The following is a 56787-nucleotide window of genomic DNA, read 5'->3' as shown; positions in this document are numbered from 1 at the left end:
TTTAGAGATACAACATGCAAACAGACCCGATTAGCAAGTTTGCTGATCACACTAAAATAGGTGGTACCATGGACAGTGAAGTTGGTTATTAAGAATCACAGCAGGATCTTGATTGTCAGGATGCTGCCTGACTCAGCGGGTCAGGCAGCATCTCTGGAGAACATGGATAAGTGATGTTTCGGGTCAGGAGCCTTCTGCAGACCTTCTTGTCTCTACAAGGAAATGAGCAGAATGTTTTCATATCGAGGGTTATTCAGATTTGTGATACATCATTATACATAATGTGAAAGAGCAACTTCCAATAACAATAGAAACTATATTTAAAGAGGACTCATTTGCAGAGTTTGGGAGAAAAAGCTGGAAGTGGGTATGAACCTCACATTTATGTTGAGATACCACAAACACGGCAGTCTGAATGATTTCCAATGTTCCAAAGTTGTGCTCAATGGCATATTGACAATAGTGAAAGGATAACAAAATAAGTGGTGATATGTGATTTAGATTAAAACCAGAATTTTCCTAACAGTTCATGTTCTCATGGCTCAGATATAATTGATGGAAGTTTCCTTTAAATGCATAATGGGATCTTTTATTGATTTGATAAATAGTTCCAAGACAATTCTTTGTCATGTTTTCATTCATTTTGCGTTGGTTTGACGGATCGACTTCAGGTGAAATGATAGGGAACACCTATATTTACACAGTTAAATATTTTTATGGCTTTCTTCCAATGTACGTATGAAGGACCCTTGGTTGACGTAGGATATTGAGGCACTGGAAAGGAAAATGGAGGCATATTTCAGGTATAGGCATCTGGGATCAAGTGAATCCCTTGAGGAGTATAAGAGATGTAGGACTATACTGAAGAAGGAAATCAGGAGGGCAAGAAAAGGAACTCCTGAATAGTAAGTTTGTGGATTACATCAATATTGTGGATAATGAAGACAGTTATCTAAGATGACAACAGGAGTTGGATGAATTGGAGGAGTGAGCCAAGGAATTGCAGATGGAATTTAACTTTGACAAGTGCCTATTGCAAGTTAAACCTGGGCATGATGTACACAGTAAATGGTAGGACCCTGGAGAGTATTGTAGAATGCAGGGGCTTAGAGTTACAGGTACATAGTTCCCTGAAAGTGGCAACACAGATAGAAAGGGGGGGGGGGTGGGGATGAAGAAGGAGTTTGGCACACTTCCCTTTATTGGTTAGGGGCATTGACTATAGAAATTTGGACATCATGTTACAGTTCAATAAGAGAACGAGCTACCAGAATGAGTTGTAGAGGTTGATATAGTTACAATGTTTAAAAACATTTGGACAGATAAGTGGATAGAAAAGATTCAGAGGGATAGGGGAAACTGGGCTAGCTCAGTTTGACATGTTGGTTAGCATGAGGGAGTTGGGCTGAAGGGCATATTTCTGTGCGGCATAGGTCTATGACTGTGTTAATGAGAAATATATATTTGATTGATTGTATATTTTGTTGCAGCTGCAAGAATTGCAACCAAAAGCCAACTTTACCTGAAGAACCCCAATGCAAACCCCCACCTCCCCCTGCAGACACCTGCTACGGCCGTAACATATAGAGAACGCCGATACCGTTAAAACACCATGGGAACCAAATTGATGCTGTGTGAAATCCCAAACGCCATTGGAATCCACAGCCTACAGCGCCCTCTACTGAAACAACACATGATTCGGCCTCCATGTCAGATGTTGTTCCCACAACTACATTGTGTTTTCTTAATGCATTTTATGCTTTATATAGTTGCATTGCATTTTTATCTTCATTGAACATATAAAATGCTTCATTGCTCCAAAACTTGTTTTGTGCAAATCCCGTTCTTTGACTTGTAGCATCATTTCTAATTTGTCATAGTTTGCTTGTACTTTTTTTGATGACAAACACACTGAAGTCCACATGTCAATGCAGCAGACCACCACTCAGTAGGTTTTGTGGAAACGGGAAATATCTTAACATATGGGCCTGAATCCTGTAATCAGCAGCAAAGCAAAAACACCCACTATTCCAGGGAATCGCTGGTAAGTAGAGTCTTCAAACGGACAGATACTCATAAGTCACAAACAGAATGCAAAAGGTGCAATTGGTGATGTGCTTCAAACAACATGTGGAGCACAAATGCATCAGAGAAAAGAGTCAGTGAATTTTATAAATATTTTTAAAATATTGTTTTCAATATTCCTACGTATTCATACTTTCAAATACTTTGGAATAAACACAATCCACAAATATAAAAGTAATTCTTAACAGGCAAAAGATTATTTTAACAATAGTAAAGTTTACTTTCCCATTAAAAATTTCATTATAACTTTTGATTATATAAATAAATATGCTGGAGTTATTTTTTTCAGGGAGAATAATGTATAAATACCTTGATAATAGATCAATTGGAATGACCTACAATCACTGAGATAGAGAAGAATGCAGAGTCTTTTACCCAAAGGAGGGGAATTAAGAACCAGAGGACATAAGTTTAAAATGAGAGGGGAAAGATTTCAAAGCAGCCCGAGGAACGGGAGGGGGATGATATATGGAACGAGCTGCCAGAGGAGGTCGTTGAGGCAGATATTATAACAACATTTAAAAGACATTTGGACAGGCTGATGGATAGGAAAGGCTTAGAAGGATATGGGCCAAACACGGAGGTGAGACTAGCGTGGATGGGGCATCTTGGTCGACATGGACAACGTGGGCCAAAGGGCCTGTGTTTATGCTGCATGATTGACTATATGACTCCAAGAGATGAACAGTGGAGGATATGGAAGAGGACATAATTAGGCACACGAACTCTGTTATCACCCGTGTTATATTCCACATGTGTGGAGATGCTGCGAATGCTCTCAAATTCATGGTGTATAATACAAAATGTCAAAAGTATAGTCATCGATGTTACAGTGAAGTACAGGTTGAAGGTGGAGTAGTGGAAAGAGCCCAGGCCAGTTGTGGAGGGGGAGGGAGGGGGGGGGGGGGGGGGGGGAATGAAGGCGCCCAGAAAGAGTTAGGCCAGTGATGGAGGAGGGGGGGGCAAAGGAGCTCTGACAGGGATGAAGGAGAGGGAGAGTCAGGCCAGGAAATAAGGAAGGTGAAAGAACTAGACTAGTATTAGAGGAAGAGGAAAGTGCCAGGTCAAGGATAGTAGAGGGGAGAGGATCAGAGATCCTCATGGAGTCTGTCTCCCAGGTGCAGGAAAGATGACATTTTCAATTGAAGTTTTCCTTTTCCCTGGTTCCCTATGAATTACTTAAAATCTCAAACTAAAAAGCAAAATGTAAAGGAACAACATTTCTGCATTATTATGGTGTAAGAGGCTTAGATGATGTTCACCTTATCAAGCAGGAAAAACTGTTCCAATTCCTGATTTGTGTGTTTTGAGATATGAATATTTTTAGTTTAGTTTAGAGATACAACATGCAAACAGACCCGATTAGCAAGTTTGCTGATCACACTAAAATAGGTGGTACCATGGACAGTGAAGTTGGTTATTAAGAATCACAGCAGGATCTTGATTGTCAGGATGCTGCCTGACTCAGCGGGTCAGGCAGCATCTCTGGAGACCATGGATAAGTGATGTTTCGGGTCAGGTGCCTTCTGCAGACCCTCTTGTATCTACAAGGAAATGAGCAGAATGTTTTCATACCGAGGGTTATTAAGATTTGTGATACATCTTTATACATAATGTGAAAGAGCAACTCCCAATAACAATAGAAACTATATTTAAAGAGGACTCATTTGCAGAGTTTGGGAGAAAAAGCTGGAAGTGGGTATGAACCTCACATTTATGTTGAGATACCACAAACACGGCAGTCTGAATGATTTCCAATGTTCCAAAGTTGTGCTCAATGGCATATTGACAATAGTGAAAGGATAACAAAATAAGTGGTGATATGTGATTTAGATTAAAACCAGAATTTTCCTAACAGTTCATGTTCTCATGGCTCAGATATAACTGATGGAAGTTTCCTTTAAATGCATAATGGGATCTTTTATTTATTTGATAAATCGTTCCAAGACAATTCTTTGTCATGTTTTCATTCATTTTGCGTTGGTTTGACGGATCGACTTCAAGTGAAATGACAGGGAACACCTATATTTACACAGTTAAATATTTTTATGGCTTTCTTCCAATGTAAGTATGAAGGACCCTTGGGTGACGTAGGATATTGAGGCATTGGTAAGGAAAATGGAGGCATATTTCAGGTATAGGCATCTGGGATCAAGTGAATCCCTTGAGGAGTATAAGAGATGTAGGACTATACTGAAGAAGGAAATCAGGAGGGCAAGAAGAGGAACTCCTGAATAGTAAGTTTGTGGACTACATCAATATTGATGATGTAGTGGATAATGAAGACAGTTATCTAAGATGACAACAGGAGTTGGATGAATTGGAGGAGTGAGCCAAGGAATTGCAGATGGAATTTAACTTTGACAAGTGCCTAATGCAAGTTAAACCTGGGCATGATATACACAGTAAATGGTAGGACCCTGGAGAGTATTGTAGAATGCAGGGGCTTAGAGTTACAGGTACATTGTTCCCTGAAAGTGGCAACACAGATAGAAAGGGGGGTGGGGGGGGGATGAAGAAGGAGTTTGGCACACTTCCATTTATTGGTTAGGGGCATTGACTTTGGACGTCATGTTACAGTTATATAAGAGAACGAGCTACCAGAATGAGTTGTAGAGGTTGATATAGTTACAATGTTTAAAAACATTTGGACAGATAAGTGGATAGAAAAGATTCAGAGGGATAGGGGAAACTGGGCTAGCTCAGTTTGACATGTTGGCTAGCATGAGGGAGTTGGGCTGAAGGGCATATTTCTGTGCGGCATAGGTCTATGACTGTGTTAATGAGAAATATATATTTGATTGATCATATATTTTGTTGCAGCTGCAAGAATTGCAACCAAAAGCCAACTTTACCTGAAGAACCCCAATGCAAACCCCCACCTCCCCCTGCAGACACCTGCTATGGCCGTGACATCTAGAGAACGCTGATACCGTTAAAACACCATGGGAACCAAATTGATGCTGTGTGGAATTCCAAACGCCACTGGAATCCATATCCTACAGCGCCCTCTACTGAAACAACATATGATTCGGCCTCCATGTCAGATGTTGTTCCCATAACTACATTGTGTTTTCTTAATGCATTTTTAGCTTTATATAGTTGCATTTGCTTTTTGTCTTCATTGAACATATAAAATGCTTCATTGCTCCAAAACTTGTTTTGTGCAAATCCCGTTCTTTGACTTGTAGCATCATTTCTAATTTGTCATAGTTTGCTTGTACTTTTTTTGATGACAAACAAACTGAAGGCCACATGTCAATGCAGCAGACCACCACTCAGTAGGTTTTGTGGAAACGGGAGTTGCAGAAATATCTTAACATATGAGCCTGAATCCTGTAATCAGCAGCAAACCAAAAACACCCACCATTCCAGGGAATCGCTGGTAAGTAGAGTCTTCAAACGGACAGATACTCATGTCACAAACAGAATGCAAAAGGTGCAATTGGTGATAAGTGCTTCAAACAACATGTGGAGCACAAATGCATCAAAGAAAAGAGTCAGTGAATTTTATAAATATTTTTAAAATATTGTTTTCATTATTCCAACGTATTCATACTTTCAAATACTTTGGAATGATCACAATCCACAAATATAAAAGTAATTCTTAACGGGCAAAAGATTATTTTAGCAATGGTAAAGTTTACTATCCCATTAAAAATTTCATTATAACTTTTAATTATATAAATAAATATGCTGGAGTTATTTTTCAGGGAGAATAATGTATAAATACCTTAATTATAGATCAATTGGAATGACCTACAATCACTGAGATAGAGAAGAATGCAGAGTCTTTTACCCAAAGGAGGGGAATTAAGAACCAGAGGACATAAGTTTAAAATGAGAGGGGAAAGATTTCAAAGCAGCCCGAGGAACGGGAGGGGGATGATATATTGAACGAGCTGCCAGAGGAGGTCGTTGAGGCAGATATTATAACAACATTTAAAAGACATTTGGACAGGCTGATGGATAGGAAAGGCTTAGAAGGATATGGGCCATACACGGAGGTGAGACTAGCGTGGATGGGGCATCTTGGTCGACATGGACAACGTGGGCCAAAGGGCCTGTGTTTATGCTGCATGATTGACTATTATGACTCTAAGAGATGAAGAGTGGAGGATATGGAAGAGGACATAATTAGGCACACGAACTCTGTTATCACCCGTGTTATATTCCACATGTGTGGAGATGCTGCGAATACCCTCAAATTCATAGTGTATAATACAAAATGTCAAAAGTATAGTCATCGATGTTACAGTGAAGTACAGGTTGAAGGTGGAGTAGTGGAAAGAGCCCAGGCCAGTTGTGGAGGGGGAGGGAGGGGGGAGAAGTAAAGGAGGCCAGAAATAGTTAGGCCAGTGATGGAGGAGGGGGGGCAAAGGAGCTCTGACAGAGATGAAGGAGAGGGAGAGTCAGGCCAGGAAATAAGGAAGGTGAAAGAACTAGACTAGTATTAGAGGAAGAGGAAAGTCCAGGTCAGGGATAGCAGAGGGGAGAGGATCGGAGATCCTCATGGGGTCTGTCTCCCAGGTGCAGGAAAGATGACATTTTCAATTGAAGTTTTCCTTTTCCCTGGTTCCCTATGAATTACTTAAAATCTCAAACTAAAAAGCTAAATTTAAAGGAACAACATTTCTGCATTATTATGGTGTAAGAGGCTTAGATGATGTTCACCTTATCAAGCAGGAAAAACTGTTCCAATTCCTGATTTGTGTGTTTTGAGATATGAATATTTTTAGTTTAGTTTAGAGATACAACATGCAAACAGACCCGATTAGCAAGTTTGCTGATCACACTAAAATAGGTGGTACCATGGACAGTGAAGTTGGTTATTAAGAATCACAGCAGGATCTTGATCAGCTGGGCAAGTGGGCCAAGGAACGGCTAATGGAGTTTAATTCAGATTAATGTGCAGTGCTGTATTGAGAACTGGAACCAGGGCAGGACCTTCACAACAAGCGTTAGTGCTCTGGGGCGTGTTATAGAGCAGAGGAATCTAGGAGCACAAGTACATAGTTCACTGAAAATGACATTACAGGTAGATGGGGTGGTGAAGAAAGCTATTGGCAGATTGGTCTTTTTGTCACAGATGTTATTTTACAGTTGTATAAGACAATGATGAGGCCACTCTTGGTGTTTTGTGTTCAGTTTTGTTCATCCTGCTATAGAAAGTTACAATTAAACTGGAAAGGGTGAAGTGAAAGTTTACAAGTACATTGCCAAGACCCGAAGGGCTGAGCTATAGGGACAGGTTGGGGAGGCTAGGACTTTAATCCTTGGAGCGCAGTAGGCTGAGAGCAGATTTGAGAGAACTATATAAAATCACTAGACTAAGTGGGACCCGTTGGGTCCTATGTTCACACGGGAGGGCTGGTCCCCCGACGCAATATTCCACCTCTCCACCAATTCCAATATTGGTAGCCAGTGGGGAGGGGGGGCTTTCTGGAGTGCTGGTATGGGTTCTTGGGGTGGCAGCTCAGTCCCTCAAGCCTGATCTGCTGGCAGCTCACTCACGGCTGGTGGGCTGGCAGTTGACTCATGACTATTCCTTGAAATTCCATTTCAAGCAGGGTGCAAGTCCACCAAATTCAAATCCATGTTCCTACCATTTCAAGCAGGGTGCAAGTCCACCAAATTCAAATCCATGTTCCTACCATTTCAAATAGGGTTCAAGGCCACCAAATTCAAGTGCAGTTTCTTACCACTATGAGCAGGGTGCAAGGCCACCGAATTCAAGTGCAGTTTCCAACCACTTGAAGCAGGGTGCAAGGCCACCGAATTCAAGTGCAGTTTCATACCACTGCAAGCTGGATCCAAGGCCACCAAATTCAAGTGCAGTTTCATTCCACTTCAAGCAGGGTGCAAGGCCACCAAATTCAAATGCAGCTTCACACCATTTCATGCAGGGTGAAACCACCATAAAACCACACATAACTCCAAACTCACAGTTCAATAGACATTCAGTGTGTTCAGTTGATTCACAGCTCAGACAGAGTCATGACCTCTCCCTCCCCCATCATGCAGAGACTGAGCCACACCCACACTTCCGGGTTTTATAACCCCTCCCCTCCCAACGGAAAAGGTGTGGCTTTCAGGGCATGATTGACAGGAGAGTGATTCTCAACATTTTTTAAACACTAATAACACTTTTATTTTTCATTGATGGGAAGAATTCTCTGCACCTGCTCAGCGGAGGGGGGAGTGAGTAAGATGGCCAAAAATCACAGCCGTAAGTGTAGCGTTTTATCTAAAATCAATATACAGTGCAAACAGGAAGTGCATTTGCAGTAGTGCCTTTTAACTTCAAGCCAAATTAAGGTCAAACCTACTACTCCGCATTCACTTCTAAAGCAAGAGGCACAGCCATTATAATTCGGAAAGGTATACCTTTTAAATTAAAGAAGTCCATATCTGATAAAGAGGGAAGATATGTTATAGCCACGGGAGAAATTTATAATACACCATTAACTATGATAAATATTTATGCGCCTAATTTTGATAACCCCAAATTTCTTAAGAAAATAGTAGATATAATTGCAGAGCATAATTATCAAAATATAATAATGGGGGGAGATTTTAATTGTGTTATAGACCCATATACCAAGATGGCGGCGCTGGCTTAACAGCTGCGGCCCACCTGCAGTCCGTCTGTTTTTTTTTCTTTCGTTTTGTTCCTTGTCATGTTTTAGTTAATTTTGTTTTATTAAGTTCGTTTTGTTCCTTGTCATGTTTTAGTTAATTTTGTTTTATTAAGTTGTGTATGTGTGTGGGTGGGGTGGGAGAAACATGCTTTGGTCTCTTCCTTCGGGGGATGCGACTTTTTCTTCGGTCGTATTCCCCGTCTCCGTCTGCGCCGAGGCCTAATGGCGGAGCTGGAGGCATCGGAGCTGTAGCAGCAACAGCAGCAGCAGCGGAGACCTGACTCGGCCCCGAAGCTGTAGCGGCGGCAGCAGCGGAGAGCCGGCTCGGCACCGAAGCTGTAGCGGCGGCAGCAGCAGCAGCGGAGACCTGACTCGGCCCCGAAGCTGTAGCGGCGGCAGCAGCAGCGGCGGAGACCTGGCTCGGCCCTGGAGCTGTGGCGGCGCCAGCAGCAGCAGCGGAGACCCGGCTTGGCACCGAAGCTGTGGCGGTGGCGATGGCGGCGGCAGCAGCAGCAGCGGCAGAGACCCGACTCGGCCCTGGAGTTGTGGCGGAGGCAGCAACCACCCGCGGAGTTTGAACCGTCGCCTCGGCGCAGAGGGAGAACAAAGAGGGAAGAGACAGAGACTTTAAGATTTTGCCTTCCACCACAGCGAGGAGGTGTTTGGTGAACTCACTGTGGTGGATGTTAAATTTGTGTTGATTGTGTGTTTTTGCCATTTTTTAAATTATATGTATGACTGCAGGGAAACAAAATTTCGTTCAGACCAAAAGGTCTGAATGACAATAAAACGAATCTAATCTAATCTAATCTAATCTAGATTAAATCAATAAAAGTAGGGAAGCGTCTTGTTAAAACTAAGACCTGTGAATTTTTAAATACTTATATAAAAAATAATAACATAACTGATGTTTGGAGAATAGCAAACCCAAGTGGAAGGGAATATTAGTTTTACTCATCGGCTCATAAAACTTATTCACGAATTGACTATTTCTTATTGGATACAAAATTAATCCCGTATACGACTAAACCATCATACCATAATAATATTATTTCCGATCATTCACCACTGACCTTTATACTTAAAATCGAGGGAATGCCGGGTATAAAACCTTTATGGAGATTCAACGCACAAATATTAAATAACCCGCAGGGTTATGAGTATATAAAAGAACAAACAAAAACATTTTTAGAGAATAAATGAGACGCCGGGTATTTCGGTATCGCTACTATGGGAAACCTTCAAGGCATACATTCGCGGTGCTATAATCTCTTATCAAAGTTTTAAAAATAAGGAAAATAAAAGAGAACTTCAGCGGATAGAACAGGAAATAAAATCACTAGAACTGGACAATGCAACTGACCCAACCATAGATAAACACAACAAGATAACCTTATTGAAATATCATCACAATAGAATATTATTGGCAAGAGTAATAAGACTATTCCAAATTACAAAACAGGCACACTTCGAATTTGGGGATAAGCCACATAAATTATTAGCGAGGCAACTGAAGCAACAAGAAAAGGAAAATACTATCACTAAAATTAAATCTGATAAGGGTGAGCTTCTAACACTACCAAAGGATATTAATAAAAAGGTTTGCCCAATTTTATCATAATTTATACACAACTAAAATAAATACAGATGATAGTAAAATTACAAATTTTTTAGATAATTGCAACCTCCCTAAACTGGATAGTTTAGAACAAGAGGAATTAGGAGCACGGATTACTAGTGAAGAAATAAAACAAATAATAAACTCATTGAAAAATGGGAAGACCCCAGGACCAGATGGTTTTAGTAATGAATTTTATAAACGATTTCAGGAGTCAATTGTACCAAGATTACTCAACTTATACACGCAGGCTTATACCGAAAATATACTACCAGAAACTTTAGTAGAATCAACAATAATGCTTATACCAAAAAAAGATAAAGATTTAGATGAACCGGGTTCTTTTTTTTTATTTTTTTATTTTTTATTTATTTATTAGAAGTAGACATATTATAAAATGTAGTTACATATTATAGTAAAAAAAACTTTTCATATACATCAGTCATACATTATTAAAATTTTCCATTATCAATTACTTCTGCTTCTAGTGTTTTTATTTTTTATAGAAAGAGGGAAAAAGAGAGGGTAGAAAGTTACAAATAAAAAAGAAAGAAAAAAAAAAAACAACAGAAAAACAAGGGAGATGGAATGGGTTACCTGTAATACGTCAATGGAGATAGGTTCGTAGGTTATAAAGTATAGCTTTTCATCTGTTCCTGAGTTCAAGTTTCAGTTGGGTCCTCGTGCTGTGCCAATCTATCCCTTCAGATAGTTAATGAATGGAGCCCAAATTTTATGGAAAAGATCTTGTTTGTCCACTAAGAAAAGTCTAATTCTTTCTAAGTATAGGGTCTCCGACATTTCCGTAATCCACATTTTAATTGTGGGGGTTGTAGGGCCTTTCCAAAATGTTAATATTAATTTTTTCCCGGTTATTATACTGTAGTTGAGGAAATTTCTTTGGTTTGTTGTGAGTGTTAAGCTTTGTTCTGATATTCCAAGTATTATTAATTTTGTGTCTGGGTCCAGTTTTGTATTAATAACTTCTGAAGTTATTTCAAAAATATCAGTCCAGAAATGTTTAAGTTTTATACAGTTTGCAAACGTATGTGTTAAATTAGCCTCTAGATGTAGACATTTATCACAAATAGGAGAGATTTGTGGGAAGATTCTATTTAGTTTTATTTTAGAGTAGTGTAGTCTATGTAAGACCTTGAATTGTATTAAAGTATGTCTGGCATTTAATGAACATTGATGTATTTGTTGTAAACTTTTGTCCCACATATCTTTCGTGATAGGATGACCTATTTCATTTCCCCATTTGTATCTATATGGTTCGGTCGGTGGTACCTCGTTGTTTAGTAGGGTGTTATAAATATAAGCTATTAGTTTTTCAGTATTAGGATGCTTGTTCAGACATTCATCAAGAATTTCTGATTCCCTATTCCTGTAGACTTGTGTATTAGATTTAACATAATCTCTAATTTGTAGATATCTGAAGAAATTATTTGAGTGCAGTCCATAATTCTGTTGTAACTCTTGAAATGAAAGAAAAGTACCTTTCCCATAAAGATGTCCTATATTTTTGATTCCATAATTTTTCCATTGTGTGAAACCTTTGTCCATAAAGGATGATTTGAATAAAGGATTATTTACAATGGGAAGGCAGAGTGGTATATTATTCAATTTTAAATCTTTTTTTATTTGTTTCCAAATTTGTATTCCACTATGTATTATGGGGTTTTCTTTATAGGTTTTTTTGTGCAGTTTTGTGGGGGCAAATATGATCGGTCCAATTTCAAAAGGTAGACAGTCTTCCTTTTCCATCATTAGCCAATCTGGTTGTTGATCCATTTCTTCCAGCCAGAAATTCATGTTTTTAATATGGACTGCCCAAAAATAAAATAAGAAATTTGGCAAAGCCAAACCTCCATTTATCTTTGATTTACATAAATGTTTTTTACTTATTCTATGATTCTTATAATCCCAGACAAAACTTGTAACAATGGAATCGACTTTTTTGAAAAAAGTTTTTGGGATATATATCGGAATTAATTGAAGTAGGTACAGCAGTTGCGGTAAAAAAATCATTTTTATAGCATTAATTCTCCCAAGCATAGAAATGGGGAGTGTTTTCCAGTATTGAATATTCTTATGTAGTTTATTCAGTAAGGGTGGGAAATTTAGTTTAAATAAAGTGGTATATGTCTTAGTTACATAGATTCCTAAGTATTTAAATTTATCTTTAACTATTTTAAAAGGGGATTGTTGTATTGTATGTAAATTGAATTTTGTTATTGGCATGATTTCGCTTTTATTCCAATTAATTCTATATCCCGAAAACTGACCAAATTGAGTTATTAGATTTAATAGGTTTGGAATACTAGTTTCCAATTTTGTAATATATATTAGTATATCATCTGCATATAAGGAGATTTTATTCCTTGTGTCTCTAGTATTGTATCCAAATATTCCTGGATGGTTTCTAACGCTTTCTGCTAGGGGTTCGATTGCAAGAGCAAATAATAGTGGGGATAGTGAGCATCCTTGTCTACAGCCTCTAGAGAGATTAAATTTAGTTGATAAAATTTTGTTTGTTAATATTCTAGCTGTTGGATTAGAATATAACAATTTAACCCATGTACAGTACTTCTCTCCTAGTTGAAATGTTTCCATCACCGAAAATAAATATGGCCATTCTACCTGGTCAAATGCTTTTTCAGCATCTAACGAGATAATTGCTAGCTCTCTGCGTTAGGGATTCTATTGGAGTATATAATATTAAATAATCTTCTCAGATTATAAAATGAATACCGTTTGGGGATAAACCCTGTTTGGTCGGGATGTATTAATTTGCTGATCACTAAGCTCAATCTATTAGATAGAATTTTAGTTAATATTTTCTGATCAGTATTTAAGAGGGCTATAGCTCTGTATGAACCTGGGTCTTCAAGATCCTTGTCCGTTTTTGGTATAAGTATGATTGTAGATTCATTTAGAGTTTCTGGGAGTTTCTGTTGAGTATAAGCGTATTTGTACATTATCTGTAGGCGTGGGGAAAGCAAATCATAATTTTTTTTATAAAATTCAGAATTTAGACTATCGGGTCCTGCAGACTTTCCGTTTTTTAAGAACTTTATTGATTCTTCAATGTCTTTTATCATAATTTCAGCCCCTAGCAATTCTCTCTCTTTCTGATCTAGACCCGCAAACTTACAATTCTGTAAAAATGTTTCCATTCCCGTTGATTGTTCTGTTATTTTAGATGAATACAATTTTTGGTAGTATTGTAGAAATCTATCATTAATATCTTTAGGCAGTGTTAATGTTTCTCCCTTGTCTGTTCTAATTTTGTATATTGTTTTTTCCCCGTCCAATTTGCAAAGTTGACGCTCTAATAGTTTTTGTGGTTTGTCACCAAATTCAAAATTTAATTGTTTTGTATGTTGATAAAGTTTTATAACTTGGTCTGAATAAATCTTGTTTAATTTATATTTCAATACTGCAATTTTATTGTGTTTTATCGTGGATGGTGCTGCTGCATTTTCTGTGTCTAATTGCTTTATTTCCATTTCCAGTTTCTGTTGTTTGGCCCTATTCTCTTTATTAAAAAATGATTGGGAAGAAATTAATGCTCCTCGTACAAATGCTTTAAATGTTTCCCAAAGAAGGGAAGCAGAGATTTCAGGGCTATCGTTAGCCTCAAAAACATTTTAATCTATTTTACTAGGTATTCATTACATGACTTATCTTTTAAGATTTGGGGATTGAATCTCCATTGTGACTGTGTCTCTGCCATTCCGTTTACTTTGATCATAAATGTTAATGGAGCGTGGTCTGAGATTATGATGTTATGATATTGTGAGTTATAGGTAAATGGGATAAGTTTTGAATCCACTAAAAAATAGTCTATCCTTGAGTAAGTTTTATGTACTGGTGAGTAAAATGAATATTCTCGGCCCGATGGATTTTCAATTCTCCAAACGTCCTTAATATTAGTAGTATTAATGTATGAATTTAAAAATTCACTTGATCGAGATTTTAGTTTTCTTTGAGTTGATGATCTATCCAAACAAGCATCCAAAGTGCAATTTAAATCTCCACCGATTATTAAGTTTTGTTGTGTACCTTCCGGGATATTGTTAAGAATTCTCTTAAAAAACAGAGGGCTATCAAAATTTGGTCCATACACATTGAGGAGAGTCACCTTTTTTAAGTATAACTCCCCTATTATTACAATATATCTGCCTTCAATGTCTTCTATCGTTGATATATGTTTAAAGGGTATACCTTTACGAATTAATATTGCAACACCTCTAGATTTATGTGAGAATGAAGAGTGGTACGCTTTAGCAATCCATTTTGCTTTCAATCTGTGTTGTGCTTCCTTTTTAAGATGTGTCTCCTGGAGAAATATTATATCTGTTTTCAATGATTTTAAATGAGCTAACACTTTGCCTCTCTTGATAGGTTCATTAATTCCCTTAACATTCCAACTACAGAATTTAATTCCCTCACCCCCAATTTTTATATTCATGTCTTGCATCTTGTGATTAAGTGGTAGAGCAGATGATTCAGCACACTCAACCCTACCTTATACTTAAACATCAGGTAGATGAATTTTAGGTCACGTCTGTTTTCCATCCGAACATATCTCCTTAAATAAAATATGCAATTCCATTCCAAATACAAAATATAATATGATATAAGATAAAAAAGGTAATAGCAAATAGGGTTAGTAAAGTGTGGAAAGTAAAAAAGAAAAGCAACTACAACTACAATTAGTGCAGTTAGTGATAGCCACCCTAATGTGGCTAAGCATCTATGGACTTCCGTAGCTTTTGGTTTATAAAAATACTAGCTCCGTACTTTCCTTGAAAGGAAAGTTGCCAATTCGATGCATACAATTTGTGGGGGGGAAAGAAATATTGATTATATTCCATTAATGGTATAATTAGTAGTCTCAAATTGAAATGTTAGTTTTGTATAATATAAACATTTATCAAAGAATAATCAAAAACGAAAACATCAGAGAGCCACCAAACATTTCTCATTATAAAATACCTGAATCACACTTTACTTATATTTCATACTTTTAGTTAATTCTTAAATAATCTAAATAATCTTATTATCTTATTATCATTAGTTAGTTAGTTAATATTCTTGATTATTAATAGTTGTTAGAGGTTAGTACTAGAATGTTAGTATTATATATCCGTTGCAGGAAATATACCCAATTCTTATTGCAAATTTTAGGCAACCCTTAAATATAATAGTTTAAAGTTTAGAGTTCCATATCTTCTCTGCGAGATAGCAGTATCCAGGTAGGTGTTAAGTGTTGAATATTTTTCAATCTTCGATCTTGTCCTCGATGTTCTTGGCAAATTCAAATGCTTCCGTGTGCTTGATGAAGAAGTATTCCTTCTTCTCGTAACTGACTCTTAGTGTTGCGGGGTATAACAGTCCACATCTCAGATTCTTTATATTCTTCAGTATTCTTCTTGTTTCTGTGAACAACGCTCTTTTCTTAGCAACTTCCACAGGGTAATCTCTGAATACGCTAATCTTGTCTCCTTCATATACAAGATTTCTGCTTTTGCCAATTTTCCTCATCATGTCATCCAATACATGGTCATATTGGACCTTTACTATCATTATTCTTGGTCGGTCGCCCACCTTTGGGGGACGTCTCGGTACTCTGTGCGCTCTGGCAAGTAATGGCGCCTGGTCCAGGTTCAAAATTGTTTTCAATACTTCTGCAGCAAATTCACGGGGGTCACGAGTCCCCTCTCTGCCTTCCTGGATGCCCACGATTCTTAAGTTCTGACGCCTCTGTCGTCCCTCCAAATCTGTACATTTTTCAGTTATTTGATGCAATAACTTTGATAGGCGTTGGTTCTCAGTGATGAGTTGTTTTGTAGTTGCGGTGCTTGTCTCAGCAAGTTCCTTAAGTTCTTTTACAATCTTGTGGTGTTGGTTTAATGTCAGGAGAATAGGTTCAAGTTTAGAATCAAATCTGGATTCCATCTTATTCAGTTTTTCATTTACTTCTTCAACATTTTGAGTCATATTTCTTTCCATATCTAATTTCCAGTCTTCAAGGACTTTGTGTACAATCTCTGTAACATCTTCTTTAATTTGTTCTTTAATTTCTTTTTTAAAAGATGTCAGCTCCTCTTTAAACTCTTTAAAGTTCTGTCTAAGATCTTTAAGTTCCTCCTTAAGAAACGTTTTTAATTCTTCCATCTCAGTCTTTTACTTCTTCTTTGAGATGTCTTCTCGGGATGCTGTTAAACCTGAGGCCGAGGCTTCAGTTGGGCCTACCTCTTTAATCTTGCCGGTTTTTGTCTTGTGTGGGGGGAGTATGTTGAGTCGACATACTGCCGGTGTCGCGCGCCTGATGACGTCACGGGCTTACTGCAAAACAATCGGTGCCGTTTTCTGCAGGTAGGATCTGTCTTTTCCCCCCGTTTTTTTGTTTTTTTCACGGAGCTAGTTGGCGCGAGTCTCTCCTACTCCATAGCGCCACCGGAAGTCGGGTGAACCGGGTTCTTACAGAGCTATATCACTTCTAAATACGGATCAGAAAATCTTAGCAAAGATTCTAGCTAGAAGACTGAATAATTATATTAACAAATTGGTAAACCCGGATCAAACGGGATTTACACCCAAAAGACAATCATTTAATAATTTGAGAAGGCTTTTCAATATAATGTACTCTCACAAAGAGGACATTGAAGATATTTCAGTTGTTACGCTAGATGCAGAGAAGGCATTTGACCAGGTAGAATGGCAGTATTTATATAAGATACTCCAAAAATTTAATATGGGAGAGAATTTTATTAGATGGTTAAACTACTTTATGATAAACCTACGGCAAGAATATTAACTAATAATATGTTATCTCCAAAATTTTATTTAACAAGGGGCAATAGGCAAGGTTGTGCCTTATCACCATTGCTATTTGCCCTTATGATAGAACCGCTGGCCGAAAAGATTAGAAATCATCTGAATATTCACGGATATAATAATAAGGACTCAAAGAATAAAATTTCATTATATGCTGATGATATTCTTTTATATATTACTAATACACAAACGAGTATCCCCACCTTATTAACACTAATTGAGGAATTCGGTTCTTTTTCAGGATATAGAATAAATTGGAATAAAAGCGAAATTATGTCTTTAAAACCACAGGATGCGAGACACTTATTAAAATTCCCTTTCAAAATTGCAACAGAAAAATTCAAGTATTTGGGTATTCAAATTACGAGAAGACACAAATCATTATTTAGCGCCAATTTTATGCCACTATTAAATAAACTGAATGTTATGATTAAATTTTGGAAAACGCTCCCGCTCTCATTGATAGGTAGAATTAACGCTATAAAAATGACTTTCTTACCACAATTAATATATTTGTTTCAAGCGATCCCAATATATATTCCAAAATATTTTTTCAAAAAACTAGATTCTAGCATTATTACTAATTTTATATGGGATTATAGAGCACACAGAATTCAACGAAAGCAGTTGTGTAAACCTAAAGAAGTTGGGGGTTTATCATTACCTAACTTTACGTATTACTTCTGGGCAGTGCATATTAAGAACATAATGTACTGGTTGGATAGTTCCACTCACCAGTCGGAGTGGATAAGAATGGAGAAAGAGGAGTGTTTCCCGTACGATATAGGAACGATCTTGTTCTCACCGATAAAATTGAATAGTATAATATATAAGAAGAACCCAATTATTCACAATACAATAAGAATTTGGAAACAAATAAAATTATCCTTGAAATTAAATAATCTATCAGTACTAATCCCAATATTAAACAATCCTGCATTCAAACCATCTCTTATCGACAAAACATACAAACAATGGGATAGACTGGGGATTAGGAAAGTAGGAGATATGTATGAATTGGGCAAATTGTTATCATTTCAACAATTAAAATCAAAATTTAAACTGAATGATAATCAATATTTTAAATATATACAGATACGTGACTTTATGAAGAAATATATACATAGATTTCAAACTATATTTTTAGACCCTTTAGAAGAAGCAATGAATATTAAGGCTGATTCACAAAAACTAATATCATATTTTTATAATAGTATATTAAATAGAGAATTACCCTCAACAGAGGCACTAAGAGAAGATTGGGAACATGAACTAATGATAAAGATCCCGAAAGATAGATGGGAAAAGTATCTGATGAACACACCTAATTGTTCTATTAATGCAAGACATAATTTAATTCAATTTAAATTATTACATAGACTATATTATTCAAAAACGAGGTTGAATAAATTCTACCCAAACGTCTCTCCCAGATGCGATAAATGTTTGTTTCAAAACGCCAATATAACACATTCATTTGTAGGATGTACAAAGTTGAATACATTTTGGAGCGATATATTTGATATATTTACAAAGCTCTTCAAGTCAAGAATAGAACCTAATACAGAATGGGTTTTATTTGGAATAATAGTAGAAGATATCAAATTAAATAAAGACCAAAAAGTATTCTTTAATTATGGGTTAATAATTGGAAAGAAATTGATACTTAAATTTTGGAAAAATACAGCTATACCAACTATTAAAATGTGGATTAGGAATACGATGGACATAGCACGCCTTGAAGAAATGAGACTCCGACTAATAGATAAATATGACCAATTCTTAAGGAGTTGGTCTCCTTTCATCGACTTTTTGGAATCATGTGATGCAGCAGTACCGTAAAGTTTGCTGATTTCAGGTCAGGTCGTGGATAGATCTACATCTCCGAATAAAGATTTGAAAATTTCTTTTTTAAGGGTCTTTTTCTCCTATTTCTACTTTTTATTTTTTATTTTCTTATATACACACTTCACGTTTTTCTATTTTCTACTATCCATTTTTCATCTTTTTCTTTCTATTTTTTTTTTTTTTTTTTACTTCCTTTTCAAAAACATAAAACTAGAGGTTGTACATATAATGTATTATGTTATGACATAGTTGGCACCTAAAATTAGGTTCCACTGTACTGTTTTGTACTGTATTAACTTCTAATTAAAAAACATTTTTTTTAAATTAAAACTTCAAGCCAAATCACCCAAGCCAACATTTGCAGTAAGTAGTGCCTTTCAACCTCAAGCCAAAGCATCTCAAGCCAAAGCACCCAAGCCACCATTTGCAGTAAGTAGTGCCTTTCAACTTCAAGCCAAAGCACCCAAGCCACCATTTGCAATAAGTAGTGCCTTTCAACTTCAAGCCAAAGCACCCGAACAACCATTTGCAGGCAGTGCCTTTTTACTTCAAACAAACCATATTTTCATTTTCAAACCACATTAAGGGTACTCACAGTTATGTAGACATTTGTTCAGTGTCATTCAGAGCTCAGAGAGACGTGACCCTTGGCTTCATCCATCTTGCAGAAAGTGAGGCACACCACTTCCTGGTTTTATAGTCCCTCCTCCTCCCTCCAGCAGGTGCAGCAGAGAGAATGGTGATTTTTTTAAACTTCAAGCCAAAGCTCCCAAGCCACCATTTGCAGTAAGTAGTCCATTTTGAACTTTAAACCAAAGCTCCCAAGCCAACATTTGCAGTAAATAATGCATTTCAACTTCAAGCCAAAGCACCCAAGACACCATTTGCAGTAAGCAGTGCCTTTCAACTTCATGCCACCATTTGCAGTAAGTAGTGCCTTTCAACTTCAAGCCAAAGCATCCAAACAACCATTTGCAGGCAGTGCCTTTTTACTTCAAACAAACCATATTTTCATTTTCAAACCACATTAAGGGTACTCACAGTTGTGTAGACATTTGTTCAGTGTTATTCAGAACTCAGAGAGACGTGACCCTTGGCTTCATCCATCTTGCAGAGTGAGGCACACCACTTCCTGGTTTTATAGTCCCTCCCCCTCCTTCCAGCAGGTGCAGCAGAGAGAATGGTGATTTTCTTTTTAAACATTAATATCTCGCTGATTTGTCATCGATGGGAAAAATCCTCCGCACCCGTATGGCGGAGGGGGGGGGGGGGGGGCTCTGTGCGACGTGGCCAAAAATGACGGCCGTAGGTGGCGGCGTTCTGTCGGAAATCGCAGCACAGTAGGCCTAAAGCGGTCAAGATCAGAGATTTAGTAATATAGATAAGGGGAAAAACCTTAATGGCATTGATGTTCAGAGAGATCTTGTGCAGAGAAAAGTGGAAGCACAAGTAGATAGGGTGGTAAGGCATATGGTATGCTTGCCTTCATTGCTAAGGGAGTAAAGGGCCTGTCCCACGGGTATGCGACTGCATGCGGCAAGCGCGACCTAACGTGGTCGCTTGAGCCGTGCGGCCTCGCGGGGCCGGTCCCACTTCGATCGCCGGAGCCGTATGGAGTTGTGCGGGGCTGGTCCTGACATCGTGTGGGGCTCCGAAAAACTGACACTGTCCAAAAATTCCTCGCGGCAACGGCCTGCCAGCCCACAGCCGCATTGAGGCCGTACGCATCGCCTCGACGGGCATGCGCAGCGTTTTGACGCCGTACGCAGCGTCTTGACGGCGTACGCCTAGCGTGAACTTCCCGCTGACGTCGCTCGAACTTCACATCAACTCGTACGGGATCACGCGACCTCCGCGCGGCCCCCGCTTCCAGTTTGGTCTCGCTCGCCGCATGCAGTCGCATGCTGGTGGGACCAGCCCTGTACGGGGATCACTCGACCTCCGCGTGGCCCCCACTTCCGATTTGGACGTGCTTGCCGCATGCAGTTGCATGCTCTTGGGACAGGCCCTTTAGATCCATGAAAGGAAAGGCGACCGATACATATTTTTCACAGATTTATTTGAGAAACAAATATTACACATGAAAAGCAATTGGCAGACATTTATTCTTTTAAAGCAATAGCTTTACTCAGCGATGTAAACATTATTATGATAACATGTAATAGCTAAGGGATTAAGTGCCCATATTACATATTAATCCCTTGCATGTATTAATTAAAACAATGCAGTAGCGCATAAACTAGTAAATAAAGTAAATTAATATTCCCAGAAAAAAATAATTCCAAAAGGGTTCCTTGTAAATTGCCAATTATGAAGATCGACATCACTATTAATGATTTTACATATACTGAATAACCATCCAACCACCCAGCCATCTTCATACTAACCCAATAGAAATATTATCCGGTGGTCTTCCAGATGCAAACAAATACAACAGAAATCATTCCTTAGAATGCCAACAATAACAAAATTAAAAAATGAGTTGGTCCATTGCTCAGACAGAGAAATGTTTTAGGACTGAATATTTATTCATCTCAGTAATTTGATAAGTGCAATGAAATCCCCATTTTCTCAGGGACAGTGCAATAACAAACTTCCTTAATTATCTATGTATTGAATTTGGTCACTGATGGCAATGCCGGAATTGGATCCCAATCCTATTTGCTCTTGTACTAAGTTGATTTGCATGGCCATTGCTCTTATGGGCAGATAAGAGTTGCTGCCTGTCTAAAGTTACTGTAGGCCAGACCAGAGAAGGATGATCAATTTCCTTCCAGAAAAGGATATTAACAATCCTGATAGATTTTAATACCTCTTTAGACATATTTTTATTCAAGATTTTTTTTTTACTTTAAGTATTCAAATTTATATTTGGACTTGAATTTGTGGGTCTGGATTACTAATCGTATAACATGAAGTAGTTCCCCAGCTCAAATTGGAACTTAGTTACCTTATGCCATCCAAAGCACTCTTACAGTTATCCATTCCATTTCACAGAAATACTATTACAACAAATAAAACCGTTTTAATTATTTACTGTGTTAATTATTGGATTTGGTAGTAAAATTACTTGCAATATTCAAACTGCAAAATTCCAATAAGGCATTATTAGGAACTCATTTAAGATGAGATAAATCTTAACATGTTTTGCAAGCTATAATTCATTAAAAAGCATTTGCACTTTGATAAGCAATTAACAGGTTAAAACTTCAATACTGACGATGGAATTCATTATTTCAAAAAGAGCATTAATTATCTTCACTGCCGCACAAGCTTAGAAGGACATTTCTGTAATCACCCGACGTGTCACTCTGCAAAAGAAAAGGAATTTGTTAATGGTTGTTCTTGAAAATTGAGCTGTTGTGTTCAGAAACCATTTCAACCTATCCAGGTTGAGAATAAATTCTTGTGTGGCAACATCAGCAGCAGCTTGCATCCATGACATAGAAGCTACAGTATATATAGGTGCATATCACCTTACAATGTAGAGAACATAGTCGCGATGGTCAAGTTGCTTCCCTACAGCACCAGAGACTCAGGTTCGATCCTGCCTACAGGTGCTGTCTATATGGTGTTTGTATGTTTAGTTTAGAGATTTAGAGCAGAAACAGGCTCTTCGGCCAATCGGGTCCGCACCGACCAGCAATCCCTGCACATTAACATTATCCTACACCCACTAGGGACAATTTATATATTTACCAAGACAATTAACCTGCATAACTGTACGCCTTTGGAGTGTTCTACCCCTGTAACCATGTGGGTTTTCCTCCCATGTGCTCTGCTTTCCTCCCCACACTTCAAAAATATACAGGTTTGTAGTTTAATTTGGCTTCGGTAAAAATCGTCCCGAGTGTGTGTAGGATGGCGCCAGTTAACAGCGATCATTGGTCGGCACAGGCTCGGTGAGCCGGAGGGCCTGTTTCCACGTTGTATCTCTAAGCCAAAAAACTAAGCTAAACCTTGATTACTGCAGATTCAGAGAACTCATTGTATGTGTTCAAGTATAATTGGCAAGGTAGTTGGTAAACATCATGGGACATCTTAGAGCTGTCCATAGACTGATTAGGCAGTCATGCAAGGCCTCAATTGTTAACTTGGGCGAGTCATACACATTCAGGAAGTAATGACTGGCCTACAACTGCCACAACCACAATTCTTTTTGCAAGGCAGAACTCCAACAAGTGGAGATTCTGTTCTCGATCCTCATCAACTTCAGTTTACTAGAGATGCATCTTTCTGCTTGGGGCAAATCTCTTTTATCCTAATGATGGAAATTGGCTCTTTTATCCAAGATGGGCAGGGCTGCAATGAGAAGTGCAACCTTATTAGAAATCATTCTTGATTAATGATATTTGAGAGTAAGTTTTATTTCTCCTTTAGCACTGACCAAGAGCAGACTGATGAAGCAGCGATTTTGCAGATAATGCTCATATTTAGAAAACAGGGCAGATTAAGTACCACATAGTTGGGAAAATGCTAGTGTTAAACTACACTAGGATATTTAGGTTTAGGTTCATTATTCTCACATGTACTAAGGTACAGTGAAAAACTTTGTTTTGCTATCTTTACTTATCTTAATACATTCATCAATTAATTGCACAGGCAAACTGCTTTGATTTCCAAGTAATTCAACATTTAAGAATAAGTTACCTCTTTCTCTTGTCCTCTCATTCTCATTCCCTGTAAATAATAACTAATAATGAATTATATCTATATTTTGTGAGGGACCATGATTTAAATACATGGTCAGTTTTGTATTTGGACCTCTACCGGACTTTTTTTTAGTAGGACGATTACTCATTAGTGACCATTAGTATTTATTAGTCATAGTTGTAACACATGCAAATGAGCCCTTCAGCCCACAACAACTATGCAAGCCCTTTTGCTCATCTACACTCATCTTATTTACCTGTATTAAGACTGTATCCTTCAACACCTTGTCGTTTATTGTGAAAGTCTCTTAAAAATACTAACGGTATCTGATTCCACCATCCCCTCTGGTCGCATGTTCCAGATATCAACCATTCTTTACATATATTTTAAAAACTTATCCTTTAATTCTCCTACCTCTTATTTATTTTTAAATATATTTCCACATCCACTTTATGTAAAGACACATCACTGACTGATCCAGGTGTCGGCTAGGTGGCGCGTTCTGTTTTATGGTCATACCTTGATCATACTCTGGAGAGTTTTTCCATAGTTGTCATAGAATGCCTTACGAATATCCATCAGGTCAACTTCACTCCTTGAAATTATAACCCTGACGAGTGTTTCATCATTGGTGCCACTTCCCTAATTACAAAAGGAAATATGTCAAAATAGTTACTTAGCTACTTTCGACGATGTTAGGTTTGACAATGCATAGGCAAATTATGGAATGTACAATTTTTTTTTCTAAATATCAGTATGAACAATTAACACCTAATATGGTGTTTATCATTTGAAGAACTCCAAGCCGCAAGTCCAGCTGTGGGGTGTGATTTTCTGGATCAAACATCCACAGCAGTTAGACTGGAGTCAGCCTTGGACAGTTGCATAGACGTCTGGCAGAACGATAGTGGCTTCGGGTACAATTTAGTGAGAGTTTAATTCTGGTGATGTGAATCCGGCAGTGGCATATTCCTACTTAGCCTGTTTGGCAAGTTCACCGTTTCCATACCTGCAGCACCTGGATAAAATATCAGGACATTCACCAATGCCTGCTGTGACCTTAATGTCAAAGACCAACTCAACCTACCAACCAGGTTCCCAAGGACACCATGTCTAAACTAAACATTAGCTTCAAGTAAAGCTTTAGTTTTACCCTATTTTGGAACATGGGAAAGATAATAAAGATACCTGTGATGCAATTGTACCGAGAATCAGATACTTACAAACATTGCAAGAGAGACACAAGAGACTGCAGATGCTGGAACCTTGAGCAAAAGTGCCCAAGGAACTCAGCAGGTCAGGCAGCATCTGTGGAGGAAAATGGACAGAGAAAGGTTCGGATCAGAAACCTTGAAACATCTGTCCATTTCCCTTCACAGTTGCTGCCTGACCTGCTGAGTTTCTGCAGCAGATATTTATTTTGCAAAAAACTTTACAGAATGTTTTCTTGATCATGTTATTTTAATATTCTCTCCCAAACAACAGTTCTTGGTAACAAGCACTTCCATTTAGTACAAGTACAAATCTGGTCATTTTTATATTTAAATAAAACTTTAATAATAAATTAATTACATTTATTTGAGATTAATATATCAATGAACAGACCTTCATGGCATAGTAGAGTGTTTCAGCAAAATACTCAGGAACACTTCTTATACACTTGACTGAAATAAAAAAAACATAAAATGTGTATATAGATTATTAATGCCACTTTTTGTTTTACTAAGGTTAACAAATTTAAAGGTCCACTTATAGAATTAGGTTTCCATTAATCAATTTGCACAAATATTGACAAAGGCCTAACAACCCAATTGACCATTACATACATGGTGAAACAAGATTAGAACAAGAAACATGGCTTCACAGGTCTTTGTAATTGCTCACGTGTGTTTAATTGCCTCCTTAATGCAGGTATAAGAGAGCTCTCAGCACCTAGTCTTTCCTCCAGTCTTTCCATCACATTTGGAAACTTTTATTGCTGTTTATCAACATGAGGACCAAAGTTGTGCCAATGAAAGTCAAAGAAGCCATTACGAGACAGAAACAAGAATAAAACTGTTAGAGCCATCAGCCAAGCCTAATAGGCCTTTCTCACGGGGCGACTTGACGCAAGAGGTAACCAGAGTTGAACATCGTGGGAACCTCGTACGATAACCGTACGGCATTCGTGGACCACTGTGGACCACCGTGGTGCTAACGGCAGGTACTCGTGTAACTTGTCGACTCGGGAGAAAATTCAAGCAAGCTTGAATTTCTCCAAGAGTGACTTGTACACTTGTGGTTGAACATTGAAACATTATATGCACGTAGTGGCCAGTGCGATATCTGTAATAACTCTTGCGTTTACCGTGGGAACTCCTGCGAACGGTGAACCCGGAAGCTGGACAGAGGGGACAGAAGGTGAGTTTTAGTTTATTTTAGTTGTTGGCCACTCACCATTTGGTGTGACATCTAGAGTCCTTATGTTAATGTGTGTTTTTTCCTTTTGGGCATTACTTTGTTTCTGTTGGAGGCTCCACATTTTATTATAGCCTGAAGTGTGATAAAGCTTTTAACTCAGCAGTTTGATTGTCAGTGCTTGTTTACCTCATTGTTAAATAAATATATTTTTTACTATCAGATTGATGTCTGCAATTCTTCATTAACACATCACTACAAGATGAATGTCTCTAATGTTATAATCCCTCTCATGCTGAAACACAAAATAGTTGAAGGGAGGTGATATAATCACATTTTCATTCTTTTTCATTTTTGAGTGTTCATGTCCCTCAATTGCTGAGCTATTTAAACGTTTGAAAGTTTCACCTCTCAGTAGATAATTAAATAAGACAATCATCACGGTCAATGTGAGACAAAGTCTTTATTCCTATTTGACAATATAAAAAGACGACTTCTTGCACATATTGAGAGAAGGTGCATCACACCAAACAACATTTGTCTAAAAAAGGGCTTCGCAAACATGAAAATCAACAAATGAGGCACGCTAGATTTTTTTAAACAGATTCTATTCATTAACCTCCGCAACAAGCCTAAACTCAGGCAATAACAGGGACAATGCAATGTGCTAAATGGCAGGTTTTGCAGACGACCATCTTATAGGAAACACTTTTCAGAGGACAACACTAGAAAGTGAAACAAAGAGAAGTAAGCAGGATTACAACGGGACTTTATTATCAGCTTATTTTCTATGCATGTCTGCTAACATGCAGTAGTGTTCCTGTGGTCGGCTACCCATCAATAGAGCTGTCCTGCCACGGCACACTCCCCAATTGTGAATTGTAGTAAGCGCAGAGATGGCCTCTTTGCTCTTTCCCACTGTATGTGCCCGAGTTACCTTTGAAACGCTGCAGTGGGACCATTTCCGCCTTGGTTGCACCACTTCTCCATGTACCTAGTGATATTCCCCCTGTGTCACTGTCCACTAGGTCACCGTCCTGGATGGCTGTTGCTGATCCTGCAGCTGCACCTCTCATTCGGATCAGGTTGTGCAGAACACATGCTGCATATACTATAGTCTCAACATTCTTGGGCTTCTGCTCCATTGTCTTGAGAAAGCATCTAAATCTGTTTGCCAAGATGCCAAAAGAATTTTCTACTACCCCCCTGGCCCTTGACAGCCTGTAATTGAAGATCCTCTGTTCCCTAGTTAGATTCCTCTGTGGATATGGCTTCATAATCCAGGGCCGTAGTGCAAAGGCTTCGTCAGCAACCATCGCATATGGGATGTCCGGGCTGTCTTCTCCTGGCAGAGGTTCTGGATCAGGCATGCCTGCTGTTCCACCTTCCATTTTCTTTCCAAGCCAGGTTTCTTTCCAAATCCGGCCATCACCAACACTTCCAGGTGTGCCCACATCCACATACAGGAAGTTGTAGTTATGATCAACCACCGCCAAGAGTACAATTGAGTGGAATTTCTTGTAATTGAATTAATTTGAGCCACCTCTGGGTGGACAACGAATTGCCACATGCTTGCCATCCAAAGCCCCACATGTGTGAGCAAAGTTCCGCCTGTTTTCAAACCCCAGTGCAACTCTCTTCCACGCATCTGGTGTACTGGGGCATTCCATCACTTCAGCTGAATAAAATTGGATGATCGCCTCACAGGTTTCTCGGACAATAACACAGATGCTGTTGGTGGCGACAAGAAAGTTGTAAGATAGACTTTTATAAGAGTCGCCTGAGGCCAAGTAGCGGAGGGTGATTGCTATGCGCAACCCTGGTTCCAGTGCCTTTCTCATTACAGTGTCAGTCTTCTTCAGCAGAGGTCCCAAATTATTCTTCAGCTCATTAAAGAGCTCGGGTGGAATTCTGACAAAGTTTGTGAATGCACTTTTATCCTCTTCGCACAGCACATTAAGCAGTTTATCATATTGTCCAAATAGAGGTCTCCGTTGAAAGATGGGCTTCACCCAGTGAGGCTTCCTCTTAATTCTCTTTTTAATTAATCTCACCCTTCTGCCTTCACGCAAGCGTCCTCGATTCACATAGAGGGCTGCTGCATACAGCGCGTCAATGAAAAACACCACCATCCTGTACTCGAAACTACTTAGTGCAGGCATGTCTCCAAATGAGCCAATTCAACCAAGGGAGGATATTTATAGTGTGTGAAAAAAAAAGTGACATCATTTGTGCCACGTGATGATTTATCAACACTTCACAGTTCACAATGTTCATTCAAGATTTAACGGGAAAGATCGGGAGACGGACAAGTCACTCGCACAAATAACAGAAATGCCGAGTACCCGTGGGAACTCTTTATCTACTCCCCGTTATATCGTGTGATATCGTGCTAGACCACGACCACTTCACTCTGGTTACATCTTGCGTCAAGTCGCCCCGTGAGAAAGGCCTATTAGACTTATCAAAATCAACAGGAACGTCATTAAGAAGAAAGAGAACACTGGTGAGCTTACTAATCGCAAAGGGACTGGCAGGGCAAGGAAGACCTCCACAGCTGATGACAGAAGAATTCTCTCTATAATAAAGAAAAATCCCCAAACACCTGTCCGACAGATCAGAAACATTCTTCAGGAGTCGGGTGTGGATTTGTCAATGATCACTGTCCGCAGAAGACTTCATGAACAGAAACAGAAATACAATCCGCAAAAATAGGATGGCCAGGTTACAGTTTGCTAAGAAGTACTTAAAAGAACAATCACAGTTCTGGAAAAAGGTTATGTGGACTGATGAGATGAAGATTAACTTATATCAGAGTGATGGCAAGAGCAAAGTATGGAGGAGAGAAGCAATTGCCCACGATCCAAAGCATACCACCTCATCTGTGAAACATGGTGATGGGGGTGTTATGGTCTGGGCATGTATGGCTGCAGAAAGTACTGGCTCACTTATCTTCATAGATGATACAACTGCTGATGGTAGTAGCATAATGAATTCTGAAGTGTATAGACACATCCCATCTGCTCAAGTTCAAACAAATGCCTCAAAACTCATTGGCCGGCGGTTCATTCTACAGCAAGACAATGATCCCAAACATACTGCTAAAGCAACAAAGTCGTTTTTCAAAGCTAAAACATGGTCAATTCTTGAGCGGCCAAGTCGAGCACCCAATCTGGACCCAATTGAGCATGCCTTGTAAATGCTGAAGAGAAAACTGAAGGACTAGCCCCCAAAACAAGCATAAGCTAAAGATGGCTGCAATACAGGCCTGGCAGAGCATCACCAGAGAAGACACCCAGCAACTGGTGATGTCCATGAATCGCAGACTTCAAGCAGTCATTGCATGCAGAGGATATGCAACAAATTACTAAACCCGACTACTTTCATTTACATGACATTGCTGTGTCCCAAACATTATGGTGCCCTGAAATGGAGGCACTATGTGTAAACACTGCTGTAATTTCCTTAAACCACTTAACTTAAACCACATGAGATTTTGTTTCTATTACAAATCTCAAATTGTGAAGTACAGAGGCAAATAGATAAATAGGTATTTGTCCAAAACATTATGGAGGGCACTGTATATTGATTTAAGAATATTGGTAGGTGGCTCATATTGAACAAAAAAAACAAAAATCAGTGGAGTTAGGTAGCCTGGTTTATGTTACAAATTTTACACAACTCTGAGAGAATATTATCTCTTGCATCTTACCAACTGCTAGCAAAGCACTCCTCAGATTTCCAGATGTCTCAGAAGAAATGCTTTCTTCTATTTGGTAGCCTGAGATTTTCATATACTCTGTAAAAACTGAAGATGATAATATAATTAAACAGTCATCTTTTCCAATAATCACGACAATGACAGTACACATTTAATATCTAATCCTTGTTGATTTGATTTTAAAATAACTTTAATTTATGATAAAGCAAAGTGCTGAAGAATTTGGAGTCATGGAGTGATACAGTGTGGAAAAGGCCCTTCAGCTATAAGATCACCCCTCATCCTTCTGCGCTACAAGGAATAGAATCCCTGCCTACTCAACCTCTCCCTCGCTCAGACAATACAATACAATACAATACAATTTATTTGTTATCGTTTGAACCTCTTGAGGTTCAAATGAAATTTGGTTTCTGCAGAAATACACACAAGAAATTAAAAAAACCAAGACACAACACAATTTAACAAACATCCATCACAGTGAATCTCCTCCTCACTGTGATGGAAGGCAAAGTCTTATCTCTCCCCTGCACTCCTCCCGATGTCAGAGTCAAAGTCCCCGGCGGGCGATGGTAAGTGTCCCGCGGCCATTAAAGCCGCGCCGGGCGATGCAAGGCCGCGCTCCGGGTCTTGGTGTTGGAGCCCCCGGCGGGCGATGGTAAGTGTCCCACAGCTGTTAAAGCCGCGCCGGGCGATGTAAGGCCCTGCTCCAGGTCATCCTCAACCCCGCAACTCGGGCGGGAAAGTCGCCGTTGCGGAAGCCCCGAAAAGCGGTCTCCCACCCCGGTGTCACTGTCCACCAGACCTGCGGTTGGAGCCTCCGAATCTACGGGGTCGGGCCGCAGCAGCGCGCCACCACCGCTCCTCCTGCTCCAAACTCGGCCAGCTCCGTGATGGTAAGTAAGTCCACAGGCTCCGTGACTGGAACCCCCAGGTCGTTCCGGTTGGAGGCCGCCCACGGTGCTAGGCCCCAACGACAACGGAGACCCGACAGAGAAAAGGTCGGGTTCTCCGTGCAGGGGAAAGATTTAAAAGACCCCCCCCCCCACCCCTGGCCCCCCACACACATACTCAGTTTAAAAAAAAACACTATAACTACATTTAAACGAGACAAAAAAAAAACAAAAAAACTCCTAGTCCTGGCAACAACCATCTCCAGCTTGATAACATCTTTCCTATAACACGGTGCCCAGAACTGAACACAACACTCTAAATGCGGCCTCAGCAACATCTTATACAACTGCAACATGATCTCCCAACTTCTACACTCAATACTCTGACTAATGAAGGTCAATGTGCCAAAAGCCTTTTGGACCACCAGATCTACCTGTAACTTATCTTCAAGGAACCATGCACCTGTACTCCTAGATCCCTCTGCTCTACAACACTGCCCAGAGGCCTACCATTCGCTATGTATGTCCTGCCCATGTTAGATTGCCCAAAATGCAACATCTCACTTTTCTCTTGTTCTATCAACCACTCCTCGGCCCACCTGGCCAATCGATCAACATCCTGCTGCAATTCTTCACAACCATCTTCACTATCTGCAACTATAACTTTTGTATCATCAGCAAAGTTGCTAATCTTGCCATGTATGTTCTCATCCAAATCATTGATAAAGATGACAAACAGTAACAGGCCCAGCACCAAACCCCGAGGCATACCATTAGTCCCAGACCTCCTGTCCAAGAAGCAACCTTCCACCATCACCCTCTGCTTCCTTCCATGAAGCCAATTTCCTATCCATTCAACTATCTCTCCTTGGATCCCATGCGATCTAACCTTCCAGAGCAGCCTACCATGCGGAATCTTGTCGAATGCATTGCTAAATTCAAAATATATATTGCTGTATCTCTCACCTAACATTGTGATTACACAATGCAAATACTATTCCTCGTTTCAGCTATCCAACTACTTCCAAAACAAAGAGTTCTGCTTAGTTCAGAGCTACACACTAATTCCATGTTATCCCACTTTTGCATCTTACACACTTAGGGCAATTTATGGAAGCCAATTAACCTACAAACCTGCATATCTTACTTGAAATTGGCACGTTCAATGCTCATACCATGGGTATACAAGCAGAATACAAGGTGCTGTTCTTAGAGTTTGTAGATGTTAGTGGATAATTTGCCCCCTGTGTGGTGAGAGACGGAGAAAGGGGAGAGGGGCATGAGAGATAGTCCAAGGATGCAGGAGGCTGTTCCAGTGCAGTCATCAATGTAGTGGAGAAATATTTGGCGTAATTGTGTTTGAACAGCAGTCCATTGGCTAATGAACATTTTGGATCATTCAAAGATGAGTCTTCCACAAATACAAGTTCTTAAATATTTAGTCTCCCAGTAATATGTGAAAAATCTTTTCTTCATTTTGTTTCAGGCCTGCAATGTTAACATTTGCTTAATGTTCTCCAATCTCAACAAGAAATGAAAGTAGAATAATAGTATATTCTAGAATTTAGCTAATCCAAATTTTCAATTGATCATATTTCCCCCCAAATACTCTGTTGAAGTCATGAAAGTCTAAAATGTTGCATGACATATCACCACAGTTATAATTAGTAGTCAGTAATGAAAGCAAAGCCAACAATGCAAACCTTGACGAAGATGATGAACACTCTTGCTCCCTACGATGGAGAGAAACATTGACTCATCAGTACCACATTTCAGTTCTCCAGCTTGAAACAGTTCCTGTTGTGTAGAAATAATACAAATTATATATGCATACCACATATACACACACACACACGTAGATAATTGAACACTTCGGACTGCAGTCAATTTTAGGCTCATCTTCATACCCCCTCCTTCACTCCGTAACCCTGCAAATGAGCATTCAATAAGTGTGATTGCATAAGGACTAAGATTTGGATACCTTTACAGAGTTCAATGTAAATAAATGTGAGGTGCTGCATTTTGGGAAGTCAAACCAGGGCAGAACCTTCACAGTGAATGTAGGGCACTGGGAGAATTTGAGGCAACATTTCTGACTTGCGAACATTTTGGGTTATGGATATTTCTCACCAACGGAGCCCTGCCAAAACACAATGAGGACCTGCAACATTGACTTGATAGCTTGATATAAGAATAATTCCCCACTATGTGCGCATAGAATTTCATTGTGGCTTGTCACATGACAAAGTATTCAATCCAATTCTTCTTATCTATCTATATCATATGCTTATTAAAACTCTGATCTTGTTAGTGTGTATATATGTGTGTTTATGTGGTTGTCTTTAAATCTTCGCGAAAAAACTATGCGGTGACGATAACATTTTTACATATTCAGGCTTACATTTTTCCCATCGAGACCGGGGTCACCTTATCTGAATATTTCATGCTTTATTTAAAAACATGAAAAGACTTTGAAATTAAAAACACCAGCTTCAAATGATGATGTCACAATGGCTCAGCTAACAGAGACCAGCCTGAATGAAGATGTCATCCTATATTTGACACATTATTCACGATTAAAGCTTTAAAAATGCCAAGATTCTTACATATTCTGATTCACATTTCCCCCCTTGAGGCCGAGAAACTTTCGCTGAACATTTTATGCTTTCTCGACATTACTGATTAACGTTTTTTTTAAATCAAGCCTCAATGAAGATTTCAATCCTATATTTGACACGTTATACGTGATTAAAGCTTTAAAAATGTCAACTTTCACATGATTTTTACATGATATTGAGATTCACATTATTCGCCTCGAGGCAGAGATCACTTTCACTAAACAATTTATGCTTTATTTCTCAACTTATTACTGATTATAGTTTTTAAAAAATCAAAATACCTTCAATTTCTAACCAACCAACTTCAACTGATGACGTCACAATGGCAGCTTCAACTGATGATGTGACAATGGATAGACATCAGGGGGAGGGTGAATTGCTATTGAAACACGCAGGCCAGGTGCAATTGGAATTATTTTAAAAGATCACTGCTGAGGTAGGCAGGGGGAGTGCTGGAATCTTGCGTTCGGGAACGACTTGAGTTGCAGGACCACACCTCCCGTGGGGGCTACGGGTGTGGAACGGGTCTGCATTTGGTCTATTAATTAAATACAACTAAAAGTCTCTGTGTGTGTGTGTGTGTGTGTGTGTGTGTGTGTGTGTGTGTGTGTGTGATTGAGATGGTATCTACGCCAAAACGGTACACGGTAGCGAAAAGAAATTTGCACCACCTTACACCCCTTGTCCCATGGTCGTTCCTGTCAACTTTCCTTCAGATTTGATGTTATATTTCACATTATTGATATTTCAACTTTTAAAAAACCCAACTTTGATAGGAATAACTGTGACTCTACTTTGCGATTTTTCTGTCAGCTTCCAGTGATGACTTCACAATGGCATCTCACAATCCTCCAATCACAATGGTATCTCATTTACATATGCTGCCAATGATGTCACAATGGGATTGTAGTCCTGCTCACAACATTGTTGCTATCCAAGTTCACTTAGTGCTGCTAGCTCTCGCATGTGCAAATGCATTTTTCATAAAGTCACAGTACATTGAAATTTTTTTAAAGTTTAAAATGAGGGAGTGTGAATAAGGCAAAATGAGCAGCCCCTGCGCAGTTGGGGGCTATGGGTGAGTGGTGCAATATTGCGTTGAGTGAATGGGTTACGTTGGGGCAACGGGTGAGTGGTGCAAACGGGTTGCGTTGGTGGAACGGGTGTGTCGTGGATTACTAAAACTCTCATCTTGTTTGTTATTATGTCTGTGAGTCTGATCCTGAAACTACGGCAAAACAGTACACGATAGCGCTACAATTTCTGGCTCGCCTTTACTCACCATTGTCCTGTGGTGTGCTGTATCAAGTTTATTTCAGATTGATGGTATATATTTTATAAGTTATTCAAATTTTAAACTTTACAAAAACCACTTTGACAAAAATGTCTTCCATCTGCACTGGCTGTTCGCAGCGTTTGATGTCACAATGGGATCTCATCTACATAAACTGTCCATCAGCAGTGTTCCACGCCACAACGACATCACAATGGGATCTCATTTACATTAAAAGAAACTCCCTTTTAAAAAACACAGCAGCGTTCCACCATGACATCAAAATGGGATCTCATTTAAATTACAAGAGAGGAGGAGAGGGGAAAGAGGAGGGAGGATGAGGAAGTGCTGGGGATGAGGGGGAATGGAGGAGGATAGGGGTAGGAAGAGGGATGGCGAGGCGCACTTGGGGAGGGTTGCCGTGACTCGCATAACAATGGGGATCTCTGGTGTCACAACAGGAACCTGTCAGCCGCGCCTGCGCAGTTGGGGGCTATGGGTGAGTGGTGGAATGTTGCGTTCGAGGACCAGCCCTCTGGTGTGACAGGGACCCAACGGGTCCCACTTGGTCTAGTACTTGAACGACTCACAACGAAATCATCTCTCACAGTCCACCTTGAAGCTTACAAACTCCACCTCACTGACTACAAAGATGTCCTCATTGCTGCAAAATCTGCCTACCTCTCCTCCATATTCACCGATCCCTGCTTAAACCACATAACCCTCTTCTCCACAGTGGGCAACCTCCTCAAGCCTCGAGCCAACACTCTCCCTACTTCTACTCCGGATCTCTGCAACTCATTCCTCCACTTTTTCGCTGATAAAATCAGCACCATCTATCAATCTTTATCCCCTGTACCCGACTCCCCAGCATCTACTCCACCACCTACTAAGGCCCCTCCTTTCAACATCTCCACTGACCTCCTTACCCCTCCTCCACACTGCTTCCTCTCCCAGTTTTACCTGGTCACCCCTATTGAAATCTCCAAACTCATCAGCTCTTCCAAACCCACTACCTGCTCCCTCGACCCTCTCCCCACTCCCCTGCTGAAATCCTGCCTCCCCGTTCTCTGCCCCTACCTCACTAATCTCTTCAACTCCTCATTGTCCCAAGGAATTGTCCCCTCCGCTTTCAAAACTGCTGCTGTTACACCAATCTTAAAGAAACCTGGTCTTGATCCCTCCTCTCTCATTAACTACCGCCCAATCTCAAACCTCCCCATTCTTTCAAAAACCCTGGAGCGTATCGTTGCGTCGCAACTTCATTCCCACCTCCTTGCGTATAACCTACTTGAACCCCTCCAATCTGGCTTTCGCACCCTCCATAGCACAGAAACTGCTCTCCTCAAAGTCCTCAACGACCTCCTCACCTCTGCTGACACTGGTTCCCTCAACATCTTTATCCTCCTCGACCTGAGCGCAGCCTTCGATACAGTGAACCATAACATCCTGCTCACCAGACTCAAAGACCTCGGCATTGAAGGCTCTGCACTCAGCTGGCTCCGTTCCTACCTTTCCAACAGATCCCACTTCATCTCTCTCCACAACCACACCTCTGCTACAGCTACAGTCACTCAAGGCGTTCCCCAAGGCTCCGTACTTGGCCCCCTCCTCTTCATCATCTACATCCTCCCCCTTGGTCAGATACTCCGCCACTTCAACCTGGACTTCCACTGTTACGCTGATGACACCCAGATCTACCTCGGCACCAAATCCCCCCACACCCCCCCCCCCCTCTCCCATATCAACTCCTGTTTGTCAGCTATAAAAACCTGGATGCAACATAATTTCCTCAAACTCAACAGCGATAAGACAGAATTCCTCCTCATAGGCTCCAAAGCCACACTCAGCAAAATCAATAACCCCACTCTCACCATCCACGGCACCACTGTCTCCCCATCTCCCCAGGCCCGCAACCTTGGCGTGATCTTTGATTCCACCCTCTCCCTTGAGCCTCACATCCGCCATGTCATTAAAACCTCCTTCTTTCATCTCCGCAACATCGCCAAACTCAGACCCTCTCTCACACCTCCCGCTGCTGAAAGACTCATCCATGCCTTCATCTCCTCCCGACTGGACTACTGCAACTCACTTCTCCTTGGTATCAGCTCCACCTACATCAACCAACTCCAACTGGTCCAGAACGCAGCCGCCCGACTCATCACCCACACCAAATCCTGCAATCACATCACTCCAGTCCTCAAACAACTTCACTGGCTTCCCATCTCCCACCGGATCAACTACAAAATCCTGATCCTCACCTACAAAGCCCTCCACCATCTGGCCCCCCCATATCTCACTGACCTCCTCTCCCCCTACCAACCCTCACGGTCCCTCAGATCCACATCAGCCGGTCTCCTCTCCATCCACAAGTCCAACCTCCGCAGCTTTGGGGACAGAGCCTTCTCCAGGGCAGCTCCCAGGCTCTGGAACTCCCTCCCCCAACTGATCCGCAATTCCGTGTCCCTCACCATCTTCCAGTCCCGCCTCAAGACCCATCTCTTCACCTCTGCCTATCCTTAGCCCCACGTCCCCCTCCCTTTTCATCTGTGCATTAATTGCCTCATATTGTGTTTTGTATTGAATTCTGTCTTTACTTTGTGTACTAGTCATGTCTCTACTATTTATTTCATTCCCCTTACATGTTTTTCCTCTACCTGCTAAATTTTTGTAAGGTGTCCTTGAGACTCTTGAAAGGCGCCCATAAATAAAATTTATTATTATTATTATTACCATACAAAGCATTTTCACAGTTTGCTCCCAATTTTTGTCTCTTCTGCCTCAATCTGATAACTCAGTTCTCAATTCTAAATAATACTCTGCTTATCATAATGCATTCATCTTAAGAGCATATTGCAGTGGACAAAAGTGCTTCTATTAATTAGTGGTTTTACCAGTTCTCTCCTTTTTCTCTTCTTTAGGGTTTTTATTTATAGTAATCTTTCTGGCAAGTTGAGGCATGAACTCAATTCGGTCCTTCCAACTTTAAATACAATGTCATTATTTCCTCATATACAACTATAGAGAACACTGCGTATGAATCACACACTCACATGTCAACAATTGCCCAATCAGCAATACAGTTACTTCTGAAATTTGATCAGCAACACTTTTCTCTCAAGAATGGAATGAACAGCAGTTTAAAAAATGGATTAAGTTTTATCCAAACTTTTTTCTGTGCACTGCAAGAGAATGGGGCTACCTAACAATTCAGGCACGAGTCCAATCACCAAATGAGATAAAGGTACTAGTAGAGCAGCCTCAAAACTATGTAAAATACAATTTTAAATAATTTATCTAAAATAGGTTTAAAAACTATTTTGTTAAAGGAAAAAAATCAATTATAAAATCCTTTCACTCACCTGAGCATCTTTTTTAACTTCAGCTTCAGTGTATGTTGTGCTCTCATCCCTTCTGGCCTAACAAGGAGTAAAATAAATCTCAATTTTAGTTGTGATTAAACCCATAAACCCCATCCCCCGCCACCTCATGCATTCCTTTGTTAATGGCTACTGAAATCCTCCCATTGCCAGTTTTCTACCTCAACCAAACGTCTATCACACACATCCTAACACTCACTCTGCTAATTCCAACCACTCCAACCAAAATTGGATCCCCGTCCAACAGCATATTAATCATAAAATCTTTATCCCAATGTTATTTCTCCCTGTTCATTTTCTTACATTCTTCAAGGCCGTGCATTCAATTGCCCAGGCCTTAACCTCATCAATTCCCCATCTAAACTAAAATACCTCTCTCTCTCTCTATCACCCCCCCCCCCCATCCCCCTCCATCCCACCCTCCTCAAGACAGCTTTTAAATCTACCTGTGTGACCGTGCCCAGCCTTAATATTTCCTTTTACAATTGGTAACAGATTTTGTTTGGTAAATGTATCAAACAAACTTTAAATTCAATACTTTAAATTTATGAACAAAACCAAAAAGGTACAACTGCACTAATGTGTCCATAAATATGGCACTTAAAAAGTTAACCTCAATGGTCTGGCATATTGTAAATTGATAGAGACTTATTTTTCAATTTTTTAAATGTCTACCTGTAGCAAAATAATCAAAATCCTTTGGAAATGTCCAGAAGTGTCACTGATAATACATTCTTCCAAATCTTTGTCATATTCTGAAAGGTATTAAACAAGATTGTTAGGGCCAAGATTAAGAGTTATTTCCCACGGTTCATGAATTAAAACAACGTCACACACAAATATTGGAGCTTCCTTACCAATAGCAACCACTTAGTCCTGATAGTGTTTCTGCCAACAGATATCATCAAACACCAACAGAAATATTTCATTCAGTACCTCTATCAATACATGCACCATACAAAGCAAGGATCAAATGCAGATTTAATATAAAAGCAGATTTAGTATAAATTTGAACCTGTTCCACCCGAGTGACAATACCCATTTTGTGTTAAACAATGTTCAAAGCCAGAGTGCGTAAAACATTGAAGTGAAAGCAAAAGTAGAATACAAAAGATAAAAGTCACCTAACAGCACTAAAACCACCTCCTCATTTTCAAGCAAAGAGTAGATTTGATGTCCACAACTTCATCTAGCAACAAACAGATATAGTAGCACAGTAAATCAATTATTCGGGTCAATTACCTTTCAGTCGAACTTCGTCAGCAATCTAAAATGCTACTTAATTTTCTCCCTCCATGGATGCTGCCTGATCTGTTGAATATTCCTGGCATATGTCCTTTTATTTCAGATTTTTAGCACCTACTGTTTTTCTTTTGCTTTCTGAACAAATGATGTCTCGTCTGCTTTAGTAATGACTGTGATGATACCGCGGATACACAAGAGCATACCTTCCTTATAAGCCTGAAAGATCGCTCTAAGTTCCTGGTTGGTTCTTGAGGCAAGAATTTCTATCAAGCATGTTTCATCTGTTCCAGCACCCTTGAAAGATACAAAACAAATAACTGTCAAAACATTGCTCGATACAACATTTCATATTAAGCCATTTGAAAGATGGTGCAGAAGATGTACAAATCAAAAGGTGGGCTTTAATAATAATAATAATAATAATAAATACTTTATTGAGTCCCTCGGGGAAATTCAGATGTCCAGAAGCCAACAACCAACAAACCCCCACATTCAGAACGAAAGCAGACAAAAAATACATAAAATACAATATGGACAATGCATGAAAACAATAAATACTTAAAAAGACCCAGTAATTAACTATTAAAAATGCAAAGCATCCCCATGCAGCCTAGCGGTCAGTATTATAAAATCTAATGGCAGCAGAGGTGAAGGATCTCCTGAACCGCTCCGTTCTACAGCGCAGGGAGAGGAGCCGGTTGTTGTTCCATGTGCTCCTTTGACCCTCCAGAATTTCATGGAGGGGGTGCCCGGAGTTGTCGAGGATGACCTGCACCTTGCTCCTCATACGCCTCTCAAGCACATCCACCAGAGTCCACTCTGCCCCCCACCCCCCTCCCAGCACTGAGCTAGCTCGTATTACCAGCTTGTCCAACTTTTAGCAGTGGTGTTGTTACCCCAGCAGACAACAGCGTAGAATATTCTTCATTATTTTGGGTGTGAAGCAATGAATCTCTAAACTAAATGACACTGGCTAAGAAAAAGGCTTTCAGTGCAACCAACAATCCTACAAGATGGTCACGGTCAAATTCCCTACTGAACAACAAGACAACCAGAAGTGGTTATAACATTGCTCCAAGGCGAGTTAAATCGACTTATACCAGCAAATCTACAATACCAACCCTTTCCCTCACTACGAGTTGCATGAAGGAATTACTCCTAACTCACTGGAATTAGTCCGGTGTGAGACCCCTCCCTGTAAGAATATGCCCTTTTAAACACTTATTTTTTCCAACCTAGCTAATAATAAAACAAAAGTGGACTTTATAAGCTCAACAAGTTCAAATTGATCAGGTAAACAGTAGGCCCAATCCCTGTGGATAGGGTGGTGGTATGTGGTTAAATTGTTGGACTTGCAACTCACGAGGCCTGGACTAACATTTGAGAATTGAATGTTCAAATCCCAGCATGACACCTGTGGAATTTAAATTCAGTGATTAAACCGGCATCTGTTAAAAAAAAAAAGAATCAATTTGAATTTTCTCAATGCCGTTCATCTCCAGTGCTCAGCGCAACATTGGTTTAAAAATAGACAAACAAAAAGTTTGGGCTCTTTTTAAACCAAGGCTAATTTCCAGAGGCAATGTGAAAGTGACCATCCTTGATATCTAGACTAGACATCATTGAATCAACTGTGGTATCTATCAAGTCACCCTGGTAAAACTGAAGGCAGTGAAAACGTAAGGAAAACACTTCAATGGTTGAAATCAACCCTGCACAAAGATTTATTGTGGCTTTCGGAGCGCAATCCTCCTAGCCACAGGAAGTTATCACAAGTTATTTAGGATAAATCTCTTCATCACAACCACCTTAACTGCTTTATAAATGGTCTTTCTTCCATAACAGAGGAAAACAAATAGGAACGTTTGCTGAAATCTGAAAAATGATATGGCTCTTTGTAACAAGACCTGGACAACATTCAAGCATGGGATGAAAAATGGAAAGTCATACACGTGCCATAATTGTGCCAGGCAATGACCATGCAGTTGTACAGAGCCCAAATGAGACCACACATGGAGTATTGTGTGCAGTTTTGGTTCCATAATTTGAGGAAGGACATTCTTGCTATTGAGGGAGTGCAGTGTAGGTTTACAAGGTTAATTCCCGGGATGGCGGGAATGACATATGCTGAGAGAATGGAGCAGCTGGGCTTGTACACTCTGGAGTTTAGAAGGATGAGAGGATATCTCGTTGAAACATATAATATTGTTAAGGGCTTGGACACGCTAGAGGCAGGAAACATGTTCCCGATGTTGGGGGAGTCCAGAACCAGGGGCCACAGTTTAAGAATAAGGAGTAAGCCATTTAGAACAGAGACGAGGTAACACTTTTTTTCACAGAGAGTGGTGAGTCTGTGGAATTCTCTGCCTCAGAGGGCGGTGGAGGCAAGTTCTCTGGATGCTTTCAAGAGAAAGCTAGATAGGGCTCTTAAAAATAACGGAGTCAGTGGATCTGGGGAGAAGGCAGGAACGGGGTACTGATTGGGGTTGATCAGCCATGATCACATTGAATGGCGGCGCTGGCTCGAAGGGCCAAATGGCCTACTCCTGCACCTATTGTCTACTGTCTATTGTCACCAACAAGAGAAAGTTCAACCACCAAACCTTTCCTCATTTATAATATGCTTTAACAAGTACAGCTTCAATTTACAAACTTTACATCTCGTCAGTGAATGAATACAGACTGTACACAAAGTAGTGGCAGGGGGTGAGCCATTTTTATTGAACTGGTGTCAGTCCTGTGCACTGGGGCAGTCAGAAAGAGTGCACTTTAAGAGCTCACTCTCTTCCCAGAGGTCAGTGTGCTAAGGTGGCATCTGCCAATGATAAACCCAAAGGTGACGTTATCGCACGATTCAAGGAAAAAACTGCTCTGACAATTTATTAACCAGTATTTACACAAATGTTTTTGTTTTGCAGGTTATTGAACTTGCCACACTGCACAGGAGCACACATTTAGCAAAACAGAGAGAGGAAATTCCAATTCCTAGGCAACTATTTGACAATTAACCTCTTAGAGAGTTTGCATGATTTTGTTCAAAATTCTAAGCTGTGTTTCCTGCATTCCATCAGCATTTACATCTTAAAAATACTTCAATCCCTATGAAATGTTTTGGGACAGACCAAGATTACAACGTTTACTAAATAAATGCATAAAGCACCAGATTGACTGAATCACTATAATTTGCAGCTGGGGGGGGAATTGGTTGAACGTGTAGAGTCACAAATTGTACTGCAACACTCTAGTAAACAGTTTTTCTCCTCCTCTCTCAGCTAATTGAATTGAATATTTATTACATGTCATTCGAACCTCAGTGAGGCTCAAACGAAACTTAGTTTCCACAGCCATACAAACATAGAGACAATTCCTACAAGACACACAAACAATTCAATTTACACAAACATCCATCACAGTGAATCTCCTCCTCACTGTGATGGAAGGCAAAGTCTTTCTCTCCCCTGTACCATTTTTCTCCCGATGTTGAAGCCCCAGGCGGGCGATGGTAAGGTCCACGGCCATTTTAGGCCGCGCCGGGCGATGTACGGCCGTGCTCCAGGCCCAAAAGTCACAAATTGGAGCCCCCGGTAGGCGTTCGAATGTCCCGCGGCCATTAAAGCCGCGCCGGGCGATGTACGGCCCTGCTCCGGGTCGTTCCAACCCCGCGACACGGGCTGGAGAAGTCGCGTTGCGGGAGCTCCGGAAAGCGGTCTCCCACCCAGACCCGCGAGCTCCCGATATCACAGTCCACCGGACCTGCGGCTGCAGCTGGAGCTTCCGAGCTCCGGGGTCGGGCCGCAGCAGCCAGCCACCACCGCTCCCCATCGGGCAAAGGGTACAGAAGTGTGAAAACGCACACCTCAAGCATCAGGGACAGTTTCTTCCCAGCTGTTATCAGGCAACGGAACCATCCTCCTACAACTAGTGAGCAATCCTGAACTACTACCGACCTCATGGTGGTCCTCGGACTCTCTGTTTGGACTTTACTGGCTTTATCTTGCACTAAACGTTATTCCCTTATGTATCTGCATGCCGTGAATGGCTCGATTGTAATCATGTATGGTCTCTCCGTTGACTGGCTACCACGCAACAAAGCTTTTCACTGTACCTCGGTACACGTGACAATAAACAAAACTGAATCAAACTGAACTTTCTCGATGAAGGCAGAAAATGCTGAAAATATCATCAGGTCGGGACATCTGTGGAGAGACGGTTAATGTTTCAGGTCAGTAACCTTTCAGAGCTGGAATATTTCCACCTTTTTGTTTTCTTTTCCCAGATTGCCCATTTCTGCAATATTTGGGCGTTGCATATTTCCACTAAATACTTGTGGGTGAAGAGATGGATTTTAATTCGGAAATCATGTATTTACTCAGAAATCACAGGTTTAATTTAGCAGGGTCTTCGCATTCTGCCTCAAACTTTCTTGGAAATTAAACTAAATCCCTGCCTGCTTACTTGGGTCCGGTGGGAACAAAATTCATAATCCTATTCAGCAAAAAGCAGTGATATCACCAAATGGCTTATCAAATCAAAATAATTTTTGTGCAAGGGACATTTTGTGTAAAATCTTATTTGTGTAAGGGGTGTTTTCTTTTTTAATTTGTGCAGTTAAAATGGGTATTTTATAATATTTATAGTATTTTATAAAATAGGTATGACAATAAACTCACTTGAACTTGGTATTTTAAATACCTCTTACAATTTCAAGACAGACATTCTCCAACTCTGATACCATGTGTACCTTCATTTCCACTAGCAGCCATACATCCTCAATCCTCTGGAATCCACTCGCTAAAACCCCTCTTTCTTGCCCTGCATTTCTTGCATCATCTTTGGCTTAATATCAATTTTATGTCCAACGCCATTTTTCTTGCAAACACCAGTTGCAACTGTTGCTGCTCGAAGTCTAGTTTTCAAACAAGTATCTTTTTCATGCTGGGATCTCAGTTCTAAGTTCTGCTCTAGGTTAACAGTGAAAGATATTCACTATAGTTTAAATATTGTGGTTCAGCTCAAGTTCTGGCTCCTTCCTGCCACGTGGATTGCACAGCTGTGCCTGGTGAATCACCGCAGCAAGTACAATTTTAACCCTCCTTGGAATGTCGAAGATAGTTTCAAGATGATTGCTTAATGAAAGTGCATTTTATTTTAAAATACAAAAATCTGGAAAACCATGCAAATTCAGAAACTTTGTTGAGGAGGATCTAAGGGGATATTATTTCTCCAGTTCTAAAAAATAAAAAACATACGGTGAATATATTAAATATTTAGAACCACTTAATGTGTTGCTACTGGATTAAATCCAAATAACTCAGTTTATAAGTTCAGTTATAAATTATAAAGGGAGTAGAGATCGAGGCACAGGGAATCAGAGCTCATACGAGGAACAATAAAGAGTGGGATGTGCATTCTTGCACAGCTGTAAAACTGGGAATTGCTGCAGTACCCAAGTAGAAGCCCATGAGGAGAGGAGGAGCGCCACTAAACAGCTGGCTGAGTGAACCTTGGTAACATTATTCTGATTAATGAAACGCTCTCTCTACTGGACAAATGAAGATAATGTCAAATAAATTTCACTGAAAGGATCATGAGGGAAAGAAAGATGCTTCAACTGGAAGCTATTTAATCAGGAAATGTTTCACAAGGCTATTACATAAATAACGTATGGGATCAAGACAAGTACGAGGCAAGAACATTGAATGGCCACCTCATGAGCTTGTAGTTGTTATCAGGAGTTAGATGCGTGGTGTTTAGGAGACTATATCCTGTGGAAAGTATTCAAAATAATAGGCCCAATGCCATTTGAGCAACTTCAGATTGGTCCTGGTCAGTCTGTTCCTCTGGATTTTAAATTGTGACTTGATGGGCCGAATGGCCTAATTCTCCAGGAGACGATTTTAAATTGTGACTCTACACCTTTGTGGCTCTACAGGTCAAGAGTTGACACCTTCACATTGAACCCAAGGAATGAATTCCAAGGTGATTTGGAGATGGATCAGTGCCAATAAAAACAACAGAGGTCATTGCAGTTAAACCCACCTTGTTCATGTTCATAAATGATGGGAGCAGAATTAGGCCATTCAGCCCATCAAGTCTACTCTGCCATTCAATCATGGCTGATCTATAAGCCCTGACAGCCGTACTAATCAAGAATCGATCTATCTCTGCCATTAAAATATCAATTGACTTGGCCTTCCGTGCAGGCATGTAGGAACATACACATTAGGAATAGGGGAAGCCTCAAGTCTGCCCTAGCATTTAATGAGATAATGACTCAAATCTGTATTTCCATCTACCTGTGCTCACAGTTCATCCCTTGCTTACCAAGAATCTCTGTCTTAATAATATTCAGACTCAATTCTAGGTGCAGGTAGGATGTTAGAACATAATACTTGGTTGGATATTGGATTTTGGCACACATGTTTCAGTTACATCAAGTCCCACAACTTATAATGCTGGATGTGAAGAGAATCTGTTGCTAGTACAACCTGTAGTACTGGAGTAATCTCAGCAGTGGCCTTGCCCCTTAAAACCTCTTGAACCACAGCTATGGGGATATTCAATAACACTGACCCAGATGTTATGAAGGTTAAAAGCAATAATATTTGTAGTCAGAATATCATACACCAACTCGACAACTAAAATTGACGTCACCATTAATATCGGTTGGGTCTCTGATATTTCAGAGATATAGACTCCATGATTCTTCTACCTCTCAAATAAGTTGAGCTTCCCCAATAGAGCACCAATTGCTGCCAGCGTTAAATACAGGAGCTCGTCATTTTTTTGTTTCTTTTGCTGGGCTAAAAATTAGTTTCAGGAGCCGCTGCCAGGGTTCGATGGGAATCGTTTAGGCAACTGAGGTACATATGTATTAGAAAGGACAAAAAAAGTGACTCCCTTGCTTCTACAGGCTCAGAAGTGTCCTATAACGAGCAATAAGGGCGTGAAATCATCAGCAGTGTTCTAAATTATTGACAGGGATATTTCACAAATTGTGTTATGTTATAATCATTCTAAATCATTATTAAAACAGAATCAATAAGATTGAAATGAAATTTTCCTTTCTCAGGATTGAATACATTACACCTCTAGAATGTAACAGTTCATCATGCAAAACAAGATCGAAAAAACAGAATAATCCATCCACAGGTTTACCTTCAGGGCATTGTGCAATTCAGAGACGCTGTACTGCAGAGGGGTCTTCATGAGTCCAACAATCACATTTTCAAACTTCCCACCCAATTCAGACTTTAGGTCCTCAACGAGATCCTGTTGTGTACAAGATTATTATTACACAGTGCATCTTTAAAATAAGTCACAATCAAGATTCAAGTGATTTTACAGTTAAATTGTCTCAGCTCCCATCTAATCTAGAAACAGAATCAAAATTTGGAAATCACTTTCAGAATGGATACAACTCATACTTCAAAATGACTACTATAACTCAGGGGAAGTAGATTACAATATGATGGAATTAATAAGGACAACAAAACCTGAGACCAAACTGTATTCCAAACGCTCCCTAACACTACATTTGTAAAGAATGGAGTAAATAAAGTTAAGCTCGTTATCACAGGAATGGTGCTCCGAATTTGTTTATTAAAGGGACCTATAAGTTACTTGCACACTACTCCTTCTCTAGAACCTGAAACTCACCAAGAACATGGTCAGTGGACAGCAAGAATCACAGAAGGGGAGCAGTGACCCACTCTGCAACTCGCCAACCCTGTTCAAAACAGCTGAATTTACAAGGAATGCATACGAGTTTCAGAGTTTTCTTCACTCAGAATTTAATTCCCTATCACCGCTCCACTGGTACTTGGGCATCGCAATTCCTTTCATTAATCCAGTTGCCAATTGGAATTCATTACAATTTGGTGACAGCAACAAATATCTGATTCAGAGGCAAAGCAAACTTATGGAATAACTCGGCTTGTACTCGCTAGAATTTAGAAGATTGAGGGGGGATCTTATAGAAACTTACAAAATTCTTAAGGGTTTAAGAAGGAACTGCAGATGCTGGAAAATCGAAGGTACACAAAAAAGCTGGAGAAACTCAGTGGGTGCAGCAGCATCTATGGAGCGAAGGAAATAGGCATCGTTCTTAATTCTTAAGGGGTTGGATAGGCTAGATGCAGGAAGATTGTTCCCGATGTTGGGGAAGTCCAGAACAAGGGGCCACAGTTTAAGGATAAAGGGGAAATCTTTTAGGACTGAGATGAGAAAAAAGTTTTTACACAGAGAGTGGTGAATCTCTGGTATTCTCTGCCACAGAATGTAGTTGAGGCCAGTTCATTGGTTATAATTAAGAGGGTTAGATGTGGCCCTTGTGGCTAAAGAGATCAGGGGGTATGGAGAGAAAGCAGGTACAAGTACAGCATTGGATGATTAGCCATGATCATATTGAATGGCGGTGCAGGCTCGAAGGGCCAAATGGCCCACTCCTGCACCTATTTTTCTATGTTTCTATCAACTACACGAAGAATGTTGCAGTTTGCACCCACGTAACACTTTTGGGAAAACTTTCAACCGGCTCACAATAATTTCTGCATCAAGGTTTACCCACCCTTTGTATTAGTACTGCTGTAATCACACTGATGGAGAAAGATTGTCAGCATTTCCATGCCTACTATTTCACAGCGTACCAAGGTGGTAAAAGGAGAGCAAAGCTTTGTTTAGCTCCTCCCATGTTTCATTTAAATCCACGAAAGTGAGTTGATAAGCACAATGAAACATGCGTTTAAATATTGTCCTACCCTGCCAAAGAGAGTTTTGTATTGAAGAGAGATTTTTAAACGTTGAGTGCTGCTCCTGGTAGTTATGATGCTAATAATAGCACTTTCATCAGTACCTACAGAACACAAGAAAAGCAGAACCCGTAAAGTCACGTGTATTTAGGCACAAACACGTCAGAATATTTTTGTTGTTTTAACACCTGGTTTAAACATCCACAATCACAAAGAGTTAACAGAATTAGCCCTGGTTTACATAACCTATCCCCTTAGTTGCTGAAGCCCTGATATCATTCTGTTAAATATCACCCATATCTCGCCAAGGAAAGATAAATGTTGCAACATTCTGTACACAAAACTGAATGCATTGCAACTTGATGTATTTGGGAAAACTTTTCCCTCAATAATCGCGTCTTCACATCATACATAGCAAGAATAACAAGGAAATTCAGACCCCCCTCCCATTTATAATTCTTGATCCACTACATAAAAAACGATCTATAAAAATTCCTTCATTTATCAGGATACCACAAGTCCATATAGAACTACGTCAGAGAGGCTAAAATGAGTTTTCCACTGCTACTTGATTTGGATCCAGAATTAAATTTGAGGGATATTACATCCTTATTGTGGAAGTTACAACCAAACTTGGTAAAGTTAACAGAGTCTAGATTGATGCTCCAGTGCAACACGAGGAAGTGCTGCATTATCAAAACTGCTAGCGATTAAATGAAAGAAAACTAAAAGCAGATACAGCTTAAATCTCAGCAGATCAGGCAATACGTGTGGGGATAGAAGGAAGAAAAAAATATTATTTCTGGCTAGAGACCCTTTGAATGGGAAAAGATAAAAATAAAATGTTAAAAATTGTGATGGGTGCAGCAAACCAAAAGAAAAGAGAAAGTTAGTGGAAAGGGAAATTTGTTGCCAGAGCTGAGCAGTTTGTCTTTGGTTAGGTCATTTCTACTAATGTTTAGAAGAAGAAAGGAGACTTGGTTGAAATAAAAGATCCTGAGGTCTCTTGACAGTTATATGGGAAAGATGTTTTTACTTATGAAAAAATATCTAGGACTTGGCGTCATGGTTTGGAAATAAAAACTCACATTTAAACTAGAGATAACACTCTTTTTCTCTGTCGGATGCAAAACTTTGGAACTCTCTTCATTACAGGGTGATGGAAGCAAAGTCTTTGAATATTTTATTACAGAGGAAATGGATTCTTGTTCAGACAGGTGCTGAGAGATTACGCGGGGGCAGCCAGTAATGCAGAGATGAGATTAAATTAGATTAGCCATGATTGTATTCAACAGTGTTACAGATTCAAGAGGTCGGATGGTTGACTCTAGCTCCTAATTCATATATTGTATTGGGAAGACAGTGATGTGTATATTGTGGACAAGATACTGTCCCTTAAGCTTACACTGATCTTAATTCGAAGGTGGCGAGAGGCTAAAGTAGAATTCAGGATGGGAATGGGACATGGAACTGGAAACTGAGGGTCATTCTGGTAGATTGGTTGATTGAACAGAGGAGTTCCATAACCAATCTGTTTGTTATTCCCCTAATGCAATGCAAACCACATATTGAGCACAGAATTTAATATGCCAAATTTGTCTTGCAAGTAAATCATTGCTTCACTTGAAATGAGTGGCTGAAGGATCTTTGCAACACCCACTTGGCTTGTCACAGTACCTCTCCCTCAGTTGCATGGGGAAGTGCCGTGACAAGGCAAGAGGTCGTGGCAAAGATGGAAGATTAAACCAGAGTGTCCCAAACAGGACTGACTGTCCTTCCAGAAGGCTCCAAAGGGAGGGAAGGAGAAAATGGCGCTGGTGGTGGAATTTTGTTGGACGTGGCAGGTGATCAAATGATCTGCTGAATGGGAAGTTTATCCTTTTTCTTGGTAGGAAAGGTAGTGAAAGCAAAAATTCAATCATAAATCCAGAAAGAGATATTGAAAATACTGTTGTGGATAGAGGTACGATCAAAAGGAACACAAGCTTAACTAAACCAAACTTAATTATGGTTAATGGAGACAGAGCAAGTAGTAGTTAATACTCCTCATCCAATAAACATTGAAGCAGAAACATTCATTGTTAATCTTATTAATACGGAGCACTTACAAAATGATTGCTCATGTATGCATGAAGGTCAATGAAATTCAGTATAAACTGAATTGTAAACGTAATGTTTTCAAGATATACGTTTATCACATGCAACCTTACCTCTAACTCCAACAACGATACTAGCAAAAGGAGAAAACAGTTAGCACAAAACATCCTTGATTGCAATACTCTGGCAAGTGTCTTGAATGACAAGATACAATGATAATATGCTGTCTTGAGTTCTGATGATCAACAAACCAATGAAATTTTATTCTCTAAAGAGAGGGCAACTCTTGGACACAAATGGATAATCTAGTATAAACATCTTCTTTATGTACATCATAAAGCAAGCTTAATTGTACCAAGCATAATTGTGGCTATAAGAGCAGGTAAGGAGTTGCCTATCCTGCAGCAATTGTCTCACTTGCCGATTCCTCAAAGTTCTTTCCACCATCTACCAGGTGCAAATCTGGAGTGTATTAAAATACTCTACCTGGTTGCATGAATGATCCTCAAAAAACCCCATAAAGTTCAACACCATGTAATATAAAGCAATTGCCCTGATCTACCATCCTAAACATTCAGTATTTCACCATCATTGCTGCAGTGTGCACCATCTATCATATCTAGTAAACTTACGTGCAAATCTTCTACAATAACATATCCCGAACCTGAGCCCCTACCAACAAACATAACAAATAAAGCCATGCTTTGTTGTTACTTCTCCCAACTAACTACATTTCTACATTTACCTTCGTCCCATTCCCTTTGTCCGTTTTTCACACCTTACACTTCCTTATCTATACACCGCCCACTCCCCTGACATCAGTCTGAAGAAGGGTCTCGACCCAAAACATCACCCATTCCTTCTCTCCAGAGATGCTGCCTGTGCTGCTGAGTCACTCTAGCATTTTGTGTCTATCTTCAAATAAAAACATGAGCTCATCTCCTACAGGTTTCCCTTCAAGTCATTCATTGCTGGACAAAATCCTACAGATCCCTGCACATCAGACTAACTTCTTCAGACAGACTGCTGACAGACTGCAGCAGTTCAAGGAGATCACTCACAAGCATCTCTGCAAAGACAAATCTCAAGCGGCAACAATAGCCATATCTCCAACTATACACACACACACACATTGCGACTGAATTTCAAAAATTCTTAGCCCACGAATAAAAAACATGGTTAAAGATAAACATTTTCTACAAGTTACATATTTCAAGTAATTACCCAGTCCTTTCATGGCTTTTCTGAGCAGTTCAGCATCTTGGCTTGCATCAAAGTTTGGATAGTCTTTAATAACTCCTCGTGAACCCTGAATAGTATATTATAATTGAAAAGATAGCAGTTACCAGCAAATGAAAGGAAAGTTTATCAACAAACACAGTTGTTGTTCAGCGCCTTCAGTGCCTCAGACAAACCTTGTTACATATTATGGATCAACTTCCCCACAATAATAATAATAGGGATAACTTTCCATTATTTCTTCCAACTTTCCATTATCCAGAGTCAGGTCGGGGGGAGTTCTCCCCACCACGGGTACCATGTAATCCTATGCTAACTGCTTCATGGTCGGTTAGTCGGCAACCAAACCGTCTCCCCCACCTGGTTTGCCAAGTGAGGAGGGGGCTGTGGACCCCCAGCAGGACCAAAAACAAGACCTGTCAAAGGGCGGATGAGCTCCTAGAGAGCCAACGGCCATCTACACTTCAGTAGAAGTTGCGATTACTGTCGTACAAAGCATTGTGCCCGTTGATGTTTTCAATGATGATGATGATGATGATGACTCCATTAAACATTAACAAAAGCAATATAGTGCAAAGCCATAATCTAATTCAAGATTAGTTACTGAATAACATAGTACTAAAATATACAAATATTTGACAACGTTTTGGCTATGATGAATTTCTTCTTCAACAAAATAAACACACCAAGAAGATTTACAAGGGCATTGCCAGGACTCGGGGCCTAAACTACAGGGAGAAGTTGGGCAGACTGGGACTTTATTCTTTGGAGTACAAGAGGCTGCAGGGTGATCGTACAGAAAAGTATAAAATCATGAGAGGAATTGATAGGGGGAATGCACAGAGTCTTTCAAGCTATGCAGGGTAATCAAGAACCAAAGAACAGTGGTTTAAGCTGAGAGGGGAAAGATTTAATCGGAACCCAAGGGGCAACATTTTCATTCAGAGAGTGGTGAGTATATGGAATGAGCAGCCAGAGGAGGTAGTTGAGGCAGCTACTATAACAGTATTTAAAAGACACTTGGACATGGATAGGAAAGGTTAGAGGAATATGGGCCAGATGCAGGCAAATGGGACTAGCTTCGATGATGCATCTTGGTTGGCATGGGCAAGTTGGGCCAAAGAGCCTGATTTCCTGTTGTATGGTTATCGCCGTTATTGTTCAATTTACTAGCTATACATATTCACTTTGTCCACGATGTAGACACTCAACATTTCTGATCAGTCACAAAACTGCAGTGATATGGTGTTTATATTACTGATTTATTACAAACAAATGCTTATCTACAAAATGTTGATAAGACTCAGAAACAGCTTTATTCCAAGAGCTATAGCGGCTCTGAACCGGCCCTGCTGAGTGCCCCCCACCCCCCCTGGACTGTCTCCTTCGGATGGTCACGACACACAGCTTATTTATTTATTTTACTTTTCTTTTTCATCGGTTGGAGCTGCATACTAAATCTCGTTGCACTGACGTGCAATGACAATAAAAGATATTATTATTATTATATAACACCGGAGCATGCACAGGAGCAGATATCAGACCACTAAATCTAAATCAAGTTTAAGCCATTCAATAGTTTTAAAAATTGAGAAAATAAAACATTTCCTAATGAGGGAAGAAAAAAAAAATGTATGTCAAAAATCAGAAATCGAAAATCTAAATTAAAAGCAGAAAATGCTGGAAACAATCAGCAAGTCGGGTTGTGGGAAGAGAACGAGTTCACACTTTGAATCAAAGAATTTAAAGGGAGAGGGAAAAAAACAGATGCTGGTTTACAAAGAAAAGGTCAGTCAAAAGGGTCCTGATCTGAAATGTCACCTGTCCATGTTCTCCATTGGTGCTGCTTGACCCTCCGAGTTGTTTGAGAACTTTGTGTCCAGCTTCAATTTACAAAGAAGATGAACAGTGGGAAGGAATTGATGGGGCAAAGGGAACATTTGTGATAAGAGTGAGGGCAGAATTGTTTGGTCAGTAGTGTTTGGTGGGTTAAAGGCAGCAAATAGAGTGACAGCATGGACATAGAAACATAGAAAATAAGTGCAGGAGTAGACCATTCGGCCCTTCGAGCCTGCACCACCATTCAATATGATCATGGCTGATCATCCAACTCAGTATCCTGTACCTGCCTTCTCTCCATACCCCCTGATCCCTTTAGCCTCAAGGGCCACATCTAACTCCCTCTTAAATATAGCTAATGAACTGGCCTCAACTACCTTCTGTGGCAGAGAATTCCACAGATTCACCACTCTCTGTGTGAAAAATGTTTTTCTCATCTCGGTCCTAAAGGATTTCCCCCTTATCCTTAAACTGTGACCCCTTGTTCTGGACTTCCCCAACATCGGGAACAATCTTCCTGTATCTAGCCTGTCCAACCCCTTAAGAATTTTGTAAGTTTGGTTGACAAAAGAGGTTTAAAAATGATACAAAAAGGCCAGTTCTGATACAGAATGACAAAGCAATGCACGGAATATTATAGAATCTTTGATATTAAGTTCAAAAGTCTGCAATATGAAAATAGAAGACTAGCTCAAGACTAGCCTCAAGCTCGGATAGTGCCTCGTTATTAATTGCAAGAGGCCACGTACAGAGGGCTCTGTATGATAACGCGTAGTGGGATGGAAAAGTAAAGAAACAAAAATATGCAAGTTTCAAAAAGTAGTGGGTGGTTCCTGGCGGTTAAGGATGAGACACAAAGAAATCCAACGTAATAAAGTCACGTTCAAAATTTTTCTTTAAAGCCGCTTTCAAATATTTCGACATTCGTCGTTCATTTTTTTATAAAAAGCAATTCAATTCAATAAAGTTGTAAGTGGAAAACTGAAGTCTGACTTTGTCTCACATGACTCAGTTACACGGTCTGACGTTTTTGAAAGAACGAACGGGTTTGAGAAGCTACAAACTTTAAAAGTGCATTTAAAGTTACGAAATTATAATGCACAGAAAGGCTGTATTTTAAAAATCAGTTTTAAAAAATCGACCAACCTTTCCTGTCGATGCCATTGTTTCTAATCTGGTCAAAACAAAATTAAAAAAACACAATTTTATGAAGATAAGCACAAAGGTTTGTAATATGTCAATCCAAAGTTACTTCTGCGACATTATATGAGCGCTTGATATTTAAAAAATATACAATCAAGTTTTAAGATAAATAATTTTCAATTTACTCTTTAAAAGTATGCCGAACCCGTTTTTTAAACACAACCCCGCCCCGAAAAGTATTCAACATACTTACATTAGAGATTTGTCCCGTCGCCTGCCGCTGCAAGATCTTCACTACGCTCTGCACAAACACTACTCTCATCAAACAAAAACCACTAGGACTATGAACTCACTCTTTCCAATCTCTCTACTGACAAGTGACCGCACCCCGAGCTGGCACTGGATGCTGGGAATTGCAGTTTAGTCCTGGATGAGTTGTAACCAAAGAATATAGAGGTTCCTCTACTCTAGTATCTTTGGTTGTAACGCCGCCAGAATTTCGGTTCTCTGGACTAGAAAGGATTCTGAAAGGAAATACTGAAATCGAACCGTTTTATAACCCGGTAACTTGTTCCTTTAGATATAGATATCCACTTCTTGACGTTTGCTCCCAAGTGGCAACTATTGTAGACTGCTGTGCATAAATGTTTGGCCAAGTCATATCCTCAACCACTGATCGATCTGCCAATCCACGACTCACCCTTCCCCAACTGTTGAAACGTTGTCAGTCTTCTGACCTCTCATCTGGACCCCCACTACAGCCAGATCGATAACCAGCTAAACGTGACAGTCTCTCAAACCCCCTCCACCTTCAGACACTCAAATAATGAATCAGGTGATATAATTTTAATGCTGAAAATATGCAACCACGTGTAATTGAAATTTGGGTCAATAATAAGGTGCACTATAATTCCTAGGCAAGCCAGTAAAAGTGCTGTGATCATGCTGAACATATGGTCCTTTTGCAGAACCAACGCTTCAACGTCTCTTGACGTCCAGAGTTCCCCTCTTCTGCCAGCCTTCACTGCCCTTCACCCTAATTGGAACATGCTGGCCTTGAACTCTGTCTCATATTTAAAAGCCTTCCAATTGTCTGACATTCATTTACCTGCAAACAGCTTCCATCCATGAACTTCTCAAAGTTCTATTCCAATGCCATCAAAAATGGGATTGCCTCAACTTGGGACTTCACACTTTTAGTCATTTCTTTTTATCCATTTCCAAACTTTTATCCTTTTCCATAACTTTTTAAATATATAATTATAACCCTAACCCGAATGCATGGTCCCAAATTGCTCCTCCACTAAAACTTCAGTCACCTGCCCTTCTCAAGTAGGGCCATTTACATGTTGATTGTAAACTATTTCATTTGAAAAATGAACGCACTTTGCTAATTCCACCCCATCCAAGCCCATAGCACCATGGAGGTATTTCCAATATTTGGAAAGTTAAAATCCGCTACTATTGCAACACTTTCATTCTTGAAGCTGTCAGTGACATCCCTATATATTAATCTCCTCTAACTCCTGCTCACTATTGTGGAGACCTATAGTGCAACCCCATCAAATTGATCATTGGATGATCCCCCAGGATTATCTTCTTGAAGTACCACCAAAATGTTCTCCCTAATCAAAAATGCAATTCCCCTTCCTTTCTTACATTCATCTCCATCCGTTTTGTAGCATTTTGTACATTGAGCTGCTAGTCATGCCACTCCCTCAGCTACATTCCTGTAATAGCTATAATTTTCCAGTCCCATATCCCTATCTATGCCCCGAGTTCTTCTGCCTTACCCATTGCATGGGGGAAGTTTATTATTCTTACTTGCTGCCGGTTAAAAGGCCTGAAAAAGCAAGTCAAAGATAAATATAATAATCAAACATTTAATAAATTTATAACCGTAATACTAGTGGAAAAATCTGGTGTTGGTAGTACAACCGAAGGCATAGTCCAGAGTAGTTCCTAGTTGATGTTAGTGTTGTGTATCGTCAATCCTTCTGCAGTTGTACAGAGCCCTAGTGTGTAGTTTTGGTCCCATCATTTGAGGAAGGACATTCTTGCTATTGAGGGAGCGCAGGGTAGGTTTACAAGGTTAATTCCTGGGATGGCGGGACTGTCATATGCTGAGAGAATGGAGCAGCGGGGCTTGTACACTCTGGAGTTTAGAAGGATGAGAGGGGATCTCATTGAAACATATAAGATTGTTAAGGGCTTTGACACGTTAGAGGCAGGAAACATGTTCCCGATGTTGGGGGAGTCCAGAACCAGGGGACACAGTTTAAGAATAAGGAGTAAGCCATTTAGAACGGAGACGAGGAAACACTTTTTCTCACAGAGAGTGGTGAGTCTGTGGAATTCTCTGCCTCAGAGGGCGGTGGAGGCAGGTTCTCTGGATGCTTTCAAGAGAGAGCTAGATAGGGCTCTTAAAAATAGCGGAGTCAGGGGATATGGGGAGAAGGCAGGAACGGGGTACTGATTGGGGATGATCAGCCATGATCACA

The 56787-nt window shown here is 40.0% G+C and overlaps 1 protein-coding gene across 1 annotated transcript; it reads right to left on the bottom strand.

The window, feature by feature from the left end:
• Positions 1–21081: 21081 nt before the first annotated feature.
• Positions 21082–54693, bottom strand: anxa5 (annexin A5). The gene is made up of 13 exons (XM_033017187.1): positions 54540–54693; positions 54290–54317; positions 51290–51374; positions 47978–48072; positions 46377–46490; positions 39422–39512; positions 38649–38728; positions 37956–38012; positions 32406–32499; positions 29804–29899; positions 25300–25358; positions 24214–24336; positions 21082–22352 (listed from the first exon to the last, which is right to left on the bottom strand). The coding sequence occupies exons 2-13, from the start codon at positions 54305–54307 to the stop codon at positions 22290–22292; spliced, it is 975 nt and encodes a 324-aa protein (XP_032873078.1). The 5' UTR covers positions 54308–54317; positions 54540–54693; the 3' UTR covers positions 21082–22289.
• Between the last annotated feature and the right edge of the window lie 2094 nt (positions 54694–56787).

The sequence above is a fragment of the Amblyraja radiata genome, chromosome 1 (genome assembly GCF_010909765.2).
Source record: "Amblyraja radiata isolate CabotCenter1 chromosome 1, sAmbRad1.1.pri, whole genome shotgun sequence".
In the NCBI taxonomy this organism is placed as follows: domain Eukaryota; kingdom Metazoa; phylum Chordata; class Chondrichthyes; order Rajiformes; family Rajidae; genus Amblyraja; species Amblyraja radiata.
The sequence above is the reverse complement of the archived record's forward strand: the minus strand, read 5'-3'. Positions and strand labels throughout refer to the sequence as shown.

Bases quoted from the DNA above. Each gene is read 5' to 3' on its own strand.
- anxa5 (XM_033017187.1), bottom strand. The intron at 38,729-39,421 runs GTATGCTCTTGT...AATACCTTTCAG, and splicing joins CTTTCAGGCTTATAAGGAAG to AATATGACAAAGATTTGGAA. The intron at 29,900-32,405 runs GTTTGCATTGTT...TATCATCTTCAG, and splicing joins TGTTCATCATCTTCGTCAAG to TTTTTACAGAGTATATGAAA.